Source organism: Amblyraja radiata, chromosome 24 (genome assembly GCF_010909765.2).
Source record: "Amblyraja radiata isolate CabotCenter1 chromosome 24, sAmbRad1.1.pri, whole genome shotgun sequence".
Taxonomy (NCBI): Eukaryota; Metazoa; Chordata; class Chondrichthyes; order Rajiformes; family Rajidae; genus Amblyraja; species Amblyraja radiata.
In genome coordinates this window covers 34,992,859-35,064,947 of record NC_045979.1, presented here as the reverse complement: position 1 = coordinate 35,064,947, position 72,089 = coordinate 34,992,859, and the positions used below count along the sequence as shown (strand labels likewise).

The following is a 72,089-nucleotide window of genomic DNA, read 5'->3' as shown; positions in this document are numbered from 1 at the left end:
ACGGGCGCTGTCTGCACAGAGTTTGTACGTTCTCCCTGTGGACTGCGTGGGTTTTCTCCGGGTGCTCCGGTTTCCTCCCGCACTCCAAAGACTGTACAGGTTTGTAGTTTAATTGGCTCGGGTAAAATTGTAAAATTGTCCTGAGTGTGTGCAGGATAGTGTTAATGTCCGGGGTGATTGTGGGTCGACGCTGACTCGGTGGGCCGAATGGCCTGTTTCCGTGCTATATCTCAAGAGTAAAGTCTAAGGTAAAGGAAATAGTTAAGGCAAATACTGTAACAGTAGTGAAAAGATACTTGGACAGGTACATGGATAGGAAAGGTTTCGAGGGATATGGGCCAAACACAGGCGAATGGCACTATCTTGGTTGGGCACTAGCTTGATCGACTAGAACGAGTTGGGCTGAAGGGCCTGTTTCCGTGATGTACGACTCTGTGACTCTAATATAGTGTATTTGCAGAGTCTTAAGACAACCGTTTTATATCTGAGTCTGAAGGAGGGCCTCGACCCGAAAAATTCCTTCTCTCCAGAAATGCTGCCTGACCTGCTGAGTTACTCCAGCACTTTGTGTCTTTCTTTGGTAAACCAGCATCTGCAGTTGCGATCCCGATCTCCAGGTCTTGAACTAGTTTAGTTTAGTTTCATTTAGAGATACAGCGCGGAAACAGGCCGGTCGGCCCACCGTGTCCGCACCGACCAGCGATCCCCGCACACCAACGCTATCCGACACACACTGTGGACAATTTTCAATGATACCAATACAATTAACTTACGAACCTTGGAGTGTGGGAGGAAACCGAAGATCTCGGAGAAAACCCACGCAGGTCACGAGGAGAATGTGCAAACTCCGTACAGACAGCGCCCGCGGTCGGGATGCAACCCGGGTCTCTGGCGCTGCGAGCACTGTAAGGCAGCAACTCTGCCGCTGCGCCGCCGTGCGCCCCTTGTTCCTGAGCTGCCCTTTTTCTCGTGTGTAATCAAAGCTTATCAGATGTTTTAGTTGACACTTAATATGCCTACACCTCAACCCTCCTCATCTATCTATCTATCTATCTATCTATATTACTAAAACTCTGTTCTTGACCGGTTTTGGTTTTCTGTGCTGCGATTTCCGAGAGAACGCCGCCACCTACGGCCGTCATTTTTGGCCACCTCGCTCAGACCCCCCTCTGCCGCATGTGTGCTGAGGATTTTTCCAGTCGATGAAATATGACAGAGATATTAATGATTTTACAAAATTCCCCATTCTCTCTGCTGCCCCCGCTGGCGGCAGGGGGGATGGACTATAAAACCAGGAAGTGGTGTGCCTCAATCAGTGTCTGCAAGCTGGAGGAAGGCAGAGGGTTATGTTTCTCTGAGCTGTGAATAAAACTGAACAAATGTCCACACAACTATGAGTAAGTACCCTTAATGTGGTTTGAAAATGAAAATATGGTTAAAGTAAAAAAGCACTGCCTGCAAATGGTTGTTTGGGGGGTTTGGGTTGAAATAAAAAGGCACACTCCCCCCCCCGCCCCCTCCTCCCCCCCCCCTCCTCCCCCCCCCCCCCCCCCCTCTCCCCCCTCTCCTCCCCTCCCCCCCTCTCCTTCCCCCCCCTCCTCCCCCCCTCTCCTCCCCCCCTCTCCTCCCCCCCCTCTCCTCCCCCCCCTCTCCTCCCCCCCCTCTCCTCCCCCCCCTCCTCCCCCCCTCTCCTCCCCCCCTCTCCTCCCCCCCTCCTCCCCCCCTCTCCTCCCCCCCTCTCCTCCCCCCCTCTCCTCCCCCCCTCTCCCCACCCTCTCCCCCCTCTCCCCCCTCTCATCCCCCCCTCTCCTCCCCCCTCGCCTCCCCTCCTCTCCTCCCCACCTCTCCTCCCCCCCTCTCCTCCCCCTCTCCCTCCCCCCCCTCTCCTCCCCCCCTCTCCTCCCCCCCCTCGTCCTCCCTCTCCTCTCTCACTCTCTCCCCCTCTCCTCTCTCCCCCTCTCCTCTCTCCCCCCTCTCCTCTCTCCCCCCCCTCTCCTCTCTCCCCCCTCTCCTCTCTCCTCCCCTCATCCTCTCTCCCCCCCCTCTCCTCTCTCTCCCCCCCCTCTCCTCATCTCCCCCCCCCTCCTCTCTCCCCGCCCTCTATCCTCTCTCCCCCTCTCCTCTCTCCTCCCTCTCCTTTCTCCCCACCCTCTGGCCTCTCATCGCCCCCCCTCTCCTCTCATCCCCCCCTCCCTCTCCACTCCACTCCCCCACTCTCCGCTCTTTTTCTCCCCTCCATCCCCTCCCCCATCGTCCCTCCCCTAAACCCCCCCTCCCCTCCACACCCCTAACCCCCTTCCCTCCACCCACCCTCCCTGCCCCACCTCTCCCCCTCCCCTCCCCCTCCCCTCCCCTCACCCCCTCCCCTCACCTCTCCCATCCCTCACCTCTCCCCCTCCCCTCACCTCTCCCCCTCAGCCTCTCCCTCTCCCCCTCCCCTCACCTCTCCCCCTCCCCTCACCTCTCCCCCTCCCCTCCCCTCTCCCCCTCCCCTCCCCTCTCCCCCACCCCTCACTTCTCCTCATCCCCTATCGCTCCTCCCCTCACCTCCCCTCTCCGCCCTTCACTCTCATCCTCTCTCTCCTCCCCTCCACCCCCACCTTTCCCCTCTCACCCACCCTCCCTCTTGCCCCTCTCTCTGTGTCTCTGCCCTCACTCTCTACCCCCCCCCCCCCCCCTCTCTAGATGTGACTGCGAGTTGGGGGCTATGCATCAGTAGATAGGGTGGTTATGGGGTAAAAGGAGCAAATTAATAATATTAATATAATATCAAGGGGGTAATTAGCGTGAGTGCGGGGTGGGGGGGGGGATAGTTAGTGTGTGTGACGCTGCATGCCCCTCCCCCCCCGCAACCGCACGTTGGGGGAACAGACCCAACGGGTCTGCACTTGGTCTAGTATTAAATAAATATGTTTTGGTGACTAACATCGGTAATATCCGTGGATAGAGTAAATATTTACTGGCGAGGGAGATTACAAATAGTTATAATCCCACAGGAACTTTATTTGAATTAGCTTGTTCCAGATCATCAAAGATTTTAACCTCTTCCTCGCAGAGTTTTCTTCAAAATATTGGAGGGAGTGTAGTCTTCAGCTGATCTTAATGGCGGCCAAAATCACGAGTGGAGTATTGTGTGTAGTTCTGCTCTCCCCATTACAGGGAGGGTGGGCGCGGTGGCGCAGGCGGTAGAGTTGCTGCCGTACAGCGCTTGCTGCGCCAGAGACCCGGGTTCGATCCCGACCACGGGCGCGGTCTGTACGGAGTTTGTACGTTTGTACTCCCCGTGACCTGCCTGGGTTTTCTCGGAGATCTTCGGTTTCCTCCCACACTCCAAAGACGTGCAGGTTTGTAGGGTCATTGGCTATCTATAAATATAATTTGTAGCTAGTGTGTGTAGGGTAGTGTGGATGTGCGGGGATCGCTGGTCGGAGCGGACACGGTGGGCCGAAGGGCCTGTTTCCGCGCTGTATCTCTAAATTAAACTTGATTATACTAAATGCTGAAGGTATGCAGCCAACTCTGCTGGTGGGATTTAGTCTGTTTAGCCATTAGCTCCTTCATTGATGAGTTAAGTCCGACGTATTACATTCATGCTCAAATATACTCTTCCATCAATCTACTAATCTATGGGATATTCGTCTGTACACCGCTTGCTAGAAAACCACTGACCCCAACATGAATGAAGTCAATTTCACCAAGTGTCGATCGGGAAAAATATTTTCTCCGTTAATTATCAAAATTGGTCAATAAATCAATTATCAGGTAAATGTTTTAAACTGAAGCGGATGTCATCTACGTTTTACAATATGTGCCTTCCAAATAGAACTGACGGATTCAGATAATTTAAAATAGGATTTTTTTTACTATTAATCGGGGGATATTTAGTATTTATTTTATGCCAGGTGATTCTATAAAGCGTTAAATGCAGATCATTCCTTCTTCTCCCCACTCCCGTCCGGCAGAAGGTACAGAAGCTTGAAAGCGCGCACCACCAGACTCCGGAACAGCTTCTTCCCCTCTGTTATCGGGCTTCTGAACGGTCCTTCAATAAGCTAGGCACAGCGGTAGAGTTGCTGCCTTACAGCACCAGACACCCAGGTTCGATCCTGACTACGGGTGCTGTCTGTACGGAGTTTGTACGTTCTCCCCGTGACCTGCCTGGGTTTTCTCGGAGATCTTCGGTCTCCTCCCACACTCCAAAGGCGAGCAGGTTTGTAGGTTAATTAATTGGCTTCAGTAAAAAGCATTGTAAATTGTCCCTCGACATAAAACGGTGTAGTAACTCAGCGGGACAGGCAGCATCTCTGGAGAGAGGGAATGGGCGACGTTTCGGGTCGAGACCCTTCTTCAGACTGATGTCAGGGGAGGGGGCAGGACCAAGATAGAATTGTCCCTAGTGTGTAGTATAGTGTTAGTGCATGAGGTGATCGCTGGTTGGCACAGACTCGGTGGGCCGAAGGGTCTGTTTCTGCTCAATATCTCTAAAGTATAAAAAGCGAAACCAAATCTCTACCCGATTACGGACATTGGACTTTGTCTCTGGAACTGGTGCGCTACGATGCTGAGAACTATATTCTGTACTCTGTATCTTCCCCTTTGCCCTAACTATTGTACTTGAGTTTGACTTGATTGTATTCATTAGTTCGTAAGCGATAGGAGCAGAATTAGGCCATTCGGCCCGTCAAGTCTACTCTGCCAATCAGTCACGGCTGATCTATCTCTCCCTCCTAACCCCATTCTCCTGCCTTCTCCCCATAACCTCTGACACCCGTACTAATCAAGAATCTATCTGATATATCCATTGACTTGGCCTCCACAGCCTTCTGTGGCAAATATATCTATGTATACTAGTATCTGGTCTAAGTGAATAGCATGGGAAACATATCTATGTATACTAGTATCTGGTCTAAGTGAATAGCATGGGAAACATATCTTTTTGCTGTACCTCGGTGCAAATGACAATAATATAACTAACTTAAATTTGTAGTGTCCCAAAAGTTCAGGTTAATGACCATGAAAATAAATCGACCATCGAAACAAAGTAATTTTATTTGTGGAGATGATTAAATAAAACAAATGAATTCTGCTAAGTCTAATTACGACATTGAAATGTAATTGAAATTGGTATTGACAAACCTGCATTTATTGAGGGAGTGTTGCCAAGCTGTCTGTCTGTCTGGTTAAGTTTAGAGATACTGCGCGGAAACAGGCCCTTCGACCCACTGAGCCCGCGCCGACCAGCGATTCCCGCACACCAGCGCTATCCAACACACACTGGGGACAATTAACAATTTTACCAAGACAATTATCCTGCAAACCCGTACGTTTTTGGAGTGTGGGAGGAGGCAGGAGGATGGGTGCCGGGGGTTACGGGGAGAAGATGGAGAATGGGATTAACAGGGAAAGATAGATCAGCCATGATTGAACGGTGGAGTAGACGATGGGCCAAATGGCCTAATTCTGCTCCTATCACTTATGACCGGAGAACTTATCCCGGAGGAAATCCATACGGCCACGGGGAGAAGGTACAAACTCCGTACGGGCAGCACCCGTGGTCAGGATCGAACCCGGGTCTCTGGCGCTGTGAGGCAGCAACTCTACCGCTGCACCACCGTGCCGCCCTGATACTACGCAAGTCAAATATATTTTAAGCAAAGTCATCTCCCAACACATAACAACAGAATTACATTGATAATTTCTAGGATTTTATCAAACTCCTTATTAATTAAAACAAAATGCTGGAGTAACTCAGCATCTCCGGAGAGAAGGAATGGGTGACGTTTCGGATCGAGACTCTTCTTCAGACGTCACCCTTTCCTTCTCTTGGTAGAGTTGCTGCCTCACAGCGCCGGAGACCCGGGTTTGATCCTGACTACCGGTGCTGTCTGTACGGAGTTTGTACGTCATCCATGTGACCGTGTGGGTTTTCCCCGGGTGCTCCGGTTTCCTCCCACATCCCAAAGACGTGCGGGATTGTAGGTTATTTGGCTTCAGTAAGTTGTAAAGTTGTCGCTAGTGTGGGTAGGATAGTGCTAGTGCATCTGGAGATCGCTGGTCAACATGGACTAGGTGGGCCGAAGGGCCTGTTTCTGAGCTGTACCACTAAAGTCAAAAGTCACTTTGAAGGGTTGTGCGATAGTAGTATGCGTGGGCATGCGTGCGTGTGTGCCTGTGTGCGCGAGCGTGTGTGTGCCTGTGTGTGTGCCTGTGTGTGTGTGCGTGTGTGTGTGTGTGTGTGTGCGTGTGTGTGCCTGTGTGTGTGTGCGTGTGCACGCTTGTGAGTGCATATGTGTTTGTGTGCACTTGTGCGTGCGTGATTGTGCATGTTTGTGCGTGCCTGTGTGCGTGTGCGCCTGTACAGTGTGCACTTGTGCGTGTGTGTGCGTGTATGCCTCTGTGTGCCTGTGTGTGTGTGTGTGTGCGAGTGTGCACGCACGCGCGCGCGTGTGTGTGTGTGCGAGTGTGTGTGTGCGAGTGTGTGTGCCAGTGTGTGTGCCAGTGTGTGTGTGTGTACAAGCGTGTGCGAGTGTGCGTGTGCGAGTGTGTGTGTGCGTGTGCGAGTGTGTGTGTGTGTGTGCGCGTGTGTGTGTGTGTGTGTGCGTGTGTGTGTGCGCGTGCATGTGTGTGCGCGCGCGTGTGTGTGTGCGAGAGCATGTGTGTGTGTGCGCGTGTGTGTGTGCGCGTGTGTGTGTGCGCGCGTGTGTGCGTGTGCGCGTGTGTGTGTGCGAGTGTGTGTGTGCATGTGTGTGTGCGCGTGTGTGTGCCAGTGTGTGTGTGCGCGTGTGTGTGCCAGTGTGTGTGTGTGCCAGTGTGTGTGTGTGCGTGAGCATGTGTGCGAGTGTGTGTGCGCGAGTGTGCACAGTATACCCACGCCACTGTTGCCCTGCTTCATTTATGGAACTGAAAGGACAAAGCGACTTCAAAGGAATTTATTTTTTCCCAGCGGCTCAAATTTTGTGGGAAGAATTTCCGCAGATCCCTGAAGCTGACAGCGACACTGACGGTTGTCACAAGGGATTTTCCGCACCGGATTCCACCGTTAAAAGCGCGTTCCCACGTAACACAAAATGCACCGCGCTCCCATCGCCGAGAGCGGGTGACGTTTCTGTGTTTCCTTTCACTGGAAATCCATAATTCTTCAGAAATCACTTTGAAAGGCGGCGGCTGCTTAATCCTTTAATTGATGCCGTTTCAAAACGTGCCAGGATTATCGACCCACTGATCTTTCATTGGGGACCTCCACCCAACCCCCCATCCCCCTCTCCCACCGCCACCTCTTGCTCCTCAAACCCTTTCTGTTCTCTCACCACCAACTGTGGCCTTAAACCCCTCTCTATGAAGGTCTGGGCTTGGTATTGTCTGCTGATCTAGCCGGTGCTACGGTGGGCTTGCTGTGAACAGGAATGCCGGCTACTGCAATTCTTCCCTCCCCCCCCCTTCACCCCCCCCCTTCCCCAACGCTCTCCCACGTTTGGTGGGGAAGGGGAGACACCAAACCCCCCCCCCCCCCTTTATTTCGTAGCTTCCCCGTTCCATGAAGCGTTCCACACAAAAATAGCAGCGGTCTCTGAATCAGTTTCCTCCCCCATCCTCGTTCTCCGACAGGTTACACTGTCCTCCTGATTACATTTTACAGCTTGTATGCCTCGTTGTCACCTTCCCCCTCCGCCTGCACTGAACATTTGCCCTGATCATTGTCCCCCTTTGATCTGTGTTTCCGCACCTCACCCTTCCATATCTCTGCGCCTCCCTCTCCCCCCCGACTCCCAGCCCGAGGACGGGTCTCGACCCGAGACGTCACCCATTCCTTCCCTCCAGAGACGCAAGCCTGTCCCGCTGAGTTACTCCAGCATTTTGTGTCGGCCCCCGAACGATAATGACCCCTGACCCGACCTCTCCTGACCCTTCCCGATCTCCCGCTGATGAGCTGAGCGGTAAACTCCGTGGAAATAAAAATCTCTCGTGAATAAGAACTGTCTTTATTCTAAACAGTGTGATTATTAGACTGATGTGTTCGGCACGGGCTTGAAGGGCCGAGATGGCCTGTTTCCGTGCTGTAATTGTTACATGGTTATATGGGGAGGCTAATTTCATATTCACTAGTTTTAAAGTAAATCACACTAATTTATCCTCCGTACATGATAAACGTTCTCCTAATAAGGGGTCGGCCAGTTAGGACCGAGGTCAGGAAAAAGTCTTTCACCCAGAGAGTTGTGAGTCTGTGGAATTCTCTGCCACAGAAGGCAGTGGAGGCCGATTCACTGGATGTTTTCAAGAGAGAGTCAGATTTAGCTCTTCGGGCTAACGGAATCAAGGGATATGGGGGAAAAGCAGGAGGGCGAAAAAGCATATTATTTTCGTTTAAGAAGGAACTGCAGATGCTGGAAAATCGAAGGTAGACAAAAATGCTGGAGAAACTCAGCGGGTGAGGCAGCATCTATGGAGCGAAGGAAATAGGCAACGTTTCGGGACGAAACGTTGCCTATTTCCTTCGCTCCATAGATGCTGCCTCACCCGCTGAGTTTCTCCAGCATTTTTGTCTACCTGTTTTTATTTTCCTTTATTTATTTCTCCTCCAGGTTTATTTTCTGCCTCTCTTTGTTGTCAGACACAGCTCAGAGTTAACTCCGTGGAGGAGACTAGAATTACGTATCGCTGGGCATGCATAAAATCACGAGAGGAATAGATCGGGTAGACGCACGCAGTCTCTTGCCCAGAGGAGGGGAATCGAGAACCAGAGGACATAGGTTTAAGGTGAAGGGGAAAAAAATTTAATAGCACTATGAGGGGTAACTTTTTCACACAAAGTGTGGTGGGTGTATGGAACGAGGTGCTTGAGGCAGGCACTATCGCAACGTTTAAGAAACATTTAGACAGGTACATGAATAGGACAGGTTTAGAGGGATATGGGCCAAACGTAGGCTAGTGGGGCTTGTTGGTCGGTGGAGGCAAGTTAGGCCGAAGGGCCTGTTTCCGCGTTTATGACTCTCTGACCACCAAATACGACATCAATTACATTCACACCAAGTCAATCAACCTACAAACCTGTAGGTCTTTGGAGTGCGGGAGGAAACCGGAGATCCCGGAGAAAACCCACGCAGGTCACGGGGGGAGAACGTGCAAACTCCGTACAGACAAGTCGGGATGGAACCTGGGTCTCTGCCGCTGTGAGGCAGCAACTCTAACGCTGTGCCACTTAAAAGTTTTTTTAAAAAATGAACTAGTGATGTAATTTTGGGTGTAACTGCAATCTAAGATTTAACCATTTGTCATCTCTCTGTTTCTGTGTAGTAATTATCTTTTTCTAACATCTGAATTACGTAAAGCCACTGAAATGTGCTTTCTAATTGAGCAATAACCGAACCTGCCGAATTTCTTTCCCCGAAACATTAATAATAGAGATTCCTGGAATCCAATGAAATGTTGAGGAATTTAAATCCTCACGTAAATGGCCTTGAAGTTGTTGTGATAACACTGAGGCCTTATCCCCCACATGCCTCTCGGGCACCGCAGTGAACCAGTTAGGTTACCATATGACCTACATGGATTTGGAGCCCTGAGCCTTAAGCTTATACCTCAACACTGTTGCGTGACAAACTTAAATTAGATCAATTAAATACAAATGTAGAATTTAACAAATAAGTAAGGGTGGGGGAGGTGGTGGTGGAGAGGGGTGATCAGGCTACAACGACACCAGATTTTAAACCCACCTGGTTCAGAAGGCTGGAAGTGATAAGAGAAGAATTGGTGTTTAAGAAGGAACTGCAGATGCTGGAAAATCGAAGGTAGACAAAAATGCTGGAGAAACTCAGCGGGTGCAGCAGCATCTATGGAGCGAAGGAAATGGGCAACATTTCGGGCCGAAACCTTTCTTCAGACTGAGAGGAGAATTGGTAAAGGGTCCTGAGCCCAATCATCACCGATCCACGTTCTCCAGAGATGGTCACAAGGTCATAAGTGATAGGAGCAGAATTAGGCCATTCGGCCCATCGAGTCCACTCCGCCGTTCAATCACGGCTGATCTATCTCTCCCTCCAAACTCCATTCTCCTGCCTTCTCCCCATAACCCCCGTCACCCGTACTAATCAAGAATCCCTTCTGGCCTAACAGTGGAAGGAGCCTGGCTTCAATCTGGTGGCTTTAACACCACCCAGAGCAACTTTCAATCAATGGATTTCCTCAATTCACCCAAAATTTGGAACATTTGTATTTAAGAAGGAACTGCGGATGCTGGAAAATTGAAGGTAGACAAAAGTGCTGGAGAAACTCAGCGGGTGCAGCAGCATCTATGGAGCGAAGGAAATAGGCAACGTTTCGGGCCGAAACCCAAAGGGTTTCGGCCCGAAACGTTGCCTATTTCCTTCGCTCCATAGATCTTGGAACATTTGTAGTTACGTTTTTTGGTTTAGAGATACAGCGTGGAAACAGGCCCTTCGGCCCACCGAGCCCGTGCTGCCCAGCGATCACCCGTTAACACTAGTTATCTAAATCAACATGTAGAGGAACCAACGAGAGAGCAGGCTATTTTAGACTGGGTATTGAGTAATGAGGAAGGGTTAGTTAGCAGTCTTGTTGTACGTGCCCCCTTGGGCAAGAGTGACCATAATATGGTTGAGTTCTTCATTAGGATGGAGAGTGACATTGTTAATTCAGAAACAATGGTTCTGAACTTAAAGAAAGGTAACTTTGAGGGTATGAGACGTGAATTGGCCAAGATTGACTGGCAATTAATTCTAAAAGGGTTGACGGTGGATATGCAATGGAAGACATTTAAAGACTGCATGGATGAACTACAAAAATTGTTCATCCCAGTTTGGCAAAAGAATAAATCAGGGAAGGTAGTGCATCCGTGGATAACAAGGGAAATCAGGGATAGTATCAAAGCGAAGGATGATGCGTACAAATTAGCCAGAAAAAGCAGCATACCGGAGGACTGGGAGAAATTCAGAGACCAGCAGAGGAGGACAAAGGGCTTAATTAGGAAAGGAAAAATAGATTATGAAAGAAAACTGGCAGGGAACATAAAAACTGACTGCAAAAGTTTTTATAGATATGTGAAAAGAAAGAGATTAGTTAAAACAAATGTAGGTCCCTTGCAGTCAGAAACGGGTGAGTTGATCATGGGGAACAAGGATATGGCGGACCAATTGAATAACTACTTTGGTTCCGTCTTCACTAAGGAAGACATAAATAATCTGCCGGAAATAGCAGGGGACCGCGGGTCAAAGGAGTTGGAGGAATTGAGTGAAATCCAGGTTAGCCGGGAAGTGGTGTTGGGTAAATTAAATGGATTAAAGGCCGATAAATCCCCAGGGCCAGATAGGCTGCATCCCAGAGTACTTAAGGAAGTGGCTCCAGAAATAGTGGATGCATTAGTAATAATCTTTCAAAACTCTTTAGATTCTGGAGTAGTTCCTGAGGATTGGCGGGTAGCAAACGTAACCCCACTTTTAAGAAGGGAGGGAGAGAGAAAACGGGGAATTACAGACCAGTTAGTCTAACATCGGTAGTAGGGGAAACTGCTAGAGTCAGTTATTAAAGATGGGATAGCAGCACATTTGGAAAGTGGTGAAATCATTGGACAAAGTCAGCATGGATTTACAAAAGGTAAATCATGTCTGACGAATCTTATAGAATTTTTCGAGGATGTAACTAGTAGCGTGGATAGGGGAGAACCAGTGGATGTGGTGTGTCTGGACTTCCAGAAGGCTTTCGACAAGGTCCCACATAAGAGATTAGTTTACAAACTTAAAGCACACGGCATTGGGGGTTCAGTATTGATGTGGATAGAGAACTGGCTGGCAAACAGGAAGCAAAGAGTAGGAGTAAACGGGTCCTTTTCACAATGGCAGGCAGTGACTAGTGGGGTACCGCAAGGCTCAGTGCTGGGACCCCAGCTATTTACAATATATATTAATGATCTGGATGAGGGAATTGAAGGCAATATCTCCAAGTTTGCGGATGACACTAAGCTGGGGGGCAGTGTTAGCTGTGAGGAGGATGCTAGGAGACTGCAAGGTGACTTGGATAGGCTGGGTGAGTGGGCAAATGTTTGGCAGATGCAGTATAATGTGGATAAATGTGAGGTTATCCATTTTGGTGGCAAAAACAGGAAAGCAGACTATTATCTAAATGGTGGCCGACTAGGAAAAGGGGAGATGCAGCGAGACCTGGGTGTCATGGTACACCAGTCATTGAAAGTGGGCATGCAGGTGCAGCAGGCAGTGAAGAAAGCGAATGGTATGTTAGCTTTCATAGCAAAAGGATTTGAGTATAGGAGCAGGGAGGTTCTACTGCAGTTGTACAGGGTCTTGGTGAGACCACACCTGGAGTATTGCGTACAGTTTTGGTCTCCAAATCTGAGGAAGGACATTATTGCCATAGAGGGAGTGCAGAGAAGGTTCACCAGACTGATTCCTGGGATGTCAGGACTGTCTTATGAAGAAAGACTGGATAGACTTGGTTTATACTCTCTAGAATTTAGGAGATTGAGAGGGGATCTTATAGAAACTTACAAAATTCTTAAGGGGTTGGACAGGCTAGATGCAGGAAGATTGCTCCCGATGTTGGGGAAGTCCAGGACAAGGGGTCACAGCTTAAGGATAAGGGGGAAATCCTTTAAAACCGAGATGAGAAGAACTTTTTTCACACAGAGAGTGGTGAATCTCTGGAATTCCCTGCCACAGAGGGTAGTCGAGGCCAGTTCATTGGCTATATTTAAGAGGGAGTTAGATGTGGCCCTTGTGGCTAAGGGGATCAGAGGGTATGGAGAGAAGGCAGGTACGGGATACTGAGTTGGATGATCAGCCATGATCATATTGAATGGCGGTGCAGGCTCGAAGGGCCGAATGGCCTACTCCTGCACCTAATTTCTATGTTTCTATGTTTCTATGTTCTGTTCTACACACTAGGGACAGTTTACACAAGCCAAATAACCTACTCCCACCTGCCAGCGTTTGGTTTGTAGGTTAATTGGCTTCTGTAAATTGCCGCAGTTTATGATGCGTGGGTTCGATCCCGACTACGGGCGCTGTCTGCATGGAGTTTGTATGTCCCCCTCCCCCCATCCCCCCCCCCCCGTGACCGCGTGGGTTTTCTCCGAGATCTTCAGTTTCCTCCCACACTCCAAAGACGTGCAGGTATGGAGGTTAATTGGCTTGTTGTATGTGTAAATTGCCCCTATTGTGTGTAGGATAGTGTTAGTGTGCGGGGATCGCTGGTCGGCGTGGACTCGGTGGGCTGAAGGACCTGTTTCCGCGCTGCATCTCTAAAACTAAAACTAACTTGACTAGTGCATGTTGGCCGGCATGGGCAAGTTGGGCCGAAGGGTATGTTTCCATGCTGTGTGACTCTGTGACCAGGGGCAATTTATAGAGGCCAATTAAGATGAGATGTGGTAGGAAGAAAACGGTCATGGCCTGTTTCCACGCTGTATCTAAATAGGCAATAGGAGCAGGAGTGGGCCATTCGGCCCTTCGAGCCAGCACCGCCATTCAATGTGATCATTCAATAAGGATCTCAAAACCCAACTCAAAGCAAACAAAAAACAGAAAAGCCAAAAACAAAAACTTGCAAACCCCACTCAGACAGCTCCCGAAGAGAGGATGGAGTCACAGAGTCATAAACTAAACATTGGACGTAAGGATTCCAGAGGAAAAAGTTCACTCTCCGTAGCGAGGTAGGTTAGAGTATCGGGTCTGTTTTAACAGCAAGGGGTTTGATCTGATTTTTATCCCAGCAGGTCTGTGTTTTAGTTTCTCCGTTCAGGCTGAAACATGGTGCGCTATGTTTGCAGTGGGTTTAAGGCGCCCAGCTGGCTTCTGTTTACAGTTTTGCCAGACCAATAAACGGGGGTGATGCAGTCAAAAAGCCAACCACCGTCTAAAAAAAGCGAATGCTGGTGAACGTGGCACTAGATACGCAAACACAGGCCATGAAATATACAACAAAAATGCTTGTTGTTGTTGTACCTGTGCCAGGTACGCCATTAACCCCACAGCACAGGGACATATGTGTTTGGATATCTTTCATGTTGCTGTAAGAAAGAAGTGAATTGTTCTGTCCAGGATATATGATCATAAAACACTCTTGTCTCGAATATTGATTTGTAACAAAACAACAAAAAAGAAAAAAGTAATGAGAAACATAACGAAGATATTGATACATAGGCAGCAGGGTTACATTAATAACAGGTATAACCTAAATATGAGCCCAGTGTCAAAATACACATTGAATATAGAACTCCCGGTCTCTAGGTAAATATAGTTAAGTGTTTAAAAGAGAACTTGTGTATATATAAGTGCTGGCTCGAAGGGCCGAATGGCCGCCTCCTGCACCTATTTTCTATAAAACAAAAAGATAAAAAGAAAAAAAAAGAGAAAAACTAGAAAAAAAAAGCCAAAACAGAATCTGGGCTGCAAAGAATTTCAACAAAATTTGATCCAACTAGTTAAGGGCGGCACGGTGGCGGACACTTGTTAGAGCCGCTGCCTCACGGCGTCAGAGACCCGGGTTCGATTCTGACCTCGGCCGCTGTCTGTGTGGAGTTTGCACGTTGACCGCGTGGGTTTCCTCCCACGTCCCGAAGACGTGCGGGTTTGTGCGTGAATTGGTACTCTGTACAAATTGCCCCCTACTGTGTAGGGAGTGGATGTGAATGTGGGATTGATATAGAATCAGTGGGAACGGCTGATGGATGGTCGGCTGGTGCTCAATATCCTGGCTCCCTGAGGCTACGACGTCCGTTGGTGCGGCTCAACGGATGATCCAGAAAGGCCAAGGGTCAGTGTGCGGGGGGGGGGGGGGGTCGCTGGTCGGCGGGAACTTGGTGGGCCGAAGGGCCTGAATCTCTAAACGAAACTAAACCAAGGGTGCCGGAAAATCGGTGGTGGACCTGTAACAGTTGCAGATGCTTGAAAAAATCAAAGGTAGATAAAAATGCTGGAGAAACTCAGCGGGTGAGGCAGCATCTATGGAGCGAAGGAATAGGCAACGTCTTGACCCAAAACGTTACCTATTCCTTCGCTCCATAGATGCTGCCTCACCCGCCGAGTTTCTCCCGCATTTTTATCTACCTGTAACATGTGGCTTGTAGTTTGGTTTAGAGATACAGCGCGGAAACAGGCCATTCGGCCCACCGATTCCATACCCACCAGTTATCCCCGCACACGGACACTTGGGACAATTTACATTTACACCAAGCCAATTAACTTAAGGGCCTGTCCCATGAGCATGTGACACCATGCGGCAAGCGCGACCTAACGTGGTCGCTTGAGCCGTACGGCCTCGCGGGGCCGGTCCCACTTCGATCGCCGGAGCCGTATGGAGTTGTGCGGAGCTGGCCCCGACATCGCGCGGGGCTCCGAAAAACTGACCGTGTTCAAAAATTCCGCGCGGCAACGGCCTGCCGGCCCGCAGCCACCTCGACGCCGTACGTCACACGCGAACTTCCTGCGGACTTCGCTCGAACTTCATGTCACTCACTTGGCCGCCGCGCGGCCCCCGCTTCTGGTTTGGTTGCGTTTGCCGCATGCAGGCGCATGCTGGTGGGACCGGCCCTTTAGGTCACTCTTGCCGCATGCAGGCGCATGCTCGTGGGACCGGCCCTTTACAAACCTGTACGTCTTTGGAGCGTGGGAGGAAGCCGGAGATGTTGGAGAAAACCCACGCAGGTCACGGGGAGAACGTACAAACTCAGCACAGACAGCACCCGTGGTCAGGATGGAACCTGGGTCTCTGGCGCTGTAAGACAGCAGCTCTACCGCTGCGCCACCGTACCGACCTTAGCGTAGAGTTGGTCTTTGCCGATGACACGTCACTAGAATCTGGCCCTCGCGTGCAAGAATCCTGGGCATCTGTCTCTGAGAACGACGTCACTCTGGTGATCTTGCGGGTGAATTTCGTTTCGAAGAGAAAGCAGGGCCGAGAGGTAGAACAGGCGTTCATTGTGGATCACGTGGAAACGGAATATACAGCGAGATCAAACATTGTGCAGCGAAAAATATAAAAATGCTGAACGCTCTTCTTTACGATCATTTCACTTTGAGCTTGGAATATTTTCCAGGGGGCGGGAGGAAGTCTTTACTGCTCTCTGCACCACGCCAGGCACACGGTGTGTGAACTAAATATTTTGGTCTCCAATACACAAGAGTCAGACTGTTTAAAAAGGAACTGCAGATGCTGGAAAATCGAAGATAGACAAAAGTGCTGGAGAAACTCAGCGGGTGCAGCAGCATCTATGGAGCGAAGGAAATAGGCAACGTTTCGGGACGAAACGTTGCCTATTTCCTTCGCTCCATAGATGCTGCTGCACCCGCTGAGTTTCTCCAGCACTTTTGTCTACCACAGAGTCAGACTGTTTGTCCACTAATCCTGCACAGCTGGTTAAATGAGGTCCAATCCCTGACCACCAGTCTCGAGCGGGAGGGTGGCGCAGCGGTAGAGTTGCTGCTTTAAACCCCTGTCCCACTTTCACGACCTAATCTGCCGAGTTTGCCCTTGACTCGTACGCGCAGCATGGCCGCCACGAGGTCGTAGGAGGTCTTCGTAACTCTTCCTCGTGCCCGTGAATGGTCTCCGCGTACCCGTGGCCTCAAGTAGGTCGCGGCGTTTTTTCCAGCCCGATATAAAATGGCCACGAGTAAAAAATAAAAGGTCGGCATGGAGTAGTAGGTCGTGATGGTAGTCGTAGGTCGTTGTAGGTCGTTGTAGGTAGTTGTAGTAATAATAATAATGATGGATGGGATTTATATAGCGCCTTTCTAATACTCAAGGCGCTTTACATCGCATTATTCATTCACTCCTCAGTCACACTCGGTGGTGGTAAGCTACTTCTGTAGCCACAGCTGTCCTGGGGCAGACTGACGGAAGCGTGGCTGCCAATCTGCGCCTACGGCCCCTCCGACCACCACCAATCACTCACACACATTCACACACATTCACACACAGGCAAAGGTGGGTGAAGTGTCTTGCCCAAGGACACAACGACAGTATGCACTCCAAGCGGGATTCGAACCGGCTACCTTCCGGTTGCCAGCCAAACACTTAGCCCATTGTGGGGGAATTATTTATTTATTTATTTATTTTTTTTTGGTCTAACTGTAGTCTTGTAGGTCTGTGTCCAAGATGGCTGCCGTGAAGGGAGAGTGGACGCTGGCACGAATTGGTTGCTGCTGCTCTCTCTTCACACTGTGTTTTTGATTTTCTGTTTTTGGATTGAATTCTGTTTTTAATTTGTGTCATTGTGATGTCTTTAATTACTTGTTTTACTCCGATTATATGTTTTTATTCCGATTACTATGTAAGGTGTCCTTGAGATTTTGTATGAAAGGCGCCCATTAAATATAAAATTTATTATTATTATTATTATTGTGCCATCTGTCGTAGGTAGTTGTAGGTCGGTAACTGGTCCGAGAAAAAAAATGCAATCATGACATCATTTTATCATGTGATCATTTTCCACTCGTAGCTAGTCGTGGTTGGTCTTAGGTGTGGAAGACTGAGGTCGAGGGGGGTGGTAGGAGGTTGTAGACATAGTTGTATGAGGTCTTAGACATAGTTGTAGGAGGTCATAAGACATGGTCGTAGGAGGTCGTAGACATAGTCGTCTTTTACTTCGGCGAGTCAACACGACTTTGACATTTTTTTCAACTCGTCTAGGGTCTTCGAAACTCGTGGATTAGGCCGTCCAAGTGGGCCAAGCTCTTTACAGCGCCAGAGATCCAGGTTCGATCCCGACCACGGGTGCCTGGCTGTGCGGAGTTTGCACGTTCTCCCCGTGACCCGCGTGGGTTTTCTCCGAGATCTTCGTGTTCCTCCCACACTCCGAAGACGTTCGGGTTTTTGGGTTAGTTAGCTTGGAACGAATGTAGGATAGTGTTTATTGTATCGTGTGCCGTAGACGCCTGTTGCCAAAACCATATTGTTTGTGTTCCTTTTCATTCTTGTAGATTATAGGTTGCCTAATGGTTAGTTTGGTCCCAAATAACCAATTCCCATTTCCTTTCTAGGCATGCTTGCTTGACCGCCGGGTATTTTTTAGCAGATTTGACTCGCATTTCCTCATGCCATCTCGCTGTAGTTTAGTTTAGAGATACAGCGCGGAAACAGGCCCTTCGGCCCACCGACTCTGCGCCGACCAGCGATCACTCCGTACGTTAACTCAATCCTACACGTACTGGGGACAATCTTAAAGTTTATCAAGTTAATCCACCTACAAATCTGTACGCCTTTGGAGTGTGGGAGGAAACCGGAGATCCTGGAGAAAACCCACGTGGTCATAGGGAGGACGTACAAACCCCGTATAGACAGCGCCCATAGTCAGGATCGAACCCGTGTCTCTCGACTGCTGCGCCACCGTGATTCATACTCTTCAGTCCGGCCAGTGAAAAGGAGGATTTGTTACTCTCGAACACTTAAAACACCGCAACCACTGACGTACCGAGAGTCACAGAGTGATACAGTGTGGAAACAGGCCCTTCGGCCCAACTTGCCCACACCGGCCAACACGTCCCAGCTACACTAGTCCCACCTGCCCGCATTTGGCCCATATCCCTCCAAACATTGGCATAGTCCCTGTCTCAACCACCTCCTGTGGCAGCTTGTTCCATACACCCACCACCCTCTGTGTGAAGAAGTTACACCTCAGATTCCTATTAAATCTTTCCCCCTTCACCTTAAACCTATGCCCTCTGGTCCTCGATTCACCTACTCTGGGCAAGAGACTCTGTGCATCTACCTGATCTATTCCTCTCATGATTTTATACACCTCTATACGATCACCCCTCATCCTCCTGCGCTCCAAGGAATAGAGACCCAGCCGACTCAAACTCTCCCTATATATAGCTCAGACCCTCTAGTCCTGGCAACATCCTCGCAAAGGGTAGCACTAAACATGGCCGGCAATCTCCGCAGCGGTTGAGTTGCTGCCTTACAGCGCCAATGTCCTCCTATGGTGTTAAGTCAATGTCTGGAGACACCAGGAACTGCAGGAGCTGGAATCTTGAGCAAGACACAATGTAGAGGAGGAACTTATCCTAGTGTGTAGGATAGTGCTAGTGTGCGGGTGATCGCTGGTCAGCTGTATCTCTGAAGGCTAAAGCAACATAGCGCGACCCGCACCAGCTGTTTGCCGGGGCCATTCCATATATTGGAGATGGCCAAGTGAAGGGTCCATGGTGCAGCGGGTAGTGCCGCTGCCTCACAGTGCCAGAGCCCCGGGTTCAATCCAGACAGCAGGCGCTGCCTGTGTGGTGTTTGCACGTTCTCCCTGTGACTGTGTGGGTACCCTCTGGGTGTTCCGGTTTCCTCCCACGTCCCAAAGACGTGCAGGTTTGTATGTTAATTGGCTTCTGTAAGTTGTCCCGGCTAAGCCCCCTTAGTCAGGATCGAACCCGGGTCTCTGGCACACTGTGAGGCAGCAACTCTACCGCTGCGCCACTGTGCTGCCCACCCCCCAAATGAAAGGTGGGGAAAAATTTCAGGGGTGTAGGCCCAGCGCAGGAGAGGGACTGAAGAAGGGTCCCGACCTGAAACAGAAAGATCTCTGTCCACTCCCTCCGCAGATGCTGCCTGACCCACCAAGACTGGCCTTGGAGTCTTGCTCAAGATTCCAGCTTCTCCAGTTCCTTTTGTCTCTGGACATTTGGCTTCATAGCATAAGAGCCCTCCCTTTTAAACAGACTGTGAGATTCTGTGACCTTGAACATAACTCTCGGAAGCTGAGTTTTTGGATAGCGACTAATGCAATTCAGATGCTTAAATGTCTTTGAAGTTCTGGAGCCTGGGCCTAGTAAATGTGGATTTAATCTGGAGACTCAGCAAGAGATGGGGTGTAGTGAAACGTGTCTTGTCAACACTCTAAAACGGCTCCTGTACCAAGCTGTTAGAGAACATTTATCTGAATGGATGTGACTTCACAAACTTTATAACCCGAGGTAGCTTTAAAGTAAGGAGTCCAATAACGGTGGAGGATTTTCATACGGGCTTAACATTTTTAGTTACGTTACAGCGCTCAAACAGGCCCTTCGGTCCTCCGAGTCCATGCCGACCAGCGTTCCCCGCACAGTAACACTGCCCTACACACTCGTGGGACCAAAGTCTGCAAACCTGTACGTCTTCGGAGTGTGGGAGGAAACCGAAGATGTGCACCCTGTTGACGGCTCGATTGGAATCGTATAGTCTTTCTGTCACCGCGCTGCCCTACGTTTCGCTGTACCGGGCGCAGCGGTAGAGTTGCTGCCTCACAGCGCCAGAGTCCCGGGTTCGATCCCGACTATGGGTGCTGTCTGTACGGAGTTTGTACGTTCTCCCCGTGACCCGCGTGGGTTTTGTCCAAGATCTTCGGTTTCCTCCCACACTCCAAAGGCGTGCAGGTTTGTAGGTTAATTGGCTTTGACATCAATGTAAAAATGCCCCTAGTGTGTGTAGGGTAGTGTTAGTGTGCGGGGATCGCTGGTCGGTGCGGACTCGACGGGCTGAACGGCCTGTTTCCGCGCTGTATCTCTAAATTAAACTAACTCAGTGGGTCAGGCAACATCTATGGAGATGTGAATACAAGGAGAACTTAGAGTTTGAGTTTAGTTCATTGTCACATGTACCGAAGTACAATGACAAGCTTTTGTTGCGTGCTAACCAGTCAGTAGAAAGACAACACATGACAGCACCCGGAGAAAACCCCTCGCAGGTCACGGGGAGAATGGACAAACTCCGGACAGACAGCACCCGTAGTCGGAATCGAACCCGGGTCTCGGGCGCTGTGAGGCAGCAACTCTACCGCTGCTCCATGGTCTGAGGACGTATAAATATTCAAGCGGGTTATCAATTTCCATTGAGTTTTGTTCCTCCGGATGCTCCGGTTTCCTCCCGCACAGCACCATCCGTATCCCTCCATTCCCAAAGATAGGCACAAACGGTAACTCAGCGGGTCAGGCAGCATCTCTGGAGAAAAGGAATAGGTGACGTTTCGGGTCGAGACCCTTCGTCAGACTGGCGGCAGTCTCCTCCCTTCCCTCATCCGTCATTTCCAAGCCAAGCGCGTTTGTTAGGTTAGTCGGCTTCTTGCAAAAGCAGTACACTTGTTTGAGCTGCTGCCTCACAGCGCCAGAGACCCGGGTTCGATCCTGACCTGGAGTGCTGTCTCCCGCGTGGAGTTTGCACGTTTCCCCACGAGACTGCGTGGATATCCCCCAAGTGCTCCGGTTTCCTCCCACAACTTTGTACATCTTATAGCAATTTACAAAATCATGAGAGGAATGAAGTCTCTGAGACCTGTCTCTGCATTTTTGTAAACGTGGCCATTTACTCAGACTGGAATCCTGCCATCATTTTCTGTCAAATAAAGACACAACATGGAAGAATGCCTCTGCATGTTGCGAATGTTGTTTGTACAGACTGAAAACAAGAGGGTTACTAAGAGTTCTGTGTCGGCCTTGGAGATCTGTCAGATTGCAATGTACTTTCCGGAGTTAGTTAACCCTTTCATGGTGTCGTCGAATAAAGATGACCTGGTATTGTGGCCCGATCATAGTTTGATAAAGGCCTACCCGACTGATCACAAGGAACTGCAGATGCTGGTTAATACACAAAAGGACACACACACACACAAAGTGCTGGAGTAACCCGGCGGGTCAGGCAGCATCTGATTTGTACGGGTGTCAGAGGTTATGGGAAGAAGGCAGGAGAATGGGGTTAGGAGGGAGAGATAGATCAGCCATGATTGAACGGTGGAGTAGGCTTGATGGGCCGAATGGCCTAATTCTGCTTCTATCACTCGCGAACTTATGACCACCTCTGGAGAACGTGGATAGGTGATGTTTCGGCTCAGGACCCTTTACTGTTTAGTCTTGAAACTTTAGAGATACAGAAACAGGTCCACCGAGTCCGCGCCGACAAGCGATCACCCCGCACACTAGCACTATCCTACACCCTAGGCCCAATTTACAATTTTTATCGTAGCCAATTAACCTACAGCCAATTGACGACTTTGGAGTGTGGGAGGAAACCAGGGCACCTGGAGAAAGCCCACGCAGGTCACGGGGAGAACGTACAGATTCCCAACAGATAGCACCTGTAGTCGGGATCGAACCGGGGTCTCTGGCGCTGTGAGGCAGCAACTCTACCGCTGCGCCAGAACGTGACGCCCCCTTCAGATAGAGTTTGCTTCGGGCAAAACTTTCTGATTATAGTCATTGGGTATAATTAGTATTATTAAAGTAAATAAAATGTAAACAAATGATGGGGATTGGGAGAACAGTGCACCTGTTGTCTTCCATGTTGTGGTTCAACTGGTTAATGTGAACTTTAGAAAACCCTGATTAAGGTGTGTTAGAAGATAATTATTGTGTAGATGGAAATGAGCAGGGAGAAAGATGAAGAGCAGGAAGCAAAGAGTAAAAGTAACAAACGGTCGGCATTGTGAAGGCTAGTTCATAAGTTTCATTTAGTTTAGAGATACAGCGCGGGAATAGGCCCTTCGGCCCACTGAGTCCATGCCGACCAGCGATCCCCGCACACTAACACTATACTACACACACTACGGACAAGTTACATTTACACCAAGCCAATTAGTATAGTAGTATATCTTTATTGTCATTTTCCGGAGTACTCACATACCCAGAGGAAACAAATAAACGTTGCTCAACCAGTGTCCATTCAGTGTGCAGTAAAAAATAAATAGAAATAAAAACACATATATCATGAACAAGTTTAACACTCTACTCTCTACAGGCGTTCCGATCGGCAGCGGCACGACAGTGGCTCTGCTGTAGTGTGTCCAGGTTGGTGGTTGGTGCGCGATACTTTGGCACCAGTCTTATAGCCTGCGGGAAGAAGCTGAGGAGCATCCTGCTGGTTTTGCAGCTAATGCTCCTGTACCTCTTCCCAGATGGCAGGATGGAGAATATGTGATGCGATGGAATTAACCTACAAACCTGTACGTCTTTGGAGTGTGAGATGAAAGTGCAGATCTCGGACAAAACCCACGTAGGTCACGGGGAGAGCGGACAAACTCCATACAGACAGGTACCCGTAGTCGGGATCGAACCCGGGTCTCTGACACTGTAAAGGGCCTGTCCCACCAGCATGCGACTCCATGCGGCAAGCGCAACCTAACGTGGTCGCTTGAGCCGTGCGGCCTCGCGGGGCCGGCCCCACTTCGATCGCCGGAGCCGTATGGAGTTGTGCGGAGCTGGTCCCGACATCGCGCGGGGCTCCGAATAACTGACCGTGTTCAAACATTCCGAGCGGCAACAGCCTGCCGGCCCACAGCCACCTCGACGCCGTACGCACCGCCTCTACATCACGCGCGAACTTCCTGCGGACTTCGCTCGAACTTCATGTCACTCACTCGACCTCCGCGCGGGCCCCCGCTTCTGGTTTGGTCGCGCTCGCTGCATGCAGTCGCATGCTCGTGGGACAGGCCCTTAAGGCAGCAACTCTACCGCTGTGTCAGCAAGCCACTCTAAATGTACCTAAAGTTGTCTAATAATGTCACGTATCAATTATTCCGCACTTACAAAAGTAATTTGAGGCTTGTTGTGTAATTTTTAGTTCAGTTTAGATAGACAGCGCGGAAATGGGCAAAGATAGGCACTGAATACTGCAGTAACTCGGTGGGTCAGTCGACATCTCTGCAGGACATGGATAGGTGATGTTCTGGGTCAGGGCCCTTTAGAGATATCGTGCAGAAACAGGCCCTTCAGCCACTGGGTCCGTGCCAACCAGCGATCACCCTGCACACTCACACTATCCTTCACGCTAGGAACAATTTACAATTTTACTGAAGCCAATTGACCTACAAACCTGCACGTCTTTGGATTGTGGGGGGGAAACCAGGGCACCTGAAGAAAACCCACGTGGTCACAGGGAGAACGTGCAAACATTACACAGACAGCACCCGTAGTCAGGAGCGAACCTGTACTTGTGCTTGTATAAGTATAGATGGACCTACATAGAAACATACATAGAAACATAGAAAATAGGTGCAGGAGTAGGCCATTCGGCCCTTCGAGCCTGCACCGCCATTCAATATGATCATGGCTGATCATCCAACACAGTATCCTGTACCTGCCTTCTCTCCATACCCCCTGATCCCTTTAGCCACAAGGGCCACATCTAACTCCCTCTTAAATAGAGCCAATGAACTGTGGCCTCAACTACCTTCTGTGGCAGAGAGTTCCAGAGATTCACCACCCTCTGTGTGTAAAATGTTTTTCTCATCTCGGTCCTAAAAGACTTCCCCCTTATCCTTAAACTGTGACCCCTTGTTCTGGACTTCCCCAACATCGGGAACAATCTTCCTGCATCTAGCCTGTCTTATTAGTTTTAATAAGCTATTTACCGGTCTCCAAGACTCCAGAGGATTTGTTTCTCATCTGAACTGGAGGGGAGGGGGAAGAATTTATTTATTCCGATGCTGGTGTACATGACAATGAAACACTCTTTACCGGTAAATAGACTATTTAAAAATAATGATCATGTTCAGATAGAATTCAATAACAGTGTTGTACTGTGTACTGGAAATGAAATGTATATTGCAGGGGAAGGGGGGTACATGTGACTATTATCTGACGTGGGACGTCAGACCTGTAATTTTAGGATCAGGAAGTACGAAATGAGAACATTTTCAAAACAGAGAAAGGTTGTGGATCGCCACAATCTACTGGGAAACTGAAGAATGGTCCCGAACCCGAAACGTCACCCGTCCACAGGTAGTCAAAAATGCTGGAGAAACTCAGCGGGTGAGGCAGCATCTATGGAGCGAAGGAAATAGGCAACGTTTCGGGACGAAACGTTGCCTATTTCCTTCGCTCCATAGATGCTGCCTCACCCGATGAGTTTACTTTCTTCAGACTGAACCTGCTGTCTCCAGCATTTTTGTCTACCTTCGATTTTCCAGCATCTGCAGTTCCTTCTTAAACGACACCTATCCATGTTCTCTGGAAATGTGTCGGAAGGAACTGCAGATGCTGGTTTGCACCGGGAGACGGACACAAAGTGCCGGAGTTACTCCGGTGTCTATCTTCGGTGTAAACCATCATCTGGAGTTGAGGTCAAATTCAATTCTAGAGGGACAGGCAGCATCTCTGGAGAGAAGGAATGGGTGACGCTTCGGGGCGAGACCCTTCTTCAGACGGAGAGTCGGGGGAGAGGGAAACTGGAGATAGGGAAGGGTACAAGGAGCATGTAGGGTGTGAAAAGGACTGATCAAAGCCGACGATGTTCAAGGAAATGTGGAATGGTTCATTGTGGGCTGAGGGGAAGGTGACATCGAGGCATTCACATTCTGATCGAAAGCTCGGGCTCTGCGATCATCTGATACTCACATTGTTAGGAAGAGTGGATTTTTGAACTTAGTTGATCCTGGGGACTGCATAATGGCGGACGGAGCATTTCCCATTCAAGAAGACTTGATGTTTCGCCAACCCTATTTAGAGATTCCTCCTCCGAGCAGTGGTCATCACCAAATGACCAGAGATAAGGTGAACAAGAAGGTTGCCAATGTCCGCATTCATGTTGAACGGGCCATAGGTTGTCTAAATAGACAATAGACAATAGGTGCAGGAATAGGCCATTTGGCCCTTCGAGCCAGCACCGCCATTCAATGTGATCATGGCTGATCATCCCCAATCAGTACCCCGTTCCTGCCTTCTCCCCTTATCCCCTGACTCCGTTATTTTCAAGAGCCCTATCTAGCTCTCTCTTGAAAGCATCCAGAGAACCTGCCCCCACCGCCCTCTGAGGCAGAGAATTCCACAGACTCACAACTCTCTGTGAGAAAAAGTGTTTCCTCGTCTCCGTTCTAAATGGCTTAAACTGTGGCGTTTAAGAAGGAACTGCAGATGCTGGAAAATCGAAGGTACACAAAAATGCTGGAGAAACTCAGCGGGTGCAGCAGCATCTATGGAGCGAAGGAAATAGGCAACGTTTCGGGCCGAAACCCTTCTTCAGACTGATCACTTAAACTGTGGCCCCTGGTTCTGGAGTTGTTTAACTTCCCGAGAAACACTTTACTCATCACTTTAGTTCCGCATATTGATGAAATTTCCCCCGACTGGGCTGCATTATGTCATTTACTGCCTCCATTGGTGTGTCAATGGACTTGCAGATCATTTTGATCGGAAGTTCAACTTTATGTTCAACCAGATTTGATATGAAGTGAAATCCAGAACTTGCCCATGTACAGCTTGCAACATGTACATTTGAATGAATGAATAAGTTCATTGGCCAAGTGTTCACATACAAGGAATTTGCCTTGGTGCTCCGCGCGCGAGTGACAACATGACATACAGTGACAGTTAGGAATGACACATAAAACTTTAAACATAAGCAATAAAACATTTCAACTCAATCAGAGCTTAACGTCTGTTACATCGAACAGGTTTGTTATCACCATGTATCTATACAGAGCTCATTTATTCTTTAATTCATAATATACAAACTGGTGGATTTTTTTCTGACGTTATGACAGTTCTGAACTACAAATTTAGTTTGTGAAGGCCCAGTGTAGTTGCACTTTGAAACAATTTGAAGAGAAATTGTTTTTTTCAAGTCACAATGACTATTTGCTAATGGTTATACTGTATGTGTGTCTGGATTAGTTCCAGGATGTGTCGGGATCTTGTTTTGCATATCCGCTGTATAATTTTTTAAATAATTCTTCATGTACCAGGTGCAGATAAAATGTTGGGGATGTTGGCTTTTGAATAGCAAATAATTGATAAAAACATGCTGGATGAATATTTTGGAGGTGGCTTGTCAGGGCTGTTGTCCACGCGATCGAGGGTTGCTTGCTTGCATTTTAAGATACAAAGAAGGGGGAAACTCAGACCAAAAATGTTATTTTTACACAGACTTCCGCCCAATACGTACACACAGTTTATACAATACACAATAGACAATAGGTACAGGAGTAGGTCAACCGGTCCTTCGTGCCAGCACCGCCATTCACCGTGATCATGGCTGATCATCCCCAATCAGTACCCCGTTCCTGCCTTCTCCCCATATCCCCTGACTCTGCTATTTTTAAGCTCTCTCTTGAAAGCATCCAGAGAACCTGCCTCCACCTCCCTCTGAGGCAGAGAATTCCACAGACTCACCACTCTGTGAGAAAAAGTGTTTCCTTGTCTCCGTTCTAAATGCCTTAATCCTTATTCTTAAACTGTGGCCCCTGGTTCTGGACTCCCCCAACATCGGGAACATGTTTCCTGCCTCTAGCGTGTCCAAGCCCTTAACAATCTTATATGTTTCAATGAGATACCCTCTCATCCTTCTAAACTCCAGAGTGTACAAGCCCAGCCGCTCCATATACAGCGCGGCATTCGCAAGCACCAGCAACGCTCTTTGTTTATCCCGAATGACCTTTGACCAATCCCATGATTCATTGCGCGCGCGCGAGATACCGAACTCGCTTATTGAAGCAACAGAACCTAAATAATTTGGTGAGAGAAAAAAGACACTCTCATGGCCACAGTCTGATCACACTTGTCTACGTGAAGTGGCATTGGGTGCCACAGAGCCTTCCCTATGTTACTACGTTTAGTTCAGACATACAGCGCGGAAACAGGCCGTTCGGCCCACCGAGTTCATGCCGACCAGCGATTCACCTCACCCATGCTGCACTATCCTACACATTTGGGACAATTTTACAAATTTGCCAAAGCCAATTCATAAGATAGGAGCAGAATTAGGCCATTCGGCCCATCAAATCTACTCCGCCATTCAATTATGGCTGATCTATCTCTCCCTCCTAACCCCATTCGCCTGCCTTCTCCCCATAACCTCTGACACCCCCCCGTACTAATCAAGAATCTATCTGTCTCTGCCTTCGGTATATCCACTGACTCTGCCCGCACAGCCTTCTGTGGCAAAATAATTCCGCAGATTCACCACCCTCTGACTAAAAAATTAATCTGCAAGCCTGGAGCGCGGGAGGAATCTGGAGCACCCGGAGAAAACCCACGCGGCCACAGGAAGAGAAGGTACAAACTCCGTACAGACAGCACCCAGAGTCGTGATCGAACCCGGGTCTCTGGAGCCCTGAGGCGGCAACTCTACCACTGCGCCACCTTTGCCGCCCAAAGTTCTTTTGTTTTGTTCACTTGTAGGTTTGTAGATTTTGCACAATGCTAAAAATTCCCTTACTGCGGTAGACCAAGGTTCAGTGGTCACCTAAACACTATTATCAACACTCGTGCAGGGAGTGGCAGCTTAGAATCTATGGCCTATTTATGGATAGAAACTTCAACTCAGTAAAGAACCGCAGTGATAACTTGTATTTAGATGTGACCAGGAAATAGGCACAAAAAGCTGGAGTAACGCAGCGGGTCAGACAGCATCTCTGGAGAAAAAGGTTTAAGGAACATGGATGGATAGGACATGTTTGGAGGGATATGGACCAAACGCGGGCAGGTGGGACTAGTGTAGCTGGGACTTGTTGGTCAGTGTGGGCAAGTTGGGCCGAAGGGCCTGTTTCCAGGCTGTATGACTCGATGACGCTGGAAAAATAATAGGCGATGTTTCGGGTCGAGACCCTTCTTCAGACTGAGAGACAGGGGGAAGGGAAACGAGAGATATGAATGGTGATGTGCAGAGATAGAGAACTAATGAATGAAGGAGTGCGGGAAGGAACTGCAGATGCTGGTTTGGACAGAAGATAGACACAACAAGCTGGAGTAACTCAGCGTTTCAGGCAGCATCTCTGGAGAAAATTGATACGTTTGACCAGATTTGGGTGGCGCAGCGGTAGAGTTGCTGCCTTACAACGCCAGAGACCCCGGTTCAATCCTGGCCACGGGTGCTGTCTGTACGGAGTTTGTGCATTCTCCCTGTGACCGCGTGGGTTTTCTCCAGGTGCTCCGGTTTCCTCCCTCGCTCCAAAGACCTGCAGGTTTGTAGGTTAATTGGCTTCGGTATATTATCCCCAGCATGCAGGATAGAACTCGTGTGCGGGGATCGCTGACCAGCGCAGACTCGGTGGGCCGAAGGGCCTGTTTCCATGCTGTATCTCTGAACTAAACTAAGAGCCAAAACGTCACCTATCCACTTTCTCCAGAGATGCCGTCTGACCCGCTGAGTTACTCCAGCATTTTGTGTCCACCCCCTGTGAAAGGGAATTGGATGGGGACCGGCGAATGTGGAATTGATGAGATTTCTCCATTAGGGATAGGCAGGGACATGATGGGCAGAATGGCGGAGGTGAATCGGACATTACCCGAGCTTATGGAAGGACCGTTCAGAAGCCTGAAAAAGAGAGGGGAAGAATCTATTCCTGAGTCTGGGGGGTGTGCGCTTTCAAGTCTCTTGGGCTGTACTCACCCACCTTTGCCTGTGTGTGAATGTGTGTGAATGTGTGTGAGTGATTGGTGGTGGTCGGAGGGGCCGTAGGCGCAGATTGGCAGCCACGCTTCCGTCAGTCTGCCCCAGGGCAGCTGTGGCTACAGAAGTAGCTTACCACCACCGAGTGTGACTGAGGAGTGAATGAATAATGCGATGTAAAGCGCCTTGAGTATTAGAAAGGCGCTATATAAATCCCATCCATTATTATTATTATTATTATTACTCGCTGGAGTTTTAGAAAGTTGAGGGGGATCGCATTCAAACTTACCGAATAGCGAAAGGCCTGGATAGAACGGATGTGGAGAGGATGTTTCCACTCGTGGGAGAGTCTAGGACCAGAGGGCACAGCCTCCAGAAATGAGGAGGAATTTCTTTTTCGGCAGAGGGTTGTAAATCCGTGGACATCATTGCCACAGGCGGCTGCGGAGGCCAAGTCAATGGGTATTTGTAAAGTGAAGATTAACTTGGTGGTGGGTGTATGGAACAAGCTGCCAGTTGAGGCAGGGACTATCCCAATGATTAAGAAACAGCTAGACAGGTACATGGACAGGACCTGTTTGGAGGGATATGGACCAAGCGCAGGCAGGTGGGACTAGTGTAGCTGGGACATGTTGGCCGGTATGGGCAAGTTGGGCCGAAGGGCCTGTTTCCACACTGTATCACTCTAAAACAGCTTCTTAATTAGTACGGGTGTCAAAGGTTATGGGGAGGGAAGGCAGGAGAATGGGGTTGCGAGGGAGAGATAGATCAGCCAATGATTGAATGGTGGAGTAGACTTGATGGGCTGAATGGCCTAATTCTGCTCCTATCACTTCTGAACTCAGAATGACCTCTTTCACTGCTCCATGAAATTCCGATCCGTGCTGGAACGTGTCCTAGTTCATCGTGACCATTCGTCAGGGCATCGGGTGTCATTGAAAGTGCCAACGCTCACAGCCCATCCCCGAGATGAGGCAACGGGGAAGGGTTGGGTCCGGGACACTACCCTGAGAACCAGGCTGTGGCAATGAGCTAGAGATAGAATGAAGGTCGACGCCAAAGGCTGCAGTAACTCAGCGGGACAGGCAGCATCTCTGGGGAGAAGGAATGGGTGACGTTTCGGGGCGAGACCCTTCTTCAGACCGAGTCAGGAAAGAGGGAGACAGAGATCTGGAAGGGTAAGGTGTGAAAACGAAATATCAAAGGGGACAATGATCAAGGAAACTGTAGAATGGATCATTGTTAGCTCAGGGGAAGACAATAGACAATAGGTGCAGGAGGAGGCCATTCGGCCCTTCGAGCCAGCACCGCCATTCAATGTGATCATGGCTGATCATCCCTAATCAGTACCCCGTTCCTGCCTTCTCCCCATATCCCCTGACTCTGTTATCTTTAAGAAGGTACAATGAGTAAAATTTAACCAGGAGGACAGTGAAACTATTCGGAGAACTAGGATGGGGCAGGGATGGAGAGAGAGGGAAATCAAGGGTTACTTGGAAGTTGGAGAAATTAATATACATACCGCTGGGTTGTAAGCTGCCCAAGCGAAATATGAGGTGGTGTTGCTCCAATTTGCGCTGGGCCTCGCTCTGACAATGGAGGAGGCCCAGGACAGAAAGGTCAGTGTGGGAATGGGAGGTCCAGCGATCCCCGCACACTAGCACTATCCTACACACACTAGGGACAATTGACAATTTTACCGAAGCCAAAAAACCTACAAACTTGCACGTCTTTGGAGTGTGGGAGGAAACCGGAGCACCCGGGGAAAACCCACGCAGGTCACGGGGAGAACGTACAAACTCCGTACAGACAACGCCAATAGTCAGGATGGAACCTGGGTCTCTGGCGCTGTGAGGCAGCAACTCTACCGCTGCGCCACCGTGCCGCCATGTCTCTTGTTTATGGTGGAAACGGGCCATATTTTGCCTTCCGAGGCTAATGTTTTCCAAAGTCATAAATTCGAGTGAGTGGTTGTTGTGACCTGATATGCATTGCCCATGTCACGTTGAATGGGCTGAAATTGTTTAGTTAACTTTAAATTTATGCGTGGTGAAAACGCGTTATCTATGGATGACTAATTTGGCTGGTGTGAGTGTTTACTGGTCCAATCTTTTGTCTTTGAGTTTCTTGGAAGGGTCGGAAATTGGGTCCATTCTGCTGCCCTGAACACGAGGCAGGGCCTAGAAACCAGGGGCTGCAGATGCTGGAATCTTGCACAGGGCCCTAGTGAGACCACACCTGGAGTATTGTGTGCAGTTTTGGTCCCCTAATTTGAGGAAGGACATTCTTGCTATTGAGGGAATGCAGCGTAGGTTTACAAGGTTAATTCCCGGGATGACGGGACTGTCATTTGCTGAGAGAATGGAGCAGCTGGGCTTGTACACTCTGGAGTTTAGAAGGATGAGAGGGAATCTTATTGAAACGTATAAGATTGTTAAGGGTTTGGACACGCTAGAGGCAGGAAAAATGTTCCCGATGTTGGGGGAGTCCAGAACCAGGGGCCACAGTTTAAGAATAAGGGGTAAGCCATTTGGAACGGAGATGAGGAAACACTTTTTCACACAGAGAGTGGTGAGTCTGGAATTCTCTGCCTCAGAGGGCGGTGGAGGCAGGTTCTCTGGATGCTTTCAAGAGAGAGCTAGATAGAGCTCTTAAAGATAGCAGAGTCAGGTGGGTGTATGGAACGAGCTGCCAGAGGAGGTAGTTGAGACAGGTACATGGATAGGACAGGTCTGGAGAGATGTGGGATAAAACGCAGGCAGGTGGGACTAGTGTAGATGGGACATGTTGGGCGGTGTCGGCAAGTTGGGCCGAAGGGCCTGTTTCCACGCTGTATGACTATGTTCTCCAGAGATGCTGCCTGACCCGCTGAGTTACTCCAACACTTTGTGTCGTACATGTGGTGGTGATACGTTTTAATCCCCACTTCTGAAGTCCAGTTCTTATTCTACCATAAGCTGTTGCCTCCCATCCCAGTGGGGAGCGTGGGGTGTCAGCTGTGGTGGATGTTTATGTCAACTTTTATGTAGTGTTGTGTGTCTTGTTGCTTTTTTTCGTCAGTATAGCTGCATGGTAACTCGAATTCCACTGCACCTTAACTGGTACACGTGGCCATGAGCTGACCTTGAAACCACCTTGATGCAAATTTCAGAAACTTGAGTTCAGCGCTCAAACAGTCACGAGAGGACACAAAGTGCTGGAGTAACTCAGCGGGTCAGGCAGCATCTCTGGGGGACGCGGATAGGTTTCGGGTCGGGACCCTTTTTCAGACTGATCGTTTCAGGGGAGAAAAAGGGAGGATAAGAGGTAGGGGTGGGACAGGGCCCGGCAAGTGATAGGTGATCCTCGTGTGAGTATTAGAGCAACACTTTTCAGTCTTTTAGTTCAGTTCAGAGAAACAGGCCCTTCGGCCCACCGAGTCCGTGCCGACCAGCGATCCCCGCAAATCCACACACACTAGGGACGATTTCCACATTGATACCCCGCCAATTAACCGACAGACGTGTGCGTCTTTGGAGCGCGGGAGGACACCGGAGCGCCCGGAGAAAACACGTGCAGGTCACAGAGCGTGCAAACTCCGTACAGACAGCACCCGCGGTCAGGATCGAACCCGGTTCCCCGGTGCTGTGAGGCAGAGAATCTACCGCTGCGCCACCGTGCCGCGCATCCTGTTGGCTGTTTGTGCACCTACCCCCCCCTTCCCCCAACAATGAACGCGCGGTCCAAAATCTGACAACGAAATAATAATAAACGCTGGAAATGAGCCACCTTCCATTCTGTGAAATGAAAAGGGTTTGAATGCCTTGAACGCACTCAGGTGTACAGCTCAGTAATGTCAGCTTGCACGTTCAGTACATGTCTGTGGTCTCCCACCATTGTTTATGTTATTGACATTGTTCTATGTTGGTTCTAGCCTTTGTTCATTGTCTCTTGGAAACACCGTCAGCATCACGGGCCTGTCCCACTTAGGAAACCTGAACGGAAACCTCTGGAGACGTTGCGCCCCACCCAAGGTTTCCGCAAGGAAACCTTGGGTGGGGCGCAAAGTCTCCAGAGGTTTCCGTTCAGGTTTCCTAAGTGGGACAGGGGCTTACACAACTTTTTCGGCGGCTGCCAGCACCCGTCATAGGTCGTTGAAGGTCGGCAAAATGTTTTCGACCCGTTGAAAATCCAGCGGCGAGCAGAAAGGCGCTACGACTCTGTGGGAGGCATGTCGCGTACGGCCGTGAGTTGTCGCCCAAAGAGTCGTACCTTGTCCTGGTCGCCGCTGGATTTTCAACATGTTGAACATTTCCGGCGACCTGCAACGACCTATGAGGGGTTTCCGGCAGTCGCCGAAAAAGTCGCGTAAGTGGGACAGGGGCGCACAAGGCTGATCTTTAGGTCTTTTTTGGAAATACACCCTGGGGAACAGCCCCCGTGGCCCACCGAGTCCACGCCGACCATCGATCACCCGTTCACACATAGTTCTGTGTTAATCCACCCTCTCACCCACTCCCGACACACTCCCGACACACTTTCGAACAGAAGCCAATGAACCTACCAGCCCGCACGTCTTTGGGACCTGGGAGAGGAAACCCACGCGGTCACAGGGAGAACGTGCAAACTCCGCACGGACAGTACCCGAGGTCGGGATCGAACCCGTGTCACTGGTGCCGTGAGGCAGCAGCTCTACCCGCTGCACCACCGTGCCGCCTCTCATTTACTGAACGGGGTCAGCTACACTTTATGTTTCCTGTTGCATTAGATGGTCATAAGTGATAGGAGCAGAATTAGGCCATTCGGCCCATCAAGTCCACACCGCCGTACAATCATGACTGGTCTAACTCTCCCTCCTAGCCCCATTCTCCTGCCTTCTCCCCATTACCCCTGACACCCCTGACTAATCCAGAATCCATCTATCTCTGCCTTAAAAATATCCACTGGCTTGGCCTCCACAGCCCTCTGTGGCAAAGAATTCCACAGATTCACAGATACACCACTAAAGAAATTCCTCCTCATCTCCTTCCTAAAGGAATGACCTTCAATTCTGAAGCTGTGGCCTCTCGCCCTAGAAACTCCAGCTGGTGGAAACAGCATTGTAATCGAAAAATTTCAATTTGCCTAATTCACAATGCAGGCACCACCAGTGTCATCTCTGCATGGACAGTTAGTGTAAGCAATGTATGTAAAGGGAAATCAATGGAACTATGCAAATCAATGGAATTATGAAAATGGCAATATTTACATGTTGCGCTTTGATAAGCTTTACCCGTGAAGTAATGATCTTGGGAGATGGTGCTGCCTGATACGGAGTGTACATTCAATGAGGAAATAGATCCAGAATGATCAGGGACAATGCAAGGAAGCTTGTGCAATAGCTCCATGTACGCGCACACACACACACACACACACACACACACACACACACACACACACACACACACACACACACACACACACACACACACACACACACACACACACACACACACACACACACACACACACACACACACACACACACACATCCATTGTATTGCGGTACAGGTGGCAATAACACACTTAAACAAATGTTGAGGTGGATGCAAAAACAGTCTTGGAAAGGTACATGGATAGGTGAGGTTCAGACTACACGTGCCTGTGTGTCTGTCTCTGCCTGTGTGTGTGTGTGTCAGTGGAACTCTCTGCCTCAGAGGGCGGTGGAGGCAAGTTCTCTGGATGCTTTCAAGAGAGAGCTAGATAGGGCTCTTAAAAATAGCGGAGTCAGGGGATATGGGGAGAAGGCAGGAACGGGGTACTGATTGGGGATGATCAGCCATGATCACATTGAATGGCGGTGCTGGCTCGAAGGGCCAAATGGCCCGCTCCTGCACCTATTGTCTATTATCTATTGTCTATTGAGTGTGTGTGTGTATTGTGTGTGTCTCTGCCTGTGTGTGTATCTGTGTGCATTTGTGTGTAGATGTTCAAGTTCGCTCTCAGGTTGTGCCGAGGTGATTTAGTCGCCTGATAACAGCTGGGAAGAAATGGTAGACAGACAAAAACTGCTGGAGTAACTCAGCGGGCCAGGCAGCAGCATCTCTGGAGAGAAGGGATGGGTGACGTTTCAGGTCGAGACCATTCCTCAGACTGAAACGGCGCCCGTTTCTGTTATGCTCAAGTTCAAGTGAGTTTATTGTCATGTGTCCCTGATAGGATAATGAAATTCTTGCTTTGCTTCAGCACAACAGAACATAGTAGGCATTGACTACAAAACAGATCAGTGTGTCCATATACCATTGTATAAATATATACACACATGAATAAATAAACTAATAAAGTGCAAATAACAGATAATGGGCTATTAATGTTCAGTTTTGTCCGAGCCAACTTTAATAGCCTGATGGCTGTGGGGAAGTAGCTATTCCTGAGCCTGGTTGTTGCAGTCTTCAGGCTCCTGTACCTCTACCTGAAGGTAGCAGGGAGACCAGTGAGTGGCCAGGATGATGTGGGTCCTTGATGATACTGCCAGCCTTTTTTTGAGGCAGCGACTGCGATAGATCCCCTCGATGGAAGGGAGGTCAGAGCCGATGATGGACTGGGCAGTGTTTACTACTTTTTGCTGCCTATCCCGCTGAGTTACTCCAGCATTTTGTATCTATCTTCGGTGTAAACCAAGTTCCCTCTGGCACAGACAGATTGAAACAGTCCCAGGAGGTGTGCGTTTTCACACTTCTGCACCTTTTGCCTGACGGGGAGAGGGGAGAAGAGGGAATGGCCACACTAAAGCAACCTCTGCATGAAATCTTGGAATGTCACTCATCCTGTTTGTCACACGGGAGACTGTGTCAAATTCCAGGGAGATGGATCTTAATCACAGGGGGATAGACACAAATAGCTGGAGTAATAGACAATGGGTGCAGGGGTAGGCCATTCAGCCCTTCGAGCCAGCACTGCCATTCAATGTGATCATGGCTGATCATCCCCAGATGATCAGATGACAGACAAAAACTGCAGGAGTAACTCAGCGGGACAGGCGGCAGCATCTCTGGAGAGAAGGGGTGGGTGACGTTTTGGTTCTTAGACACATAGACACATAGAAAATAGGTGCAGGAGTAGGCCATTCGGCCATTCAATATGATCATGGCTGATCATCCAACTCAGTATCCTGTACCTGCCTTCTCTCCATACCCTCTGATCCCTTTAGCCACAAGGGCCACATCTAACTCCCTCTTAAATATAGCCAATGAACTGGCCTCAACTACCTTCTGTGGCAGAGAATTCCAGAGATTCACCACTTACTGTGTGAAAAATGTTTTCCTCATCTCGGTCCTAAAAGATTTCCCCCTTATCCTTAAGCTGTGGCCCCTTGTCCTGCACTTCCCCAACATCAGGAACGATCTTCCTGCATCTAGCCTGTCCAACCCCTTATGAATTTTCTTAGAATTCTTCAGACTTAATCACAGAGGGTTTGGTGTAACTTGCCCCTGTGACGTGTTTCAGCAAACACCCAACCTTCTAAGTATAGTGTGAAGCACATTTTGTGCATTTCAGCTTTGCGTGCAACGAGCGAGGCTTCAAAGCTAGCCAGAGACGAGGAACTGCAGATACCGGTTTACAAATAAAGACACAAAGTGCTGGAGTAACCCCGAGGATCAGGCGGCGTCGCTGGAGAACATGGGTAGGTGACGTTTCGGGGTTAGGACCCTCCTTTTAAGCTGCTGAGCCATTGTTTAAGAAGGAACTTCAGATGCTGGAAAATCGAAGGTAGACAAAAAGTGCTGGAGAAACTCAGCGGGTGCAGCAGCATCTATGGAGCGAAGGAAATAGGCAACGTTTCGGGGGCCGAAACCCTTCTTCAGACGCCTTGACTCTTGATGGCGGGGGACTCTTGAGGTCTCTGTTGCCGAGAGGCAGTAACTCTACCGCTGCGCCACCGCACAGCGGTGGCGCAGCGGTAGAGTTGCTGCCTCTCAGCGCCCGGAGTTTGCGGGATGTTTGCGGGAAGACGCAAGTATCGGATCTAAAGTGTCTCGGCCCGCATCCCGTACAAATTTGAACCTACGAATCACGTTTGGAAAATGAACCAAAACGTATTCTGACGATTCGAATCGGCTGTGGCCGCAGTCTTATGCCGCCAGATGCCACCCGGGCTCGATCCTGACTGCTGGGCGCTGGCCGTGCGGAGTTTGCACGTTCTCCGCCGTGACCCGCGTGGGTTTTTCTCCGGGCGCTCCGGTTTCCTCCCACGCTCCAAAGGCGTGCAGATTTGTAGGTTGATTGGCTTCGGTAAAATCTAGTGTGTGTGTGATAGTGCCAGCCACAGGTGACATGAGCAAAAATGAGGCCATTCGGCCCGTCGAGTCTTACTCCGCCAGCTCCGGTTAAAACAAATTGAAAAATGTCCCTTGGCTTGTGCAGGATAGTGTCGGTGTGCGGGGATCACTGGTCTGCACGCCCTCGGTGGGCCGAAGGGCCTGTTTTTCTACGCTGTAACTCTGAACTAAACCCTAACAGCGCTGTCCCACGGTGCGAGTCCGCCCACAAGTTATCATAGAAACATAGAAAATAGGTTCAGGAGGAGGCCATTTGGCCCTTCGAGCCAGCACCGCCATTCATTGTGATCATGGCTGATCGTCCCCTATCAATAACCCGTGCCTGCCTTCTCCCCATATCCCTTGACTCCACGAACCCCTAAATCACTTATCTAATGCCCCTGTCCCACTTAGGAAACCCGAACGGAAACCTCTGGAGACTTTGCGCCCCACCCAAGGTTTCCGTGCGGTTCCCGGAGGTTGCAGGTGGTTCCCGGAGGTTGCAGGTGGTTGCCGGAGGTTGCAGGTAGTGGAAGCAGGTAGGGAGACTGACAAAAACCCTCCGGGAACCGCACGGAAACCTTGGGCGGGGCGCAAAGTCTCCAGAGGTTTCCCGTTCAGGTTTCCTAAGTGGGACAGGGGCATAACTCTCTCTTAAATCCATCCAATGACCTGGCCTCCACTGCCCTCTGTGGCAGGGAATTCCATATCCCGAGTAAAAGAAGAAAAAAATCAAACTCGTGGTTTTCTACGAGATTCCAAGTTGAAGTTCACGAGTTTCAACCAGTTCCCACGTGTACGTCTAAAGTTTGCCGTTTGCTTCTCATTTCTGCGATGTGCCTTTGAATGGCGGTGCAGGATCGAAGGGCCGAATGGCCTACTCCTGCAACTATTTTCTATGTTTCTATGTTTCTATGCACCAAGTTCCTCTCCCGAGTTACTCTTGAGCAAACAACAACGACTACCGTGGGACAGGGTGGGGGGGGTTTAGTTGGAGGGAGGGGCAGGGAGGGAGGGAGGGAGGGGCAGGCAGTGGGAGGTGGTGGCAGGGCTGCTGAGGTTGGATCATCAGGTAGTTAATCCACTTCCTGAAGCAACAGGACGAAGGAGTGTCCTGGAAAGTTGATTTCAACACTTGTAGTAGAGGCGACTTCGTGAAACAGGAGCAGAGGTGTTTCACAGGAGCAGAGGTGATTTTCAGCAGCCTGTTCCCCATCGCTGAAGGGTGCAGTTTGACGGTACGTATTTTTTTGCTTGGGAGAGGAGTGGAGGCTTTTGTTGGAGTGGAGGAACTTTCATTGTAGTTAAGGTGCTGCAAGTTAAAAAAAAAAAAACCACGCTGTCGTGCGCTGCCTGAGGCGTTCTTGACTCTCGACGGCTCGGGCGCTTGAGGTCTCCGGCGCTGAGAGGCAGTAACTCTACCGCTGCGCCACCGGTACGGTGGCGCAGCGGTAGAGTTGCTGCCTCTCAGCTGCGGAGACCCCGGTTCGAATCCTGACCGCGGCCCGCTGTCTGTGCGGAGTTTGCACGTTCTCCCCGTGACCTGCGTTGGGTTTTTCCGCTCCGGTTTCCTCCCCCTCGCGCTCCAAAGACGTGCAGGTTTGTAGGATAGTCGGGTTGCGGTAAAATTGTAAATTTCTCCCTAGTATGTGTGTGTGTGTGTGTGTGTGTGTGAGTGTGTGGGATAGTTTTAGTCTGTGGGGCCGAAGGGTCTGTTTCCGCGCTATATCTCTAAAGGTAAAAAAAACAAGCGATAAAGACTCTGGTTTGCCTCCACTTTGGGCCAGCTGTTTTTCTTGTTACCAACATTTGGCTCGAAGGGCCGAATGGCCTCCTCCTGCACCTATTTTCTATTTTCTAACTAGCGTCAAAGTGTGAAGCTCCCAGTGAAATGGGGAGAGCGAGGGGGAGGAGGGGGGAGGGAGGATGGTGGAGAGAGAGGGGGAGAGGAGAGAAGGCAGAAAGGGTGGTGAGAGAGAGAGAGGGAGAGAGGGGGGGGGAGTGGAGGAGGGAGAGGAGAGATAAGGGGATGGGAAGAGTGGATTTGGGAGGGAGGGTGAGAGAGAGACTGAGGTCGTTGGAGCTGGGGGCTGGGGTCCTGTTCTTTCCGCGTTTTCGGGGGGTTTGTGTGTATGGGTTGGTTGGTCTGGGATAACAGTCCCCTTTACAGTTTCATTTAATATTAAGAGGCTCCATCTGGTACAGCAGTGTCAGGGTTAAACTGAGGCCTCTTCGGAGAGCAAGAGTTTGTCTAGAATTCCCTTCATTAGACCCCTCCTGCCACTTTATGTGTGTGTGTGTGTGTTGGTCCCCCCCCTCCCTCTCTCTCCATCCTCTCTCCCCCTCTCTTCCCCTCTCTCCCCACCTCCCCCCCTTCCCCCCCCCGCTCCACTTCCCCTCTCCCCCCTTCTTCCACCCCCTCTCCCCACCTCCCCCCCTTCCCCCCCCCCGCTCCCTTCCCCTCTCCCCCCTTTCTTCCACCCCCTCTCCCCCCCTTTCCCCACCCCCTCTTCTCCCCCCCCTTCTTCCACCCCCTCCCCCTCTTTCCCTCCCCTCTCCTCCCCTCCCCTCCCCTTCCCCTCTCCCCCCCTTTCTTCCACCCCCTCTCCCCCCCTCCCCCTCTTTCCCCTCCCCCCTCCCCCTCTCTGCCCCCCACCCTCACTGTCTGGAAGCATAGAAACATAGAAAGTAGGTGCAGAAGTAGGATAGGAAGGAACTGCAGGTGCTGCTTTACACTGAAAATAGACACAAAAAGCTGGAGTAACTCAGCGGGACAGACAGCATCTCTGGAGCGAAGGAATGGGTGACGTTTTGGGTCGAGACCCATCTTCAGACCCATTTATATTTAAAGAGGAATATTTAGGTTATAAACAATAACCCCACACAGGAAAACATAGAAAATAGAAAACAGGCGCGGGAGTAGGTCATTCGGCCCTTCGAGCCCTAAGAGCTCTATCTAACGTCAATTGGCCTCCACTGCCTTCTGTGGCCGAGAATTCCACAGATTCACAACTCTCTGGGTGAAAATGTTAACCCCACAGATTCCTATTGAATCTTTTCCCCTCCATGGTCCCACGAAGGCTAATACCATCTCCGGAGTTTCCGCACATGATTACGTCCCTAGTTTTGAAGTCTCTTCGTCGCCTCACCCCTCCCCGATCACCATAACGGTCGCGGGAGGTCACGGTGGCGCAGCGCCAGAGTTGCTGCCTCACAGCGAATGCAGCGCCGGAGACCCGGGTTCGATCCCGACTACGGGCGCTGTCTGTACGGAGTTTGTACGTTCTCCCTGTGACCTGCGTGGGTTTTCTCCGAGATCTTCGGTTTTCTCCCACACTCCAAAGACGTGCGGGTTTGTAGGTTAATTGGCTTGGTATACATGTGAAAATTGTCCCTAGTGTGTGTAGGATAGTGTTAATGTGGGGATCGCTGGTCGGCGCGGACCCGGTGGGCCGAATGGCCTGTTTCCGCGCTGTATCTCTAAAAAAAAAACTCCTACAACCTGCTGGCAATTCCACGCTCCTCCAATTCCAGCCCACGCCAAGACCCTGAGGGGTAATTACTGCATGATTGGGGCACGCCTCAACGGTTTCCTCCCACACTCCAAAGACGTGCGTGCAGGTTTGCAGGTTAATTGGCTTCGGTAAAAATTGTAACTTGTATCGAGTGTGTAGGATAGTGCCGGACGGCCCATCATGCCTACTCCGCCGTTCAATCACGGCTGATCAATCTCTCCCTCCTAACCCCATTCTCCTGCCTGCTCCCCGTTACCCCTGACACCCGCACTAATCAGGTGTGCAGGGATCGCTGGTCGGCGCGGACTCGGCGAGCCGAAGGGTGTGTCTCTAGAATAAACTAAACTCGGCCTTGTCGAGAAGGCTGAAATTCGAGCTTTGGACCGATACACTTAGCTCGACGGCTTGCATGACGCCAAGATATTTATGCTTCGGGGAATTTCATACGATACACGTTTCTAACTGCATTGTGGTCAAGGCTGCCACTCTCGGACGCAACCTCAATCAATGTTCCCTCTTTAGTTTCAGTCTCCGGGGTGAGGTGCCTTTATTAAGAGCCTTTTCCAAAGCGGTAATGGGGAGGTCTCTGTATAAAAAGGGAAGGAATAACATGTTTGGTCGGCAGCAGAGTGATTCATTATTGATTCACTGGTCACTCTATTTTGCCAAGTGGGCCTGGAATAGACTGCTTACGTTGGTGTATTTTAGCTCCTTGAGTGTGTGTCCTCTGTGCTCCGAGCCGTGACGGGGTTCCACGCTGAACGTTGATCTTCCCGTGGCGGCACGGTGGCGCATGTCGAAAAATACCCGACAAATGTTTGAGGGCAGAGTGCTCTTAACTTTTATTTAAATTATTCCATGTTAAGTTGATTATGAAAATCCTATTTTAACGAACTGCAGCAGGATTTTCTCCCACCACCTGGCCAATATTTATCCCTGGGGTGGCACGGTGGCGCAGCGGTAGAGTTGCTGCCTTACAGCGCCGGAGACCCGGGTTCGATCCTGACCACGGGCGCTGTCTGTACGGAGTTTGTCCGTACAGTTCTCCCCCGTGACCTGCGTGGGTTTTTTCTCCGAGACCTTTCGTCTCCCCCCCCCCCCCCACACTCCAAAGACGTACAGGTTTGTAGGTTAATTGGCTTGGCGTAAATGTCAATTGTTCCCTAGAGTGCGTGGGAGGGTGTTGGTGTGTGCGTGGATCGCTGGTCGGCACGGACTCGATGGGCCGAAGGGCCTGTCTCCACACTGTACCTCTAAACTCATCTAAAACATACTCCAAAGATTCACCTCCGGGTTTCTCCCACATTCCAAAAACGTACAGGTTTATAGGTTGTACACAAAAATGCTGGAGAAACTCAGCGGGTGCGGCAGCATCTATGGAGCGAAGGAAATAGGCAACGTTTCGGCCCGAAACCCTTCTGGAAATAGGCAACGTTTCGGCCCGAAACCCTTCTGGAAATAGGCAACGTTTCGGGACGAAACCCTTCCGGGTTTCGGCCCGAAACGTTGCCTATTTCCTTCGCTCCACAGATGCTGCTGCACCCGCTGAGTTTCTCCAGCATTTTTGTGTACCTTCGATTTTCCACCATCTGCAGTTCCTTCTTGAACAGGTTTATATAGGTTGTTTGGGATGGTATCATTATAAAATTGTCCCTAGTGTGTGTGTGTGTGTAGGATAGTGTTAGTGTGCGGGGATCGCTGGTCGGTGCGGACTCAGTGGGCCAGAGGTGTATCCCTAACAAAACTAATCTAATCTAAACTGAAACTGCACACAGTACTCCAGGTGCAGTCCCATCAGGGCCCTTCATAATCACATTAAGACTTCCTGATTTCCCCCATTCATTTCCTGTTGTCAAAAAAAATAACACACCATTTGCCTTTGTAATTGCTCCTTACACCTGTATATTACCATTCAGTGATAACACTGCCTCGGCATTTCATTTGGGAAGGGCTTGTATCCTATTTTCTCCTTCCCAGCCTGCGGCACGATTGCTTCAGCTGATAACGTTATCCCCAATTCACTTTGCCTGAGTCGTGCAATGCTTTATTGCCACGGATCTTTTAGTTCTTGGGACTCGGGACTGGGATTCGAATCCACGGACTTCCCGACTCGGGTAAGTATTCCACCAGCTACACCTGACAGGAGTGCATATTTATTTTTTTAAATTTTATTTTAGTTTAGTTTACAAATGGAGCACGGAAACAGGCCCTTCGGCCCACCGAGTCTGCACCGACCAGCGATCCCCCGTGCATTAACACTATACGACACACACTAGGTACAATTTCCATTCATACCAGGCCAATTAACCGACCAACCTGTACGTCTTTGGAGTGTGGGATGCTGAAGATCTTGGAGAAAACCCACGCCGGTCACGGTGGGAACGTACAAACTCCGTACAGACAGCACCCGTAGTCAGGATCGAACCCGGGTCTCTGGCGCTGTGAGGCAGCAACTCTACCGTTTGTCCGTTCTCTGCCCGTGTTGTATTCTTGTTTCAGTTTATTCTCTCTCAAGCCAGGACCAGACAAGGTCTTCATTTCTTGGAGCGCAGGAGGCTGAGTGGTGATTTTATAGAGTGATACAGCCTACGGCCCAACTTGCCCCAGCTACACTGGTCCCCTGCATTTGGCCCATATCCCTCTAAACCTGTCCTATCCATGTACCTGTCTAACTGTTTCTTAAACGTTGCGATAGTACCTGCCCCGTACCACCTCCGGCAGATCATTCCATACTCACACCACCCTTTGTGTGAAAAAGCTACCCCTCAGGTACCTATTAAATCTTTCCCCACTTCACCTTGAACCTCTGCCCTCTGGTCCTCGATTCCCCCAACTCTGGGGCAAGGGATTCTGTGCGTCCACCCGATCTATTCCCCGCGTGATTTTGTACACATCTATAAGATCAAGGTGTGTTAAGTCACGAGGGGGAAAAGATAGGGTGAATGCGTGTGGTCTTTTACCCAGAGTAAGCGGATGATGAACCAGGTAGGTTCTAGGTTAAGGCTTAAACATGCCTTTAAGGTGAGAGGGGAACCTGAGGGGCAACCTGTTCATACAGAGGGTGATGGGTATATACTTTAACTTTATTCCTTTATTGCCATAGTCGTGGTGCATACAACGAAATGCAGGCGGCACTGTGCCTGAGCAAAGGTACATGATAAAACATAACAAAATAACAGCAAGAAAAGTGAGAGAATAAACTTGTTCATACACTCACGTACACATACAGTGACACATGCACACAGATTCACACACGCACACACACGCATACACATTATGCCTACGAATGCACCCTTACCTGAATATAAGATATTGCACTCAGAAGGCCATTGTCAGAATATAGGATATTGCATAGAATAGTATTATAATAATAAGAGCATTTGGTTTCAGAATTGTCTTGCTTATTTGTCTTTGGGAGGGGATGTGTGTGGGTGTGTGTGTGAGTGAGTGTGTGTGTGTGTGAGTGTGTGAGTGTGTGTGTGTGTGTGTGTGTGTGGGTGTGTGTGTGTACGTTTATGTGTGTGTGCGTGTGTGTATGATTGTGTGTGTGTGCGCGTGTGTGTGTGCGTGTGTGTAGGTGTATGTGCGTGTGTGTGCGTGTGCGCGCGTGTGTGTGTGCGGGTGCGTGTGCGGGTGCGTGTGCGTGTGAGTGTGTGTGTGTGCGGGTGCGGGTGTGTGCGTGTGTGTGTGTGCGTGTGTGTGCGTGTGTGTGTGTGCGTGTGTGTGCGTGTGTGCGTGTGTGTGCGTGTGTGTGTGCGTGTGTGTGCGTGTGTGTGTGTGCGTGTGTGCGCGTGTGTGTGTGTGCGGGTGCGTGTCTGTGTGTGTGTGCGTGTGCGTATGCGTGTGTGTGTATGATTGTGTGTGTGTGTGTGTGTGTGCTTTACTGATTTAAGAGCATGTGTGTCTGATGAGGAAACTTTGAAATGCTGCTTAATGATCAGCCACACTGTAAACGGCAGGTGAAACCTTCCTGCTAATCTTGATGGTACATGTTGTGAGCAGCTCCATCACCTGTATCGGTTTTGGAGACCTAACCGGCAGTGTTTCTCTTACCGTCCACAGTTTATTGAATTTTAAGTCATTAAAAGTTCTATTGAAAAACATAAGGTTGCCTAACTGATCACACAGTTTGGTTCGAGAACAGCTCCGTCCACGACCGCAAGAAATTGCAGCAGATTGTGGACACAGCCCAGACCATCACACGAACCTCCCTCCCCTCCATTGACTCCATTTATACCTGATGCTGCCTCCACAGTTTCCCTGAGATGGCTGGGGAGACAATGCCCCATCTAGTGGTGGAGCTGGGAACTGGCCATAACTCACTCACTGGCTGTAGGGAGCTTGCGTTGGGACATTTGATTGTCTTTCTTCCCCCTGCCACCCCCTAGTCCCGCAAAAGCCAAACCTTGCTGTGATCTGGTGAAATCTTTTCCAAACTTATTAAACCGGCTCTCTATACTGCAAGTCAGAACTTCATTCTTCCATTTTGGTACCAATGGCCGCCTCCCTTGTCACAGTGAGGCCAAACGCAAATTGGAGGAATAGCATCTCACATTTCGCTTGGGCAGTTTACACCCCAGCGGTATGAATATTGAAATCTCTAACTTCAAGTAACCCTTGCATCCCCTCTCTCTCCATCCCTCCACCACCCAAGTTGCATCAGCTTCAAAGATGTCTTGTTGGGTCTCATAGTCTGAAACCCGTTTTGACCTAGCCCACGGCTAACAATGGCCGGTTTCCTTTATCATCGGTACATTTTTGCATACCTATTTAAGTATTTCATTGTTCCACTGTCGATCACAAACTGTACTGTCACAGCGTTTGTGAAACATTTGGACAGGTACATGGATAGGACAGGTTTAGAGGGATATGGGCCAAACACAGTCAGGTGGGGCTGGTGCAGATGGGGCATGTTTAGTCCGCATGGGCAAGTTGGGCCGAAGGGCCATATGACTTTTCTTCTTAGGCCCCCGCTCGGTCATGGCTGACCATGGGTGTCTCCAGGGTTGGAGGACGCCTGTGCGTGACTTTATTTAACGTGGGGAGACTGGTGCACAGACAGACACCACACGGTCCTTGACAGATCTGGGTCAGGATCCAGTGGCATGGAGTCCAAGACGACCGGAGACCCTTTTCTGCCGCAGCCTTCATCCGCCTTCCCAGCCGTTGTGACGCTCCACTAAGGTCCGCCATCGTTCTCCGCCTGTTCCACCGTTGAGGTCTTGGTTGGATTGCTCTTTGTCAGGGACCTCCCCCTCGACCTTACCGCCATGGGTGATCCTACCAGGAGCGTAGCTCCAGACGGCATCGCTCTCAGGATCTCAGGTCCACACAAGCCTCTCCACCACGACAAGGTGACAATCCACGGATGTTATGACACATGGATATGCAGGGAATGGAAAGATAAGAGTTGGTCTAGGTATCATGTTCAGCACAGATATTGTGGGCCGAATGGCCTGTTCCTGTGCTGTACTGATTGAATGTACCTCCTGTATATCTTTAGCACCTCGCTAACGATGACGTTTCAATGATCTTGGCCTGTCTGCCTCGTTGCTTTAGACACTGCCCCTGTTATAGCTCATGAAACAATCCTGCTTTGATCTGTGTAGGAAGGAACTGCAGATGCTGGTTTACACCGAAGGTAGACACAAAATGCTGAAGTAACTCAGCGGGACAGGCAGCGCTTCTGGAGAGGAGGAATGGGTGACGTTTCGGGTCGAGTCTGAAGAAGGGAATCGCCCATTCCTTCGATCCAGAGATGCTGCCTGGTTCGTTGCTTTAATCTGTCCCTTCACACCTTACATGCTCTTTGTCCCCTTCCATATCTCTAGTTTTCCCTCTCCTCTGACTCAGACTGGAGAAGGGTCCAGACCCCAAACGTCACCCATTCCTTCTCTCCAGAGATGCTGCCCGTCCCGCTGAGTTACTCCGGCATTTTGTGTCTAAACCCGCATCTGCAGTTCCTTTCTACACTTTGTGGCTATCTTCCCACTGGCTGTCAGACGAGGAAGTACAGATTGTATCCGACTGCATTCCTGTTGGGAAAAGCCTGGGAATGTAGCAAGTGATTAGCCACGGCCTGCCTGTACACGCATCGGGGTACTTGGAGTTATAGAGTGACACAGCATGGAAACAGGCCCTTCGGCCCAACTTGCACACACCGGCCAACAAGGTCTGAAGAAGGGTTTCGGCCCGAAACGTTGCCTTTTTCCTTCACTCCATAGATGCTGCTGCACCCGCTGAGTTTCTCCAGCTTTTTTGTGCCCCATCTACACTAGTTCACCTGCCTGCATTTAGCCCATATCCCTCCAAACCTGTCCTATCCATGTACCTGTCTAAATGTTTCTTAAACAATGTGATAGTACCTGCCTCAAATACCTCCTCCAACAGCTCGTTCCTTTCACCTACCCCCTCTTGCGTGGAAAAAGTTACGCCTCGGGTTCCGATTCAATCTCCCCCCCCCCCCCCCCCCCCCACCACCTTAAACCTACATCATCTGTTCCTCGATTCCCCGACTCTGGGCAACAGACTCTGTGTGTCCACCCGATCTATTCCCCTCATCATTTTATACACCTCTATAAGATCATCCTCCTGTGCTCCAAGGAGTAGAGTCCTAGCCTCTCACCCGATCTATTCCTCTCATGAGTTTTGTACGTGGTCTTAGAAACATAGAAACATAGAAAATAGGTGCAGGAGTAGGCCATTCGGCCCTTCGAGCCTGCACCGCCATTCAATATGATCATGGCTGATCATCCAACTCAATATCCTGTACCTGCCTTCTCTCCATACCCCCTGATCCCTCTAGCCACAAGGGCCACATCTAACTCCCTCTTAAATATAGTCAATGAACTGGCCTCAACTACCTTCTGTGGCAGAGAATTCCACAGATTCACCACTCTCTGTGCGAAATTTTTTTTTATCATCTCGGTCCTAAAAGACTTCCCCCTTATCCTTAAACTGTGACCCCTTGTCCTGGACTTCCCCAACATCGGGAACAATCTTCCTGCATCTAGCCTGTCCAACCCCTTAAGAATTTTGTAAGTTTCCATAAGATCCCCCCTCAATCTTCTAAATTCTAGCGAGTACAAGCCGGGTCTTGCAGTTTGTTGTTTGGTGTCGGCAGCATTAATCCCTCTCCTCTCCTCCCACCTCATACCCTGGTGGGCGGGCGGGCGGGCGGGTGGACTGAGGATCTTGGAATCTCCTTGCCTCGTGCTTCACCACCGCTCACGAGCTGGGCGGAATTCATCTCCGACCACAAAAATAGCCCCCTGGTGATAAATAAAGTTTGTTTTTATTTCTGGAGCAAAATTCCATGGGCGGGTCCCATCCCAACATTCTTCTCATGAAAAGGATATTTTAATTTTAAATACATACTCTTGCCAGAGCCATGTTGGAATATGCAGGGTATTTCGAGATTAACAGCAGAGAGAAGGGTCTCGACACGAAACGTCACCTATTCCTTTTCTCCAGAGATGCTGCCTGACCCGCTGAGTTACTCCAGCACTTTGTGTCTATCTTTTTGGGTGTTTGGAGCTTTTAGTGTTTAGAGGTACAGCGCGCAAACAGGCCCTTCGGCCCACCGAGTCCATGCCGACCCGGGACACTAGCACTATCCTACACACACACACTAGGGACAATTTACATTTTGTTTCATCAAAGGTAATTAACCTACAAACCTGCACTTCTTTGGAGTTTGGGAGGAAACCGGAGCACCCGGAGAAAACCCACGGGGTCACAGGGAGAACATGCAAACTCCGTACAGGCAGCACCCGTAGTCAGGATTGAACCTGGGTCTCTGGCACTGTAAGGCAGCAACTCTACCCGCTACGCCACCGTGCCGCTCTTTAATTCTGACCCCAGGCTGGGATTCCCTTCCAGGAAAAGGTGTGGAACGTCGGTGGATGAGGGGTGACCTGATAGAGGGGGTAGACAGTCAGAACCTTTCTTCCCATGGGAATGTTTCCACGCTGTATCTTTTTTTTTTTTTTTTAAAGTACACAAGGGTCTTCTGAAACCTCGGATATTGGAGATAAAATCAAATTCCCAACCACTGTCTCCCCATTTTAGTTTAGTTTAGAGAAACAGGCCCTTCGGCCCACCGGGTCCGCGCCGACCAGCGATCCCCGCACATTAATACTATCCTAATCCCACCAGGGACAATTTTTACATTTATACCAAGCCAATTAACCTACAGACCTGTACGTCTTTTGAGTGTGGGAGGAAATCGAAGATCTCGGAGAAAACCCACGCAGGTCACGGGGAGAACGTGCAAACTCCGTACAGACAGCAGCCGTAGTCAGGATCGAACCCGGGTCTCCAGTGCTGCATTCGCTGCAAGGCAGCAACTCTACCGCTGCGCCACCTAATTCCGCTTTCAATGTCATGGAAGCAGAATTAGGCCATTCAGCCCATCGAGTACGCCGTTCAATCGTGGCTGATCTATCTTTCCCTCTCAACCTCATTTGATTCCCGTACCAATCAAGAACCTGTCAATCTCCGCCTTAAAAATATCCGTTGACTTGGCCTCCACAGCCGCCTGTGGCAATGAATTCCACAGATTCACCTCCCTCTGGCTACAGAAATTCCTTCTCATCTCCATTCTAAAGATACGTCCTTTTAATCTGAGGCTGTGGCCTCTGGTCCTAGACTCCCCCATGAGTTGAAACATCCTCTCCACATCCACTCGATCCAGGTCTTTCACTATTCAGTAAGTTTCAAATGAAATTGCCCCACATCTCCTTTCTAAAGGTATGTCCTACAACGGGACAATGTTATCTAATCAGAGGAATACTAAAGTCGTTTATATTGAGATTGGGTTTATAATACAGCAGCTGTGCAAAATGCCTCTTTCAACTGAAAGCAGTAAAGATTTTATTATTTCCTTCCTTTCCTCATTCCCTTCTTCCGTTCACTCGGTGTCTCTCAGCTTGTGCTTTATTTCTTATCTCCTGCTTTGAAGCGTTTGGCAAGAGGAAGTACACACGGTCCTCCAATGGAGAGGGAGGGTCCCACATTGACCGAGGAATAGCTGAATGAAGTCTGAAGAAGGGTCTCGACTCGAGACGTCACCCGTTCCTTCTCTCCAGAGATGCCGAGTTACTCCGGCATTTTGTGTCTACCTTCGGTGAAAACCAGCAACTCCTGCACCGAGCAATAACTTCCCTGTCTGATGAAACACTCAGTGTCGCAGCGGGTAGAGCTGCTGCCTCACAGCGCCAGTGACCCGGGTTCGATCCCGACCTCGGCTGCTGTCTGCGCGGAGTTTGCACGTTGCCCCCTGTGACTGCCCCTGGATCTGCTCCGGGTGCTCAAGTTACCTCCCACGTTTTTCGGTTCAGGATTAGGTTTAATATTGTCGTGTGTAGCGAGGTACAAAGGAAAGCTTTGCTATGCATGCTGCCCAATCAAACTCAGTTAATACGAGAGAAACTAAGAACCGCAGATGCTGGTTAATACACAAAAGGCGACAAAGTGCTGGAGTAACTCAGCGGGTCAGGCAGCATCTCTGGAGAACATGGATAGATGACATTTTGGGTTAAGTGAAGGGTCTGAAGAAGGGTCTGGACCCAAAGCATCACATCTCCAGAGATGCTGCCTGATCTGCTGTGTTACTCCAGGATATTGTGTCCTTCAGCTAATACTATAAATAGACACTGTACATAGATACAATCAGGCTTAACTCAAATACAATGTCGAGCAAAGAGGAAGACACAGAATGCAGAATATAGTTCTCATCGTAACGCATCAGTTCCACAGACAAAGTCCAATGTCCGCAATGGGGTAGAGATGGATTGGACAGTACTCTAGCTTATGGAAGGACCGTTCAGAAGCCTGATAACAGGGGGGAAGAAGCTGTTTTAGTTTTTAAAGATATAGTGTGGAAACAGGCCCTCTGCGCACCGAGTCCACGCCGACCAGCACTAACACTACCCTACACACACGAGGGCCAATTTGCAATTTTAACCAAAGTGAATTAACCGACAAACCTGCACGCCTTTGGAATGTGGGCGGAAACCGGAGCACCCGGAGAAAACCCACGCAGGTCACGGGGAGAACGTGCAACCTCCGTACAGACAGCGCAACTCTCCCGCTGTGCCTCCGTGCCGCCCCCCAGTTCCAAAGAGCAGACATATCTGAAGGGAAATTCGAGGACGTGAGGGGGATTAGAAGCTGTATTTGGAACCTGGGCGTTTGATCGCAGTAATACACAGAGGCAATGTGCTGCTCCCATTTATTCTGAGAATGCCTCGGCCTCTCGAGTTACATGTGTGGAGCCATGCAATTATGTGCCATTAACGCCGGATACTTTGGGAAAATGTTTTATACAGTGTGACTGATGAGTGATCAGTTAGTCGTGCGTGGGCTGCTGGGGTACGGCGGAGACTGCAAGGGTGTTGTAGTGGAGAGCAGGATTACTTGAAACCCAGCCCGCCAGACCATGTTACGCCGTAAAAAAAAACCACCGTCAAATATTTTTAGGTTGCATGCGTTTAACGCAGAGCGGCACGGTGGTGCAGCAGTAGAGTTGCTGCCTCACAGTGCCAGAGACACTGTGCGGGTGCTGTCTGTACGGAGTTTGCACGTTCTCCCCGTGACCCCGTGGGGTTTCTCCGGGTGCTCCCACGCTACAAAGACGCAAAGCTTTGTAGGTTAATTGGCTCCGGTAAAAAAAAGTTGTAAAATGTCCCTAGTGGTGCCGGTGAACGCTGGTCAACGCAGACTCGATGGGCCGAAGGGCCGGTTTCCACCCTGTCTCTCTAAAGTCTAAAAGTTGCCCTCCACATCCTCTGCTCCAAGATACAGTACCCTCCATAATATTTGGCACAAAGACCCATCATTTATTTATTTGCATCTGTACTCCACAGTGTGAGATTTGTAATAGAAATAAATCACCTGTGGTTAAAGTGCACATTGTCAGATTTTAATAAAGGCCATTTTTATACATTTTGGTTTCACCATGTAGAAATTACAGCTGTGTTTATACATAGTCCCCCCCATTTCAGGGCACCATAATGTTTGGGACACATGGCTTCACAGTTTGTGTTTAATTGACTCCTTAATACAGGTATAAGAGAGCTCTCAGCACCTAGTCTTTCCTCCAGTCTATCCATCACCTATGGAAACTTTTATTGCTGTTTATCAACATGAGGACCAAAGTCGTGCCAATGAAAGTCAAAGAAGCCATTGTGAGACTGAGGAACACAAATAAAACTGTTAGAGACATCAGCCAAACCTTAGGCTTACCAAAATCAACTGTTTGGAACATCATCAAGAAGAAAGAGATTACTGGTGAGCTTACTAATCGCAAAGGGACTGGCAGGCCCCAAACACCAAACACCTGTCCGACAGATCAGAAACACTCTTCAGGAGTCGGGTGTGGATTTGTCAATGACCACTGTCTGCAGAAGACTTCATGAACAGAAATACAGAGGCTACACGGCAAGATGCAAACCACTGGTTAGCCACAAAAATAGGATGGCCAGGTTACAGTTTGCCAAGAAGTAATTAAAAGAGCTACCACAGTTCTGGAAAAAGATCTTGTGGAATGATGAGCCGATTAACTTATATCAGAGTGATGGCCAGAACAAAGTATGGAGGAGTGAAGGAATTGCTCAAGATCCAAAGCATACCACCTCATCTGTGAAACACAGTAGTGGGAGTGTTATGGCCTGTGCATGTATGGCTGCTGAAGGTACTGGCTCACTTATCTTCATTGATGATACAACTGCTGATGGTAGTAGCATAATGAATTCTGAAGTGTATAGACACATCCTATCTGCTCAAGTTCAAACAAATGCCTCAGAACTCATTGGCCGGCGGTTCATTCTACAGCAAGACAATGATCCCAAACATACTGCTAAAGCAACAAAGGAGTTTTTCAAAGCTAAAATCTGGACAAATCTTGAGTGGCCGAGTCACTCACCTGATCTGAACCCAATTGAGCATGCCTTTTATATGCTGAAGAGAAAACTGAAGGGGACTAGCCCCCAAAACAAGCATAAGCCAAAGATGGCTGCAATACAGGTCTGGCAGAGCATCACCAGAGAAGACACCCAGCAACTGGTGATGTCCATGAATCGCAGACTTCAAGCAGTCATTGCATGCAAAGGATATGCAACAAAATACTAAACATGACTACTTTCCTTTACATGACATTGCTGTGTCCCAAACATTATGGTGCCCTGAAATGGGGGGACTATGTATATACACTGCTGTAATTTCTACATGGTGAAACCAAAATGTGTAAAAATGGCCTTTATTAAAATCTGACAATGTGCACTTTAACCACATGTGATTTTTTTCAATTACAAATCTCAAATTGTGGAGTACAGTGGCAAATAAATAAATGATGGGTCTTTGTCCCAAACATTATGGAGGGCACTGTAAAACTCCAAACATGGCGTGTGGGAGGAAACCGGAGCAACCAGAGAACATGGTCACAGGGAGAACGTGCGAACTCCATACAGACAGCGCCTGTGGTCGGGATCGAACCCGGGTCTCTGCCGCTGTAAGGCAGCAACTCTACCGCTGCGCCACTGTGCCCCCCTCTGTTATCGGACCATTCCTGGGCGATTGAGTTAGCAGACAACGAGATGGCTCCGATCAGCAGAGTTGTCACCTTCACTGAAGTTGGGTCTCGACCCGAAACGTCACCCGTTCCTTCTCTCCAGAGATGCTGCCTGTCCCGCTGAGTTACTCCAGCTTTTTGTGTCTATCTTCAGTTGAAAACAGCACCTGCAATTCCTTCCTACACAGAAACACGCACTCTGGACCAGTCTTTGCCAAAAGGCAGGCGCCCCATTAGTGTTTGGCTACTCTCTACTGTCCATTCCATCGACACTTCACGCTGCCTCAGAAAAGCAGCCAACTGAGTCTGAAGAAGGGTTTCGGGCCGAAACGTCGCCTATTTCCTTCGCTCCATAGATGCTGCTGCACCCGCTGAGTTTCCCCAGCAATTTTGTGTACCTTCGATGTTCCAGCATCTGCAGTTCCCTTTTGAACAACAGAATCAAAGACTTGTTCCTTCTTCTCCCCGCTCCCATCCGGCAGAAGGTACAGAAGCTTGAAAACGCGCACCACCAGACTCAGGAACAGCTCCTTCCCCTCTGCTATCAGGCTTCTGAACGGTCCTTCCATAAGCTAGGGTACTGTCCAGATTCACCTCTACCCCATTGCGGACATTGGACTTTGTCTCTGGAATGGGGGCACGGTGGTGCAGCGGTAGAGTTGCTGCCTCACGGCACCAGAGACCCGGGTTCGATCCTGACCACGGCCGCTGTCTGTACGGAGTTTGCACGTTCTCCCTGTGACCTACGTGGGTTTTCTCCGGGTGCTCCGGTTCCCTCCCGCACTCCAAAGACCTACAGGTTTGCAGGTTAATTGGCTTCGGTAAAAAACAAAAAATAGTAAATTGTCCCTAAAGTGTGCATAGTGCTAGTGTGCGGGGATCGGTGTAGACTCGCTGGGCCGAAGGGCCTGTTTCCGCACTCTCTAAAGTCAAAATAAAACACTCCTGTCGGTAAATGGACAATGAATCGGCTACTGAAACATCACCAGTTAAAATCTCTTTCTTTTTACCCACAGAGAATCCATCACGAACCTTCTGACGTCTTGAGGTTGGGGGGTCGGGGGGGGTGTGAAGTTCAAGGGCTTTTTCTTTTTTTTTTTACCAAGGCCATGGACTGTGTACATCGGCGATCGGTTGGTCGACCTTCCCGGATTGTCAGTGCCTGAACATGGGGCCATTCACCGCCATGCCAACCGCGAGAAGAACTCTCCACTCTTGTGGCATGAGCGACTGCGTGAGCTGCAGGACATTTGTGAAATGGGGCGAGGAGATTTTAACTCTGCATTTTGGCTCCGACGCGATCTAGAAGCTTCCTCGTGATGGAGAAGTCCCAACCCAACCTGCTTTCCAACAAGAAGAGGTCTCAGCTGCTGCTCCTCAACATGCTGACCTGCGGCCTGGAGATCTGTGTGGCTGCTGGCATCACCTTTGTCCCACCACTGTTGCTCAAGGCTGGGGTCCAGGAGAAGTACATGACCATGGTGTTGGGTGAGTACTGTAAGCCCGTCAACCATAACCCAGGTGGTCAAGAAGGCAGTCAAGTCAAGTCAAGAGAGTTTATTGTAATGTGTCCCAGATAGGTAGTTGAGGCCAGTTCATTGGCTATATTTAAGAGGGAGTTAGATGTGGCCCTTGTGGCTAAAGGGATCAGGGGGTATGGAGAGAAGGCAGGTACAGGATACTGAGTTGGATGATCAGCCATGATCATATTGAATGGCGGTGCAGGCTCGAAGGGCCGAATGGCCTACTCCTGCACCTAATTTCTATGTTTCTATGTTTCTAGTATCCCGTTCCTGCCTTCTCCCCATATCCCCTGTCTCCGCTATTTTTAAGAGCCCTATCTAGCTCTCTCTTGAAAGCATCCAGAGAACCCGCCTCCACCGCCCTCTGAGGCAGAGAATTCCACAGACTCACCACTCTCTGTGAGAAAAAATGTTTCCTCATCTCCGTTCTAAATGGCTTACACCTTATAAAGGCGGTGCAGGCTCGAAGGGCCGAATGGCCTACTCCTGCACCTATTTTCTATGTTTCTATAGGACAATTAAATTCTTGCTTTGCTTCAGCACCACAGAATATAGTAGGCATGACTACAGAACAGATCAGTGTGTCCATATACCATTATATAAATATATACACACATGAATAAATAAGCAGATGAAGTGCAAATAAACAGATAATGGTCTGTTTACAACAGTTCAAGCAGGGTTTAGAAGTTGGGAGGTCACGCTGTAGTTTAGTTTAGTTTAACTCATCCGGCAGAGATACGAGTTTAGAGGTTGGGAGGTCATGTTGCAGTTTCGTTTAGAGATACAGCGCGGAAACAGGCCCTTCGGCCCCACCGAGTCCGCGCCGACCACCGATCCTTGCTTCTTAACACTATCCTACACAATTTTTATATTCGCCAAACCAATTAATCTAGAAGCTTGGTCGTCTTTGGAGTGTGGGAAGAAAGAGAAGATCTCGGAGAAAACCCACGCAGGTCACGCAGGGGAGAATATCAATGTAAAAGTCAATTTTATTTGTCACATGCACCCGAAGGTGCAGTGAAGTGAATTTGCGTACAAACTCCGTAGCGGGGATCGAACCCGGGCCTCTGGCGCTGTGAGGGAGCAACTCTACCGCTGCGCCACCGTGCTGCCCCATGAAGCATCTCCCAATACACGTTTGCTTCAAGGAGGACCAGCGGAGGAAAGGTTCCCGACTTGCAGTTCCCCTCTTTCTCAATAAAACCTGTTCCTGCCAGCACAAAGCAGTCATTCAGCCCTCAGCTCAGCTCATTGAAAACCTAGAGCACTAAAAGAGCTCAATATCATTTTAATGGCAAGCCGAGATGGAAACCCTTCAAATGGGCCCCATCAGATGTGACTGAGCGACAGACTAGTTTGGTAAGGGCGACCAGTAATCTGATCGGACTCGGTCTTGGAACCCGCTTGGTACAAATGTCTTCAAACTGTGGCCAACTTGCAAATATTTCTCATAATTTGTTGTTATGGTTACTGAAGGTCGCCAATTATCCTCTTAACTTTCACATTGTTCTCCCAAAAAAACAATTTGTTGGCCTTTTTCTAAGCAGCTAACGAGCAATTGCGAGTTACCTCAAGAGCCAGATCCAGTTGGCAGTGAGTTTGGTTGTTGCTAGGCAGGGCAAGAATGCCTCGGTTGTCTGGAGAATTATTCGTAAGTTCATAAGTGATAGGAGCAGAATTAGGCCATTCGGCCCTTCAAGTCTATTTCATTGTCATATGTCCCAGGTAGAACAGTTCAATCACGGCTGATCTATCTCTCCCTCCTAACCCCATTCTCCTGCCTTCTCCCCATAACCTCTGACTCCCAGTCTAATCAAGAATCTATCTATCTGCCTTAAAAATGTCCACAGACTTGGCCACCACAGCCTCCTGTGGCAAAGAAGTCCACAGATTCACCACCCTCTGACTGAAGACATTTCTCCTCATCTCCTTCCCAAACGAACTGAGAGCGTGGCCAGGGTGGTGAGGGTCTCTGACGATGCTGGCTGCCTTTTTGAGGCAGCGACTCCTGTAGATCCCTTCGATGGCGGGGAAGTTCAGAACCCTACGGGCAGTGTCCACCACTTTTTGCAGCCAAGATCGAGAGTGAACGTGGGTTTCTGGAGCTGTGTATCATATGTTCTTGTGTAGGTCCCGATGTTTCTAACCACTGATTGATGGTATTGAAACTGATCTCCAAACTGACCGGACCTAGGTAGGCACAGCACAGTTTCGTGACGTTTGAATCAACACCAAGTGCTTTTGTTAACAATTTCAATTGCTTTTCTGACCCGTGAAGTCCCTTTCATCGAAATTGTTGACCTGGTAAACCTGCACCATTTGACTCTGATTCGCCTGATTTCCTGCCTCTTTAGGCATGACCAACATTTCTATTTTTCTCAACAAATGCGTCCTCTCCATTTATCCATACTTCAAAACTTTACCAGTGAGGCATAGTTTAGTTTAGTTTCAGAGATACAGCGCGGAAACAGGCCCTTCGGCCCACCTAGTACGCACCGACCAGCGATCCCCACACATTAACACAATGTGTGCAGTTTTGGTCCCCTAATTTGAGGAAGGACATTCTTGCTGTTGAGGGAGTGCAGCGTAGGTTTACAAGGTTAATTCCCGGGATGGCAGGACTGTCATATGCTGAGAGAATGGAGCAGCTGGGCTTGTACACTCTGGAGTTTAGAAGGATGAGAGGAGATCCCATTGAAACATATAAGTTTGTTCAGGGTTTGGACACGCTAGAGGCAGGAAACATGTTCCCGATGTTGCGGGAGTCCAGGACCAGGGGCCACAGTTTAAGAATAAGGAGTAAGCCATTTAGAACGGAGACGAGGAAACACTTTTTCTCACAGAGAGTTGTGAGTCTGTGGAATTCTCTGCCTCAGAGGGTGGTGGAGGCAGGTTCTCTGGATGCTTTCAAGAGCGAGCTAGATAGGGCTCTTAAAAATAGCGGAGTCAGGGGATATGGGGAGAAGGCAGGAACGGGGTACTGATTGGGGATGATTAGCCGTGATCACATTGAATGGCGGTGCTAGCTCGAAGGGCTGAATGGCCTACTCCTGCACCTATTGTCTATTGTCATTTAGTGTCTACCTTTTTAAACCCGCAGTCTGCAGTTCTTTCCCACACACCATGTGACCGTTGTTGAGTTCGGGGACGCGTGTCGATTGAACTCTTGTCTCTTGTCCTCAGGGATTGGACCAGTGCTGGGATTGATCTTTGTTCCGATGATCGGTTCGGCCAGTGACCACTGGACCAGCCGATATGGCCGCCGCCGCCCCTTCATCTGGGGCCTGTGCCTGGGCGTCCTGCTCAGCCTCTTCATCATCCCCCACGCCAGCCGGCTGGCCGCGGCCTTCAGCCCGAAGGACTACCCGACGGATGTGATCTTCCTGATTGTGGGCATCTGCATGCTGGACTTCTGCGGCCAGGTGTGCTTCACCCCGCTGGAGGCCCTGCTCTCCGACCTGTTCCACGATACCGAGGAGTGCCGGCGGGCCTTCTCCGTGTACTCCTTCATGATCAGCCTGGGAGGCTGCATCGGCTACCTGCTGATGGCCATCGACTGGAGGAAGACCTTCCTGTCCTCGTACCTGGGTGAGCACGAGGACTGCCTCTTCACGCTGCTGGCCGCCATCTTCCTGGTGTGCGTCTGCGCCACCTTCTTCGTGACGGAGGAGACCCACAGCGGGCCGGACGCGCTGGCGGACCTCTCGCCCAAGGAGGCCGTCATCATCAAGCCCCTGGCCCGGCGCGGCTGCTGCTGCGGCACCAGCGCGCTGTTCCGCGCCCGGCACTCCGTCCTCGTGCTGAGGAACTGCTGCACTCTGATCCCCAAACTCTACCACCTCTACTACCGCATCCCCAGAGTCACGCGCCACCTGGTGGTGGCCGAGTTCTACAGCTGGATGGCCCTCATGTCTTTCATGATGTTCTACACCGACTTCGTGGGCGAGGGTCTATACCAGGGCATCCCCAACGCAGCCCCCGGCAGCGAGGCCAGGCGGCGCTACGATGAAGGTGGGTGGTCTCGGCACGAGACCCTTGGAGAGAGAAAGCTCCACGTTCACGGACACAATAGGCAACGGGTGCAGGCGTAGGCCATTCGGCCCTTCGAGCCGGCACCGCCATTCAATGTGATCATGGCTCCAGGCATCAGACAAATGAAGTTCAACTCTATGAAGTAAAAACTCGGAGAATTTATGAGCAAGTTTGGTGGTGAAGTTACATAGAAACATAGAAAATATAGAAAATAGGTGCAGGAGTAGAGGCCATTCGGCCCTTCGAGCCTGCACCGCCGTTCAATATGATCATGGCTGATCATCCAACTCAGTATCCTGTACCTGCTTTCTCTCCATACCCCCTGATCCCTTTAGCTACAAGGGCCACATCTAACTCCCTCTTAAATATAGCCAATGAACTGGCCTCAACTACCTTCTGTGGCAGAGAATTCCAGGGATTTACCACTCTCTGTGTGAAAAACCCCATAGAAAATAGGTGCAGGAGGAGGCCTATGCTTCTATGTTTCTATGTAACTTCACCACCAAACTTCTAGGATCAGAATTAGGCCATTCGGCCCATCAAGTCTACTCCACCATTCAATCATGCCTGATTTATCATTCCCTCTCAACCCCATTCTCCTGCCTTCTCCCCATAACCCCTGACACCCGTACTAATCAAGAATCAATGTATCTCTGCCTGAAAAATATCCATTGACTTGGCCTCCACAGCCTTCTGTGGCAATGAATCCCACAGATTCACCACCCTCTGACTAAAGAAATTCCTCCTCACCTCCTGGGCACATGCGACAATAAACTAAACTAAACTATCTTTCAATCAATCAATCAATCAAAACGATTACAAACTCAATTGCAGCACTTCATGGAAAACCTACTGTAGCAATAGACAATAGGTGCAGGAGTAGGCCATTCGGCCCTTCGAGCCAGCATCGCCATTCAATGTGATCATGGCTGATCATCCACAATCAGTACCCCGTTCCTGCCTTCTCCCCCTATCCCCTGACCCCGCTATCTTTAAGAGCCCTATCTAGCTCTCTCTTGAGAGCATCCAGAGAACCGGCCTCTGTGATCATTCTGGTAAACCTTCTCTGGACCCTCTCCAACACCAGCACATCCTACCTTAGATACGGGGCCCAAAACTGCTTTACCAGCTCAGCTCAGCTCACCACCCGTGTGTTAAAAGAGATCAGCATTCCGAATTTTCTTTACATGTCTGTGCAATGTCACTTTGTGAATTAACACTTAATAAGCACATTGTGTCCCAGCTTGCATTGAAATCTAATGGTCTTGGCATTCAGATAGTTCTATTCACATGAAAGGGGAATGTAAGCCATTTTTCTCTTGGCACTAGTCCAGATAACAAGATCCAGCATTGGACCAGAGAAAACTGCAGTTTAGTTTAGAGACACAGCGCGGAAACAGGCCCTTTGGCCCACCGAGTCCGTGCCGACCAGCGATCCCCGCACACTAACACACAGACAGACACACACACACACATATATACACGCGCACACACACACACAGACACACACACACACACACACACACACACACACATATATATACACACACAAACACATACACACACACACACACACACACACACACACACACACACATATATATACACGCGCACACAGACACACACAGACACACACACACACACACAGACACACACACACAGACACACACACACACACACACACACATATATATACACACACACATACACACACACACACACACAAACACACACACACAGACACACACACACACCACACACACAGACACACACAACCAAACATACAACACACAGCACACACACACACACTACACACATATATACACACACACATACCACACAGCACAACACACACACACACACACACACATCACACACACACACCACACACCAACAATACACACACACACACACGCACACACACACACACACAGACACACACACAGACACACACACAGACACACACACACACACACACACACACACAGACACACACACACAGACACACACACACACACACACACCAACTTTGCATTTGTACCAAGCCAATTAACTTACAAACTTTGGAGTGTGGGAGGAAACCGAAGATCTCGGAGAAGACCCACGCAGGTCACGGGGAGAACGTACAGACAGCACCCGTAGTCAGGATCGAACCCGGGTCTCTGGCGCTGTAAGGCAGCAACTGTACCACCGTGCCACTCTCAGTTCCTAGAGCAAACACATTCATTTATTCGCTGCCACTCCTGGGCACACATGTTGGTGCGGAGAATGGTGAAATACATGTTTATTGTCACGTGTTCCTTTGTTGCGTGTAAGACTACATGACAACGTTATTACAATCGATCCATTCACAGTGTACAGACACATGGTAAATAATGTTTAGTGCAAGGTAGGTCCGATCAAGGATAGTCCGAGGGTCTCCAATGTGGTAGATAGTAGTTCAGCAGTGCTCGCTGGTTGTGGTAGGATGGTTCAGTTGCCTGATAACAGCCGGGAAGAAACTGTCCCTGAATCTGGGAATATTGACCAGGACCTACATTAACCAGGGATGCTGAAAGCCAAGTTACCAAACCTCGAGCAAAACACAAAGTGGTGGAGAAACTCAGCAGGTCAGGCAGCATCTGGGGAGGGAATGGTTTAGTTTAGTTTGGTTTAATGTCACATAAAGTGAAAAACTTTAGCTGTGTGCTGTCTTGTCACAATGGACAGGTGACGTTTCAGGTCAGGATCCTTCTTGAGACTAATTGGAGTAAAAGGGGGGGGGGGGAAAGGAGGGAAAGAGAGATGAAACGGAGTCTTTAAGAAGGAACTGCAGATGCTGGAAAATCGAATGTAGACAAAAGTGCTGGAGAAACTCAGCGGGTGCAGCAGCATCTAAGGAGCGAAGGAAATAGGCAACGTTTCGGGCCGAAACCCTTCTTCAGACTCAGACAGAGTCTCTTGCCCAGAGAAGGGGAATCGAGAACCAGAGGACATGGGTTTAAGGTGAGGGGGGAAAGATTTAATAGGAACCTGGGGGGTACCAATTTTTTACACAAAGGGTGGTGGGAGGATGGAACGAGCTGCCAGAGGATCTAGTTGAGGCTGGTACTATCCCAACTTTTAAGAAACATTTGGACAGGTGCGTAGATGGGACAGGTTTAGAGGGATATGGACCAAACATGGGCAGGTGGGACTAGTGTAGATGGGACGTGTTGGTCGGTGTGGGCAAGTTGGACTGAAGGGCCTGTTTCCACGTTGTATGACTCTATATTCAAAAGCCCCTTAAACACCACTGTCGATTCTGCCTCCACCACCACCCCTTGCCTTGTAGATGAGCCAAATGCAGGCAAGTGGGACTAGTGGAGAGGGGACATGTTGGTCGGTGTGGGCAAGTTGGGGCTGAAGGGCCTGTTTCCACACTGTATCACTCTATGACTCTGCACACAAAAACTATCAGGTCACGAGATGGGCCGAAGGGTCTGTGTCCATGCTGTGTGACTCGATGATTTTATTTTAAAATATCTTCTGCATTCTTACTGCCAGGACTGGAGGCTGATTATATTCTCCATGGAGACTGCAAACAAACAAATACCAGAGATTAGTTTTTGGTTTTCAGCGTCTGACCAAGAGTCAACAAGATTGTTAAGGGCTTGGACACGCTAGAGGCAGGAAACATGTTCCCGATGTTGGGGGGAGTCCAGAACCAGGGGCCACACAGTTTGAGAATAAGGAGTAAGCCATTTAGAATGGAGACGAGGAAACACTTTTTCTCACAGAGAGTGGTGAGTCTGTGGAATTCTCTGCCTCAGAGGGCGGTGGAGGCAGGTTCTCTGGATGCTTTCAAGAGAGAGCTAGATAGGGCTCTTAAAGATAGCAGAGTCAGGGGATATGGGGAGGAGGCAGGAACGGGGTACTGATTGGGGATGATCAGCCATGATCACATTGAATGGCGGTGCTGGCTCGAAGGGCCGAATGGCCTACTCCTGCACCTATTGTCCATTGTCTATTGTCTACTGACCCACGTTCCTGTTTCTCTCCTGCAGGGGTGCGGATGGGGAGCATCGGGCTCTTCCTGCAGTGTGCGTTCTCCATCTTCTGCTCCACCATCATGGACAGGCTGGTGACACGGTTTGGCAGCAAAACCGTCTACCTGGCCAGCATTGCCTTCTTCACCGCGACCGCCATTGTCATGTGCCTTTCGAAGAGCGTGGTACTGGTGACAGCCATGTCGGCCTTAACCGGCTTCACCTACTCCACACTACAGATCCTGCCGTACACCCTCAACTCCCTCTACCACAAGGAGAAACAGGTCAGTACACTTGATGAGCCGTCGCCACGGCCGGTGATGTGCGGGAAGGAACTGCAGATGCTGGTTGAGACCGAAGATAGACGCACAGAAATGCAGCGGGACAGGCGGCATCTATAGAAACTTACAACATTCTTAAGGGAAGGTACACAAAATTGCTGGGGAAACTCAGCGGGTGCAGCAGCATCTATGGAGCGAAGGAAATAGGCGACGTTACGTCGCCTATTTCCTTCGCTCCATAGATGCTGCTGCACCCGCTGAGTTTCCCCAGCAATTTTGTGTACCTTCGATATTCCAGCATCTGCAGTTCCCTTTTGAACAAAATTCTTAAGGGGTTGGACAGGCTAGATGCAGGAAGATTGTTCCCGATGTTGGGGAAGTCCAGAACAAGGGGTCACAGTTTAAGGATAAGGGGGAAATCTTTTAGGACCGAGATGAGGAAAACATTTTTCACACAGAGAGTGGTGAATCTGTGGAATTCTGTCCAGTGAGGTATAGCATGGCTCAGGACCGCTCTCTAGTTGGTGATAGGATGGTAACACTTGCCTTATCACAGCTGGGAAGAAACAGTCCATGAAACTGGAGTTGTACGTCTTCACATTTCTGTACCTCGTCGCCCGATGGGAGAGGGGGGAAGAGGGTGTGACTCATCCTTGATGATGCTGCTGGCCTTGCCGAGGCAGCGTGAGGTGTAGGTGGAGTCGAGGGAAGGGAGGTTGGTTTGTGTGATGGTCTGGGCTGTGTCCACAATTCTCTGTAATCTCTCGTTGTCCTGGATGGAGCTGTTCCCAAACCGTGCTGCCATGCATCCCGATAAAGTGCTTTCTACGGCGCTTCTGTAGAAGTTGGTGAGAGTTGTTGGGGACATACATAGATACATAGGTACATAGACAATAGGTGCAGGAGTAGGCCATTCGGCCCTTCGAGCCAGCACCACCATTCAATGTGATCATGGCTGATCATCCACAATCTGTACCCCGTTCCTGCCTTCTCCCCCTCCCACACAGCCCTTGATTCCATTAGCCCTAAGAGCTCTATCTAACTCTCTTTTAAATGCAGAACTTCCGAAGCCTGCTTAGAAAGTGGAGTCATACGGCACGGGAACAGGCCCTTCGGCCCAACTCGTCCATGCTGACAAAGATGCCCCATCTCAGCTAGTCCCATTTGCCTGGATTTGGTCCATTTCCCTCTAAACCTTTCCTATCCATGTCCCAATGCATCCAAAGGTTCCCAGACCAGCTAATTTTGTTATGTTTCTTTTTCTCCTTCTGTCAGGATTGAACCTGGGTCTCCAGATTGCTAGGTTTTAGATTAGTAAAGGCGTCAAAGGTTACAAAGAGAAGGCAAGAGAATGGGGTTCAGAGGGAGAAATAGATCAGCCACGATTGAATGGAAGGGCAGGTTTGTTGGTCTGAATGACCAGATTCTGCTCCTTTGTCTTATGATCTTTACTTTTCCTTGTATGTATTACCAACTGATGCACATTCTCCATTCTCTTCCTGAGAGACCTTTAATTACATTTACTGCAGAAGGTTTGCCAACTGGATCAATAGCTGGAGTCAGTACCACTTTACATTGACTTAAGTGTCAGTATTTAATAAGCAGACGTTGAAAGGTAGTTTGGTGATAATATCAGTAAGTGGAGACACAAGGAACAGCAGACATCGGAGTTGTTAGCAAACTAAAACATAGAAACATAGAAACATAGAAATTAGGTGCAGGAGTAGGCCATTCGGCCCTTCGAGCCTGCACCGCCATTCAATATGATCATGGCTGATCATCCAACTCAGTATCCCGTACCTGCCTTCTCTCCATACCCTCTGATCCCCTTAGCCACAAGGGCCACATCTAACCCTCTTAAATATAGCCAATGAACTGGCCTCGACTACCCTCTGTGGCAGGGAGTTCCAGAGATTCACCACTCTCTGTGTGAAAAAAGTTCTTCTCATCTCGGTTTTAAAGGATTTCCCCCTTATCCTTAAGCTGTGACCCCTTGTCCTGGACTTCCCCAACATCGGGAGCAATCTTCCTGCATCTAACCTGTCCAACCCCTTAAGAATTTTGTAAGTAAATTTTGTAAAACTGCAGGGATGTCGTGGGGAAAGTTCATACACAGACCACACTTGTGGGCAGGAACCATCCCAGGACCACATTTTAGAGGGTCTCGTCTGAAGAAGGGTTTCGGCCCGAAACGTCGCCTATTTCCTTCGCTCCATAGATGCTGCTGCACCCGCTGAGTTTCTCCAGCTTTTTTGTGTACCCACATTTTAGAGTATTGTGTTCAGTTCTGGGCACGGTGTTTAGTTTAATTCAGAACAGGCCCTTCGGCCCACCGAGTCCGCACTGACCAGCGATCCCCGCACACTAACACTACCCTGCACAGACTAGGGACAATTTACATTTACACCAAGCCAATTAACCTACAAACCTGCACGTCTTTGGAGCGTGGGAGGAAACCGAAGATCTCGGAGGAAAACCCACGCAGGTCACGGGGAGAACGCACAAACTCCGTACGGACAGCAGCAACCGTAGTCGGGATGGAACCGGGGTCTCTGGCGCTGCAAGCGCTGTAAGGTAGCAACTCTTACCGCCGCGCCAGAAAGATGTGGTCAAGCTGGAAAGGGTACAGAGAAGATTTACGAGGATGTTGCCAGGACTGGAGGGTTTGAGCTACAGGGAGAGGTTGAGCAGGCTGGGACTCTATTCCTTGGAGCGCAGCGGTAGAGTTGCTGCCTTCCAGCGCTAGAGACCCGGGTTCGATCCCGACTACGGATGCTGTCTGTACAGAGTTTGCACGCTCTCCCCGTCACCTGCGTGGGTTTTCTCCAGGAGCTCCGGTTTCCTCCCACACTCTAAAGACGTACAGGTTTGTAGGCTAATTGGCTTGGTTAGATTGTCACTTGGCCCCTAGTGTGTAGGGTAGTGTTGGTGTGCGGGGTCCGAAGGGCCTGTTTCTACCCTGCATCTTTAAACTAAACTAAACTACACAAAGATAGACACAAAAAAGCTGGAGTAACTCAGCGGGACAGGCAGCATCAAAGATCCTATAGCGGAGCAAGATAGACCACTCCTGCTAAATGCAATGGGCTGACATGTAGTACGCAACGGAGCGGAACGTGGGCTTTTTTTTCCATCCATTTCAGTAACCGGACCCGACCCGACCCGACCCGCAGTGTAATCAACGTTGCGGGGGAACAGTTTGTGTTAATAAATTATAATTCTGAAAATGAGGAGAAGATTTTTACCAAATAACTTTGATTTTTACGAGGATGTTTCCGTAACCGGCTTCCGTCTCCGCACTAGTATCTTTGCTCCGCTGCGACGGGATCTTTGGTGCGGAGACGGAAGCCGGTTACGGAAATGGGGCCGAAAATCACCCACGAATCTGCCCATGACCGTACTACGTCTTTTTCGTCGAGTGGTCGATCTTGCTCGCTGTGGGATCTTTGGGCGGCATCTCTGAAGAGAAGGAATGGGTGACGTTTCGGGTCGAGACCCGGTGTCTATCTTCGGTTTAAACCACCATCTGCAGTTCGTTCCTAAACTGAACTGCACTCTCTCTCTCTCGTACGTTTGCACACATCCATCAGGTATTCCTTGGGTTTGCAGAAATTGTTGATCTGTAAAAGTTTCTTCTGCTTGCCTCCTCCCCCCCCCCCCCCCCCCCCCCCCCCCTCTCCCCCCACAGGTATTTTTCTGCAAGCACAAGTTTACCGAACTCGAAGACGCCAATTGTCAGGGGGAGAAAAAGACGCCTTCTCAGAATGGAATCTTGAACCACAAGTCCTTCAATCAAAATGGCAGCCTGATCAACAGCGGTCCCGTGTTACCGTCCAAGGGGCCCCTCCCTGACAGGAGCTCGAGGCCGCAGAGCCGGGGGTCCCAGTGCGAGGTGGTGGTCTCGGCCGACGTAGAAGCGGCCACGATGGGACGAGGGATCTGCCTTGACCTAGCCATACTGGACAGTGCTTTCCTTCTCTCTCAGGTCATCCCCTCCCTGCTCATGGGCACCATAGTCCAGTTTACACAGACAGTCACCGCTTACATGATCTCTGCCGCTACCTTTGGGATGGTGGCTATTTATTTCGCAACCAAAGTAGTTTTTGATAAAAATGATTTAGAGAAATATTTAGCGTGAGGCGATGCCGGGATTAATGTCTTTCCGCTGTCGGGGTGATCTGATGGTTGGAGGTGAGTGATATTGACTTGGGCCATAAGGTTATCAGCACGGCTCGGTGGCACAGCGGGGAGAGTCGCTGCCTCACAGCGCCAGAGACCCGGGTTCGATCCTGACTACGGACCCGACCCGACCCGCAGTGTAATCAACGAAGCGGGGTTGCTGTCTGTGCGGAGTTTGTACGTTCTCCCCTGCGTGGGTTTCCTCCGAGATCTCCAGTTTCCTCCCGCACTCCAAAGACATACTGGTTTGTAGGTTAATTGGCTTGGTGTAATTGTATGAATGTAAAAATTGTCCCTAGTGTGTGTAGGGCAGTGTTAATGTGCGGGGATCGCTGGACGGCGCGGACTCGGTGAGCCGTCGGGCCTGTTTCCGCGCCGTACCACTAAACTAAACTAAAACGACAATTGTCATATGAAACCCGAATGCAGAGTTAATCGGGGCAATGCTGATTCTGCACCCTCGCTTGAAACTCAAGTTCAAGTTCAAGTGAGTTTATTGTCATGTGTCCCTGTATCGGACAATGAAATTCTTGCTTTGCTTCAGCACACAGAACATGGTAGGCATTTACTACAGAACAGATCCGTGTGTCCATATACCATAATTGGTATACCACAATATACCATACTCTGATTTTGAATCTCGAACACTGTTCAGTTTTCAGCTTCTGCGACTTATCAACTTTGTAAGGTGGATGCAAGGTGCAGGAGTATGTGTGTTATGAGGAGAAGGCAGGGGAATGGGGTTGACTGGGGAAGGTAGATCAGCCATGGTTGAATGGCAGAGTAGACTTGGTGGACCCATTGGTTCTAACAACATGAACTCAGCGGGTCAGGCAGCATCCCTGGGTGACGTTTCAGATGGGGACCCTTCTTCCAACCATGCCATCATATCCTTGGGAAAAAAACAGCATCTGCAGTTCCTCGTTTCTATATTCTTTATCAAATTGGTATTTGGATTAATTCATTTCTCTCATCTCTGTAAAACCATTTAATATAAGTTTGGCTTTTTAAGACCAGATATCTGCGACTTTATCAAATTCATATTTGGATCCAGTCGTGCATCTAATCTTTGTACAATCATGTTGTATAATAAGTTGGGAATTCTAAGCTCGATACAAGGAACTGCAGATGCTGGCTTACAAATAAAGACACAAAGTGCTGGAGTAACTCAGCGGGTCAGGCAGCGTCTCTGGGGGACGTGGGGAAGTGACGTTTCGGGTTGGGACCCTTCTTCAGCCTCTTAAGCTGCTGAGCCTAAAGTTTATGGGAAGATGCAAATATCTGATCTAATGTGGCTTTGCCTGCATCCCCTACAAACCTGAACCTGGGATTACTTTGGAAAACGAACCAAAACATATTCTGAGGAGTTGATTCAGCTGCAGTCGCAGACTTACACCGCCAGAGTCCCGGGTTCTGGCCGTACGGAGTTTGCACGTTCTCCCTGTGACCTGCGTGGGTTTTCTCTGGGTGCTCCGGTCTCCTCCCTCGCTCCAAAGACGTGCAGGTGTGTCAGCTAACGGGCTTGGCATAATTGTAAATTGTCCCTGGTGCGTGTAGGATAGTGTCCTTGGGCAGGGCGCAAAGTCTCCAGAGGTTTCTGTTCATAGAAATATAGAAACATAGAAAATAGGTGCAGGAGTAGGCCATTCGGCCCTTCGAGCCTGCACCTCCATTCAATATGATCATGGCTGATCATCCAACTTAGTATCCTGTACCTGCCTTCTCTCCATACCCCCTGATCCCTTTAGCCACAAGGGCCACATCTAACTCCCTCTTAAATATAGCCAATAAACTGGCCTCAACTACCTTCTGCGGGAGAGAATTCCACAGATTCACCACTCTCTGTGTGAAAATTTTTTTCCTCATCTCGGTCCTAAAAGATTTCCCCTTTATCCTTAAACTGTGACCCCTTGTTCTGGACTTCCCCAACATCGGGAACAATCTTCCTGCATCTAGCCTGTCCAACCCCTTAAGAATTTTGTACGTTTCTATAAGATCCCCCCTCAATCTTCTAAATTCTAGCGAGTACAAACCGAGTCTATCCAGTCTTTCTTCATATGAAAGTCCTGACATCCCAGGAATCAGTCTGGTGAACCTTCTCTGTACTCCCTCTATGGCAAGAATGTCTTTCCTCAGATTAGGGTTTCAGGTTTCCTAAGTGGGACAGGGGCATTAGTGTGCGGGGATGGCTGGTCGGCGCGGACTCGGTGGGCCGATGGGCCTGTTTCCGCGCTGTGTCTCTAAAAATGAACAAAACTAATAACTTTCTTCAGCTGTCTCCATGGCAACTTTGTCATCCCCATGATAACTAAGCTGATGTAAGTGGCTTCTCATTCGGTCTACAAATTGGCTTTCTACAAATCAGCAGTGTATTTATGATAAATGGTGTCCATATCACTCACCTCCAGTTTCTTATATCTATGTCAATTGCTAAATTATAGAATTGTATAATTCATCTTGGGAAAAAAAAAGGTATATTATTTTTGGTAGAATTGATAATTTCGCCTTAAAAAAAAAATCTATTTTTGTTAAAATTGCTGACCTGTCAACTGTTTTAAAAAATCTATGAATACTGTATTTATATTGTAGAGATATTTTGTACAGTGACAATTTATATCCCATGTATAAAGGAAAGGGAATCCACAGGAAAGTGGACGCTGTTCTCGTTTGCTCCTTGGCGTAAGAAATGGCCTTTGTCCATGGAGGCAACATCTCCACTGGGACCACATGTGCATGTAGGGCCTGAAGCAGAAGCGAGAACTCCTGAGGTTTACAGCACAGACGAAGGTCCTCTGGACATGGTGTCAATGGAGGACCCTCCCTACATCGGCCCAAGATTCGTTACGCCCTCCTATGGACCCGCTTCTGCACCAACCTGATCATATATCTCCATCGATGGCCGTTATCTCAACTCTTCCCAATGTCAAGGCACTCCTCGGTCAGGGAAATCTTTCCCAACGTGTTCTGTCACAAGGTCCTCTCGTTTTACAACCCCATGCTTTTGGTCTCTAGTTACAACTCCTTTGGCTGTGCAATTGTCCTACCCCACCCCCACCTCTTTCATCGCCAATGCTGCCGTGAATGGTACATCTATCAAAGTTGCGTTGCATTGCCTGTAAAGTATTGGACAAGGTTACTCTGGGTTGAAGATTGCTGGCTCCATACAAGCCTAATGTACGTACAGAGTTGTGAGCTATCCAGCACGGGTACTGGTAAGGAGGTTGACTTCATGAATGTCCGACTATGTGCAAACATAGTTCCATGCCATTATGGGACCAATTGCTAGCGAGATTGTCCATGGTGACAGTTTTTGCGTTTTGGACTAATCCTGCAGTCATATTCATAGAGTCGTACAGCATGGAAACAAGCCCTTCGTCCTAACCTGCCTATGCGATCAACATGCCCCATCTGCACTAGTCCCACCTGCCCATAGTCATCCAAATCCACCCTATCCCAGTCCAAATGTTATGACAGCACATGCCTTAACTACCTCTTCTGGCAGCTCGTTCCATATATGCATCGCCCATTGTGTAAAATAAAGTTACCCCTCAGGTTCCTATTAAATCTTTGTCCCCTCACCTCAAACCTATGTGCTCTGGTTCTTGATTCCCCTACTCTGGGCAAGAGACTTTTTGTATTTACCCGATCTATTCCTCTCATGATTTTGTACACCTCAACAACCACACTTTCAGCAGTTTTATAAACACAATGAAAAGCAGGACCAAGTCATCATCTGCTAACCTTGCTTTACACATCCTGTCATCTACTTTAACTCTCCATCAACCCTTTAGTACATTATGAGCAAATCTCGCCTTTACTTCATGGTACTAAATGCTCATGAGTTGGACCCACCTCTGACATCTACGCACTTGGTATTTGGTGCTGACAGCCAAAGGATGAATTTCCCCCACCGATAAGATGTCCCCACCCTCCATCCCTCCGCCAATATGAATGAATGAATACATTCAATGGCCAAGTATTCACATACAAGGAGTTTGCCTTGGTGCTCCACCCGCAAATGACAACATGACATACAGTGACAATATAATCCTAAAAAGACCAATGAATGTCAATTTCTTTCAGGATAAATGGTTGGGTGAATGCGTACATCAACGTGAAGTGCTTGGCAGAGTTTGCAGGGAAGTCAGTCTTCCTCCAGTGTATGTTGTGGACAGGCGATGTCGTAACCTAAATCTGTTGCTTTTACACCACCACCATCAGACTCCCTCGAAGGCAGAAGTGTAAATCTATGTACATATCTTGACAGTAGTTGGTACGGCACGGTGGCACAGCGTTAGAGTTGCTGCCTTGCAGCGCCAGAGACCGGGGTTCGATCCTGACTACGGGCGCTATCTTTAACGAGTTTGTACCTTCTCTCCGAGATCCTCG

The 72,089-nt window shown here is 49.4% G+C and overlaps 1 protein-coding gene across 1 annotated transcript; it reads left to right on the top strand.

Annotated features, from left to right (window-relative positions):
* The first annotated feature begins 38,670 nt into the window (after positions 1 to 38,670).
* Positions 38,671 to 67,864, top strand: slc45a3 (solute carrier family 45 member 3). Its single transcript, XM_033042906.1, has 5 exons — positions 38,671 to 38,827; positions 54,692 to 55,163; positions 58,385 to 59,212; positions 63,259 to 63,524; positions 67,210 to 67,864. The coding sequence occupies exons 2-5, from the start codon at positions 54,995 to 54,997 to the stop codon at positions 67,657 to 67,659; spliced, it is 1,713 nt and encodes a 570-aa protein (XP_032898797.1). The 5' UTR covers positions 38,671 to 38,827; positions 54,692 to 54,994; the 3' UTR covers positions 67,660 to 67,864.
* Positions 67,865 to 72,089: the final 4,225 nt, after the last annotated feature.

Bases quoted from the DNA above. Each gene is read 5' to 3' on its own strand.
- slc45a3 (XM_033042906.1), top strand. From the start codon at position 54,995: ATGGAGAAGTCCCAACCCAACCTGCTTTCCAACAAGAAGAGGTCTCAG. The intron at 55,164-58,384 runs GTGAGTACTGTA...TCTTGTCCTCAG, and splicing joins GTACATGACCATGGTGTTGG to GGATTGGACCAGTGCTGGGA. The intron at 59,213-63,258 runs GTGGGTGGTCTC...TCTCTCCTGCAG, and splicing joins CAGGCGGCGCTACGATGAAG to GGGTGCGGATGGGGAGCATC.